Raw genomic sequence first — 72,089 nt, 5'->3', positions numbered from 1 at the left:
TCTCATACAATTCCTGTCGACCAAACCTATCAACTAAGGTCAACCCAAGGCCTCTCTCGAGACCTTTTCTCACACAAGGAAGCCTTTCTAGATCAAGCTTATCAGCTAAGGTCGACCCAAAGCCTCGACCGATACCTTTCCCAAACAAAACCAATCACACTCATTACACAACTTGCACTTAACCAAAACCAATCACTAATAACCCACATTACTATGATCGCTACAAAAAGGATAAACCTATCAACACCAAAAATCAACTCCCAATATTAAAAGTCATACAACCAACAAAATGAGACAAAAACAAACTTGCTAAACAGAGAAGAATTCCAATTTGAGTAACAATAACAACTTGACTTTCTTCTTTGCACATACTATGAAAACACGAAGTGACCATTCCGACCAATATGCTTTGTTTGAGGCCTAGAAACGTCACTGGTAGCATATGCTACCAACAAACACTTAATCACATATCATAAAATACGTTTACAACAATCACCGAAAACCCGAGATGTTAGTATAATAGGGCATATTGAACAAGTAGGTGTTGTAGCTAAATACCACTAGCATTGATAATTGTTATAAATATTATACCATACACAGTGCATGCGAATTCATTAGATGTTGGGGAACACCTGGGAGGAAACACCTTCGGCCATCGAGTATATCTTAGATCAAGAAACCAAGAATACTTCTTCTAAAAAAGTGACATATCAATAAAAAAAATCAAAATCAAATAATTCAACCCTCCAAGCTGGAATAAGAATTAAGAGTCATAACATGCATATCCCATAGTCAAAACAACATAAAGGGTAGAAATCAGTACACGTCGCCTACCATCTAAACCCATTCATGTACAAAAGCATCCCAAAAAGTACATAGAACATCTGGCACAAAGGCCTACAAAATAAGTGGGAAAGCAAAAGACATCCACTAGCATAACACAAATGCTAGTCCCTCCTGTCAGCCTTGTCTACATTACCCCCCTCATGAGCTTCCCCATAGGGAGTACAAGGAGTATCCTCGGCTTGTTCAAGAAGGGAGGGTATGTCCTTAAGTCGAACTAGAGACTTCTAATATACATCCTTACCCACATCAAAATGTTCATAATCAATAGGAACATTAAAAAGAATAACGACCTTCTTGAAACCCAACTCGTGTTCTTCAACCATCCTCTCTTGTAATCCCTAGACCTCTTTATCCAGTTCAACATTAGTAACCTTCAGCTCCTCCACTTCACGTTTGGCTGCAACCACCTCTTTAAGGGTATTCTTCCCCTTTTCCTCAACTTCCAAGCAGCAATTCCTCCAAGACTTCTTGTCGCTATAAGCTTGGCAGAGCTTCTTCTACAAATCACTTACTTCAAACACCACGTTTTCTTTCTCAACCTTCAATGACGATACCTCTGCCTGAAGCTCCTTCACATGACTCGATTTTCTAACTCATAACCTATATGCCTTCCAATCACCAAAGCCCAAGACTGATACTCAGCAAAAGCTTTCATCAAAGATGGCAAAAGAGAGTTAGTAATAAGGTTGGCCTCTTGCTGGGAGATGGTGATACTCATGCCATCATAGATTTGCATCCCAGGCCTCATTAAGCGTATGTAAGCACTATCTTCAGATATTTGACTGCATTTAGGAGAGGAATGTCGAGATGAGCTCCCAACAGTGCCATTCCCTCCAATGCCACCAATGCCATAGGGGGTGGAGGCCGAGGAGTTCTCCCACCAATGCCATTCCCTTCAACAGCACTAAGACTAGACCCTCAAGTGTATCTCTACCCTTCTTACGAGCATTCACCTTCTCACAAAGCAACTAGAAACGACTTTTCTGACTAGCACCAACACCCTCATGAGAAGCCATCACAACTGACAAAAGCAAATACAAAGTAAGATAAGTTAACATATAGTGCAATATAAGAAGATTTGACACATACCCAACATGTCCTCGCAAGGACAAGGAGAATTCAATATGGCCACAATACGCTTAGTAGGAAGTCGTCGAGGGAGGGAGTCTAGCAAATTTGGAACCTCGCAGTCATTGACAAACATCATAGTGCATGGGATTACACGTCTAGTAGAAAGGAAATTTTTAGAACATCACCATAAAAAAAGTAGGGTCGGCCAAGAAGATTTACCACCACTCTAAAGAAGGTATCTTTTAACCTTTAAAGGAAGTAGAATAAGGGGATAGCAGACCTATCATAGGCTATCCAAAAAAATATAACCATCTCATGGGCTTAGTGGGCCAGGTACTGTAATAATGCAAAAATACTAGAAGAGACAAATTCAAGCCTAAGACTCTACACAATAGCTTGAAAGCCTACAAAGCGGCCTAAGCATTGAGGTGGAGTTGGGATGGAGCCACGTTTAAGATATGCAACACCTCGACAGTAAACTCATCAAAAGGCAATCTAACGTGCAAACTTATAAACAACACAAAATACATGAAAAATAACTCATCAGAATACCCCTCTCGCCCATCACAAGTGTTATCTACACAACCAACCCGGTCCAATGGACGAGGATGACTAATACTTAGAAAAATACTCACACACACCCTTATCAACCCACTCATATCCTGAGCGTGAAGGAAGATCTTGTAATCCCTCCTCATCATATGAGGATGCTCCTACACGATCCAAATAGACTTTAGCAGCTGACTTATCAGAGAAAGAGGATGAAGACTACATGTCTATGCCATAAAATCAACGTCTTAACTCCAAATGGGGTCACCAAGGGTCCCATGAAGTCAACGAAGGAGGCCCCCAAGCCAAATGGCTCCACATCCGTCAGATCAAAAAGATCCAAAGGTCAGCAATGATTGTAAGACCCGCAAAATTTAATTAATTAAATAAATAAATAAATAAATAATAAATGCGGGTAATGGGAGCCTTTATGACATTAAATATTAATTGTTGTGACGTGAAGTAGTACTAGCTTAAATGGTTGAAAGTAATTGATTGTTATGAAGGACTTGAGTTTGAATCCTATGTATGCCATTTGTGCGTTATTTAATTGATAATTACTTTAATAATAAAGTGCGTGATCATGATGAGTGATAATATAATCCTAAAATTATAGGAATTATCACGAAACATGAATTGGTTGAATGGTTGTGCATTTACTTGACATTTGCATGGTTATAACTTCAAACCTTGGTAGCCATAAACTGAGCTTTTTTTGTCAAAATTCTTTTCGTCATGAATGTGAAAAGCCATAAACCCTAGCTGACAAAGGAGAAGCCAAGAGGGGTTGGAAAAACAACCACCAATAAGTCTGGAATGGTAATTAAGGTCATGTTAATGCCAATTTTCGTTTTAGGATCATTAAGTTCAATTAAAACATGATTACGGTGAGAGATAGAGTTTTGGAGTTCATCATTGGTGTGCACTGTGAGGAGAGAAAATTTAGAGTGTGAACTGTGCTAACTGAGTGAGAAGGAGAGCTGAAGCGGGGAAGCACTAGAGGCCATTTTTATCAAGGAAGAAGCCAAGAACCTTCAAGTTTTAGCAAAGAAATTCAGGTTAGGGGAGTTGGACTCCGTAAATTTAATTATTGTTATTGGTTGCATGATATATGATAAATGAACTACTTAAGTTTTGTTAATTCTGTTTAAATTCGTGTTTCTGGAAATTTTCCAGAAACCGCTTAGCGGGCCTTGAAAGCCGTCAGACGACTTATCCCTATTCTCTACAATTTTTGGGTTCCAGCGAGGAACTGCCTAGCGGCATGAACTAGCCACCAAGCGATGCATGTGTTCAACCCAATTTCTGGGTTTTTGGTATGAATCGCTTGGCGGTGAAGAACACCCGTTAGGCACCGTAAGCGATTTTGGCTCAACTTAGGTTTTCTATGCATTCTGGATTGTTTTTTATCGATGAAAAGGGCGTTTTAATCATGTATTGATGAAAGGGAAGGGATTAATTGTGAAATTATGAGGTGATACGAGGGAATTGTATTATTATGGTATGTACTTGTATTAAGGTTTGGAAATTGGGGTTTTGATGTCATGAGGTTAATTAATAGTTGAACTTCACTGGAAAAAGGTTATGGAATGGGGTTTAGGTTGTATAATTGATTAACGGTAAGTGGAATAAATTGAAGAGAGTGTAAATTAGACAGAGAAATGAAATAGGTGCTGAGTTCGATGGATTGCAAGTGCAAGAAGTTGTTGGAAATCCCTAGAATCTTATGCACTGCCTGACGTCACTTGAACGGTCGCTAAGCGACAGGTGTTGGTCAGTGGATGGTGCAATTGAATTCACAACAAGAAGGAAATTTAATGTAAGGAAAGTTTGGGGTATGAAAAAGTAGAGTTGGTATATGATGGCTATGGGTTGGGAAGCATAAGAAATACATGAGGTGATATTAGAGAGAATTATCAAATCTGAGTTGATTTGAAAAGATTAGTATATGTTGAAAGTCAACGAGGGTCAATTAAACCAGAGTTTTGCTCTATGGTGAGACGGAATACCACCTAGGAGTTAGGGTCGTGAGGTAGGGTTGCCTAAGATGAACATGAGTGAAAATTCTAAGCTAAAGTATAATTGTTGTGCTACTTGTAATTGAGTGGAGATGGCTATAATGATTGGAATAGTGAGGAGTTTAAGGTACTAAGAGTCGATTTTGGCATTCTATGGAGGTGCAAGGTTGATCTTTAGTAAAGGTAATTATAGGACCATTGCTAACAAGCTAAGAGGTGTGGAATTAAAGACTGTAAAATGAGATGTAAGTAACTTAGTGCAAGATACTGGGTGTTCTGAGGCTTGAATTAAGGATACAATTTGTGTTGTTTTCCAAAAATCAGTACTGTGAGAGGTCAGATCAACTAGAAGGCTCGAGCCCATTTAAGTCTCTCAACCTCTTCAACTTCGTCGTATAATACTAGGCCTATGAAACTACCAAGATTACAGCATTCCGCTTATCAAGATAAAGAATTCCTTTTTCTTCAAAAAGCTACATAAAATAACATGCATTGAAATGAGCAGCATCATCATGCAACACCACGAGTACATCAAGAGTCTCGACTATGTAGTCTTAACTCCGGGGGACTAGTGTACATACTAGGTAAGGAGGACATCTCCAACCACTGCATATGCCTCAAACCGAAGGGCTGAATATACTCCAACCCAAGAAACATCATAGGGGCAACACCAAAGAGAAACCTTAATATGTCTGAACTAAAGAAACACATTACTAAGTAATACTAGAAGTTGGAGAGGAAAACTCGGCTTGACATCACTAAGACATGCTAAGAAGTGGGAGAGGAAACCTCAGATTGACATGACTAAGACATGCTAAGAAGTGGGATAGGAAACCTCGGCTTGACATTACTAACCTAGGCTAAGAAGTGGGACAAGAAACCTTAACCTTACGCGAAGCGGATGGAAGGCAAGGAAATGACAACCTTAGAGGAAATCAAAATCTCTCCACTAAAAGTACTTAAGAAGTTGGTTGACAGTACATATCCTCGTTGGAAAATAAAAGATAAGAAAGAGGTTTAAGATAATAAAATTTGATTAGGGAAATACCAAAGCCAATGGTCGTCACAAACCCTAGGCCCATACAAGTAGTATAAAAGGCATTGTTCACGAGGTAAAATGATTATTCATTACTATTACTATTTTATCTATATTGTCTAAAATCTAACTTAGGCGTCGGAGTGGCTTTGTTGGCTCTCTACCGAGACTACCCCCGTTGAAAGGAGATACTTCGAAAGTAAAGCATACAGTAGAAGAAAGTAAAGATTAGTTGACACGTGTGATATCAAAACCCCTTGACTCCAACATATTTTGTGTTTTCTTGGGTATATATTTATCTTATAGGAACATGCAGTATCCTTAGACACTCTCTCTCAGCCTTAAGGTGTTGAAAAAAATATAGGTTAAATTAGGTCTTTATTTTTTTTTGGAAAATTTTCATAAGTTTCTTTATTATAATATATCTTGATTTGGTTTCTATTTTAGAAAATTTTATGCAATTAGGTCTGATAAGCAATTTTTTATAATACATAACATTTTCTGAAACATTTATTAAAATTTTATTAAGAGACCTCTTTATTTATTTATTTATTTATATATATATATATATATATATATATATATATATATATATATATATATATATATATATATATATATTTAAAGACCTCATTTATTTAATTTTAGAGAATGAAGTTTAAGTTAAATATATTTGAAACAACTCATTTTCATTTCTTATAAATTTTGTCTATAAAATTTTAAAACTTTTTACACCTTTTTTAAATTTTTGGATTCATAGTCTATTTTCTTCAGGATCAAATTACAAGAGAAAGGATCAAACATACTACAAGAAAATTCTCAATTACAAATCAATTTTAGAAACTAAAAATTAGACACTATAGTGACAAATTTAGATATCAATTTAGAAAACTAAAAATTATTGGTTACTAAAATAGTCACTATTATAAATAAATAAAAAATCATAATTGGTCACTAAATTGATCACTAATTAATTAGAGATCAATTTAGACACTAAGTCATTTTGGTAGCTAAAACCTAGGTAGGTAAATTTTAGTGACCAATTTCCTTTTGTAGCTAAAACAATGGTAGCTAATTTTAAAGACCAATTTAGTTACCAATTATAATTTTTATTCATAATAGTAACTATTTTAATAACCAATAATTTTTAGTTTTGTAAATTAGTGTCTAAATTGGTTACTATAATTACTAATTATTATCGGTCACTATTTTAAAGTTTTCTTGTAGTAACAATACGTCAATTATAATCTTATTTAGGTAACACTAGTGTAGAAATTCCTTTTTACCCCGCCTTATAATTGGTTCCCCAAGAACCGAAGCATATAATGGCGCAGTGGCATTTTTGATATTCCAACCAAGTTTTATGCTTCGGTTCACCTAACACCCGAAGCCAAAGAGAACTATAGGCCTCGGTTCGCCCAAAATCGGTGCCAAAGAGCACTATATGCCTTAGTCCAACAAGACCCGAAGTCAAAAAGGGACTGCATTTTGAAAAAGTCAACTAGTCGTTAGGTGTTTGGCCTCGGTCCAGCAAAACTCGGTGCCAAAAAGGGTGTATGGCTTCGGTTCCTTGAACAACCGAAGTCACAGGGTTTATTTAGGGTTCCAATTTCGCAAACCCCCTTATTTTTCCCCACGCCTCTGCAACTTTCGTCTCTCTCTCTCTCTCTCTCTCTCTCTCTCTTCGTTGCTGCCACCATAGCATTCGACCACCTTCAACCACTTCCAACCACTATAACCACGCGAAGGCGAAGGTGAAGGCGAAGGTGAACCCTCTCCGTGCAGCACCACCATCGCGTCACTCTTTCGTGTCTCTCCCTACCACCATCGCTGTCACCACCCTCCTCCGTCGCTGCCATCACAATCCTCCGGCCACCGTCGCGGCGTCACCTCCGCTAGTGCTGCACCTCTATTTCGTGCACGGCTCTCCTTCTCAGTATTTCCAGCAAGTGTCGTACCGCGGTTCCTCCAAGGTAAGTTTCTAACTCGTTTTTGTTTCATTTTCCATTTTTTTCTATATTAATTTTCAATTTCGATTATTACAAGTATTGATTTTCATTGGAATTGAAATTGTGTGGATTGTTTGTACATACTATGAGTTAGCCTTAGTTTCCCGTTTGAGATTCAATACGAAAATTATGTATTGTCCTCGAGTTTTCATTTTGAAAAAACTACATTGTTTTTAAATTAGATATAAGGTGATACAATACTAATAACTTAAATGTATAGAATCTTGAATTATTCGATTGGACAGTTTAAGAAGATTAATCACTTTCTAGTAATTTATTAGTGCATATATATATATATATATATTTTAAAATACATATCTTAAAATTTATGAATATTTGTCAATTGTGTTTTGTATTGATCTTCGGGTGCATATTTGATTGTGGTTTATAGTCACTTTCATTTCGTGTATCCTGAAGGCCAATGCGAAATGCTGGCAAAATTTCGTGAAATTTAAGATATGTTTTAAAATTAATATGTACCAATAAAATAAAGAAAGTGAATCTTCTTAAATGGGATAGGGTCACACCTTGATTACGACGTGAGCATTGATTCAAAGATTACTGAAATTGTTCATGCAATTTCAGTATGGATCGAGATTGGATTAATTTACCACGTATCAGTGCTGAGTATGAGAATGGAGTAGAAGAATTTATAAAATTTGCGCAACATTATGAGGGGAGAATTGATGATGAGGTGAAGTTCATATGTCCTTATGTCAACTGTTTGAATGGAAGAAAATTGAATGCAACTCAAGTTAGGGAACATCTTATTTGTAATGGTTTCCTTAGAAGTTATACAATATGGACATGGCACGGCGAATTAATACACATTCCAACTGTTTCTTGAACTGAATATCTTACCGATTCCTCCATGAAAGAGCGACGGGAAGAGTGATGTGAAGAGCGAGTAGAAGAAGACAATATGGAGGACATGATACGGGATGTTGGCGCAGAAGCTTTTGTACAAGCGCATGTGTATGAGACGATGTCTACTGATGCGGAAACTCCATTATATGTTGGTTCAACTAAGTTCATGCGATTATCAGCGGTTTTAAGACTTATGAATTTGAAAGCGACTAATGGTTGGACAGATAAAAGCTTCACATAATTGCTCGTGCTCTTGAATGAAATGCTTCAAGAAGGAAATACTCTACCCACTCGAAACTCTGACGCCAAGAAAATTCTTTGTCCGATGGGTATAGAGTATAAAAGGATACACACATGTTCTAATGATTGCATATTATACATAACAGAATTTGAAGATTTGAAAAAATGTCCAAAGTATGGGTCATCACGGTACAAGCAAAAAAGAAACAGTGAAGATAATGGTCAAATAGAGGAGGAAGGATCTGCTTTGAAAGTAGTCTGGTATCTTCCAATCGTGCCCAGACTTAAGCGTTTGTTTGCAAATCCTAAAGATGCTAAAAACCTTAGATGGCATGCAACTGAGAGAAGATGTGACGGACTCCTTCGTCATCTAGTTGATTCAATGCAATGGAAGAATGTAGAAATATTTGTTTTGGCTTAGCTACCGATGGAATGAATCCATTTGGTAATTTAAGTACAGACCACAGTTGTTGGGCCGTTATATTATTCATTACAACTTATCTCCTGGACTTTACATGAAGAGAAAATACATGATGTTGTCTATGATGATATCTGGTCCAAAACAGCCTGGAAATGACATAGATGTATATCTCAATCCTCTAGTTGAAGTCTTGAAGTTGTTATGGGTTGATGGTGTTGAAGTATTTGATGTTGTTGCTTCTGAAACTTTCATGATGCATGCAATGTTATTTTGCACCATTAATGACTTTCCAGCATATGGTAATTTGTTAGGGTACAATGTCAAGGCTCATAAAGCATGTTCGATATGTGAAGAAAACACAACATCTCATTAGTTGAAAAACAGAAGGAAGACCGTATATCTACGCCATCGAAGATTTTTACAAGCTAATCATCCTTATTGAAGGTTAAAGAAAGCATTCAATGGACATCAAGAGAATGACAAAGCACCAACTCCATTAACTAGCATTCAAATTCATGAAAAAGTTAATAAAGTACATCATGTATTTGGTAAAAAGTCTAAGAAGTCATCTACATAGAGCCCTTGGAAGAAAAAATCAATATTCTTTGACCTTCCATATTGGTCGAAGTTAGAAGTTAGGCATTCCATAGATGTCATGCATGTAGAGAAGAATGTGTGTAATAGCTTGATTGGTGCACTACTTAATATTCAGGGAAAGACAAAAGATGGAGTAAATGCTTGTTTGGATTTGGTTGAAATGAAGATCCGAGAAGACTTGGCACCAAGGGAGGTTGGTAGGCGTACTTATTTGCCCCCTGCATACGTCCAGACAAGAGAAGACAAGTTTTTGCTTATGTTTAAAGAGTGTCAAGGTACCTCAAGGATACTCTTCAAATATTCAGAGTTTAGTGTCCATGCAAGACTTGAAGCTTTTTGGCCTAAAGTCTCACGATTGCCACATCTTAATGCAACAATTGTTACCTGTAGCTATTCGTGGAATTTTACCCAAAAATGTTAGACAAACTATAACGCGTTTGTGTTCATTCTTCTCTTCAATTTGTAGCAAAGTCATTGATCCTTTAAAGTTAGATGAACCTCAATATCAATCTTATGAATATGACATGTCATATAAAAATATCCTAACTTATTCCCTATATCATAGTTCAATTGTTGCACATAACATGTTGTTAGGGAGATCAACGACTAAAGCAAAATGTCTTGTATGGTGTTCTCTCCAGGTTTGATATTTCTATCCATATCTTTATAATTGTTTGCTTGATTTTCTTCCTTAATTAATTGTAACGTTGTTGATATAATGTAGTGTAATAGACAAACCAGCTCATATGAGTGCGATTACTATATAATGCAATGGATGACAACCATTGTGCGTGCTCGTATTACAACAAATTGGGCAACAGTAATATATATTTGAATTAAAACGAATACTTTGCAATATTTCCTTTTTATATACTAACTTAACTTAATCTATTATTTTGTAGACATTCAAGAGTCCTGCCGCAATTCCCGCAAAGTCCATAAATTTTGGTAGGATAGCATGTGCCAAATATATAATTGAAATCTACAATAGTATTGATTAGGACATGTATCTGGATTGTAAATGATTTGTAATTGTCTTTTAAATGAATTTGAATTGTGGATGTGTTATAAAATATTTTGTTCTGGTCTGTGCTGGGTGCTGAACAAAATTTACAGGTTTAAATGTGGGAATAACACCAAAACAGAAACTGCATTAAAATAAACACCATATTAGGCCTCGGTTCTTACCAGAATCGAGGCAAAAAGCCAACATATGGCCTTGGGTCAAACCGAAACCGAGGCCAAAAGGTGATCAAATGTTTTTAAAAATTAAAAATAAATTGCACATATGGCTTTGGTTAGGCGTGAACCGAAATAGAAAGTTGGGCTCTATGGCCTTGAGTGCCTCCGAACCGAGGCAGAAGGGTGATCTATGGCTTCGGTTCACAACCGAGGCCAAAAGCGATCCTCTTTTAGCCTCGCCCCAATATACTTCGGTCCGGAAACTGATGCAGAATATTAAAAACAACCGCTGCCGAAGCCCCTTCCTACACTGTTGTAAGTTTTTGGTATATATTTTTTTTTTCTTTCGTAAGTATAATTTTTATATTTTATTTATCTTAATCAACTACCAAATAAGAACTTTTCCGTGTCAACAACAAAAAAAGATGTTTATTTTATAAATTAAAATTTTGGAAAATTTTTGGAAGTATTTAGAGATTTTTCCACTTTAAAAGTCGTCTTTAGCCGTAGGAGTTGTTCTTGCCATATAAGATATCTCTACATATGAGAAGAAAATAACCTACATACGTGAGAATTGTTATTGTATATGAATTATGTATGAAGTTGATATTTTATAGTTTTTGCATATTTTGTTGGAGGGACAAACTAGTTAGATCTCTTGATGAGAAGTATGAGCGAAATAAAAAAGATAAAGTTTGAAAATCAAGACATATAATTACCGGAAAAAAAACTTTAAGAAAAAAAAACTTTTTTTTCATATCAAAATGAAAATTTGTGCGGAAACGAAACAATAATTGTGACATCCTATTTAATATAATATAATATAAAAAGAGCACACAGAGAAGTATATTAGTATCAACCATTACAATCATTCATAATAAATTGAAAGGAAAAACTAAGGCTTAAACAGATGCCATAAAAGATGAGTCGAAATGGAACAATTGTCCAAAAGATTCCTCATAGAGCAAAGAGTTGAAAAAATAACAGTACATGAACTGTATTCCCAACACAAGGAAAATTAATAGGACCAAGCCTAGACAACTACATCTCCATCACCTGAACAACCACCAGGAGATTCCATATCTGCTCACACCAATTAATTGGTGATCATTACAAAAGGAAAAGCCAAACATAGAATAGACAACAAACAAAAGGGTAAGTTAGAGTAAAATATTTTTCAACTTGTTATTGAGCAAGTAAATATTAAATTAGGTTGTAAACATACAAAACAGTAGGCACTCAAACCATGTGACAACAAACAGGAGGTTCAAGTGGGCTGACTTGAACCCCTTACTCACCTATGTTAGGCCCATTACTTAAAATAGAAAAATAGGTCTTACAATAATAGACTATGTTAAAAACATATTCAATTATGTTGTAATAGATGTCAATTGTGATGAAAATATGATGAATTATAATTTGATATAATAATTATTTGTTAATATATAATAAATCATAATTGATTATGTTTAACAGAATCAATTATGAAGTTAATATTTTATTAATATTTATGTTTTATTTACTATAACAGAATAAATAATTAATATAATATAGTTTGTTTCTCGAGATTTTGGTTTGATACTTGTTTAATCTCATTTTTATGAATTAAATCAACTCCGCATGGATTCTTTGTCCATTGGATTAGTAAACAATTGTTTTTCACTTTTGAATGTGTTGATTTAAGATTCTACAATTAAAATAAAATTCATATGTAAACAACTTATATCGTGGATCAATTTCAGAAATATACTCAACTTACTGAATTCTCTTTTAATTTAAATTTTAATTAGGAATTCATGTATTAATTTCTTTTTGATGAATCATATTTTTGTGTTTTTACATAAATATGAAATGGTGTATGAAGATTAGTAAAATATATTAAGAAGATTAGGATGGATTGAAATGGAATTGCCTGAGAAACCGGAATATAAAGTGCAAATGTAAATTGTATGAAACTAAATAGTGAAGGTGATCAAATTGTAACAGTTATCACTAGATTTGCTATTTTTCATATTGACAGCTTACTCAAAATATTTAAATCCTAACCACAATTTGTTACTTTTTTTAAGACTAGACATGGATTAAATTTTTAAAAATCTAATACAGATCCAATCTAGATCTAGTAATATATATTTGGATTAGATTCTCGATCTAAATTTATTTATTTTACAAAACTAATTTTTACTTTTTTAAATTCAGATCTAAATATCTGTATCAAAATTCAAATTTATTTCTCGATCCACATCTATATCTGTATTATTATACAAAGAGATGCCTTGTTTTGATATACACATTTTTTCTAATTTGAGCATTTAAGTATTTTTTAAATTAAAATAATTATTTTATCATTTTTAAATATGAAATGGTGTATGAAGATTAATAAAATATATTACGAAGATTAAGATGAATTTAAATGGAATTTTCTAACAAACGGGAAATAAAGTGCAAGAATGTAAATTGTATGAAGGTGACCTAAATTGTAACAATTATCACTAGATTTGCTATTTTTCATATTTACAGTTACTCAAAGTATTTAAATCGTAATAAATTGTGGTTACAATTTAAATACTATTTTTTTAAAACTAAAGTAAATATTTATAATTTAAAATTATGTTCAAAAAAGAATAAAATTACATATAATAAAATTGTAAAAGTTATTAAAATTTACTTTTATTGTTTTTGGTTATCATAAGAAAAACCTGAACACACATGTTCACTAGTATTTTCTAATGAAAATTAATTTTTTTATAAATCTAATTTTAATTTTAAACCTATGTTTTTAAAAATAAAATAACTATTTCATCTGATATATAAATATATAAAAAAAATTAAATAATATATAAAATATTAAAATATATAATAATATTATATGTTAATAATATTAAAGACCAAAATAATATATTATATAAATTTTTAACATAAAAAGACTAAAACCATATAAATAAATGTCCATATAATATCTACAAGAATAAAATTTAGAAAAAAAAAAGTGAATTCACACTTTGCACGTAAGTCTCTAGTCTATAACATTAACTTTCCAAAACTCCGAGCAGCTGTCTTTGTTGACTATTATACCATCCAAATGAGAAAGGCCACGATAAAAGCTGGAAAACATGTCGTATAGTATTCATTTACAAGGACAAGAGGAAGTGTTGCTTTCTGTTGAATATTGTTACGCCAACAAATTTCCATAGCAGGGAAATGAATTATTTCAGAATAATTTTACAGAAACATCCTCAATTACCTGCAAGGAATCGAAATTATATTTACTGATTCGTTAAAGTGTAAACAGCTTTAAAAAATCAGATTCACATGAATTAAAATAAACAACAAACAAATGGAATCTATAACACAAAACAGATAAGTAAAGAGGAAATTTACCTATCATATATTATCAGACATCATAAATATATCTACATTTAGTGTTGGCAAATAGGGATGGACACAAAATCTGTCTTGGCCAATCTGATCTAATTGCATTACGTGTCAAAGCATTGGAAATTGCGGCTAAACTTCTCATAGTGGTTAAATTTCAACTGGTTGCTACGGGGCACCTCAAGTGGGTATTTGGAGAATGGCGATACCATTGTGCCACCATACCATATCACCATTTCAGAATTCAATTCTCACATATATCATTATCAACATGATTAATTAATGTCTTAATTTGGGTAGATGAGGATAATTATAACTACCACTTTATTGTTTTCGTTACTGCCACTCTCTTTAAGAATATCTAAGAATGAAAAGAAAGATAATTTGAATCTATCTATTTATTCATTGGAATTGGACATAAATAGTCAAGTCGTCTCACTACATTCAACTTACTAGTGAAAACTAATTATTTAATTATTGAAAATCAATTAACTTAATTTGAGGAGAACGATTCTAAACCTAATCACAAGATATCAATTAGATTAATTATAGGAAAATAATTCCTATTGTATCACACCTTCGGAGTCGAAGTAAGAGATTCAAAGACACTTAGACTAGTTCCAAAATCATTAAAAGGACCATCTCAATATGTTTTGTAAGTTGATGCTACACAGGATTTCTAGATAGATAAATGACACTAACATTATGGCACTACATCAAAGTAGCTTGAGCGGGAGGAGAATAAAGTTCTAAGAGAAGATTGCAGAGCCAACATGTTTGAGAAACAACATTGACAAAACCTCTATATTCAGCCTGTGCATTTGAACTAGAGAGTATGTTAACGCTTTGAAAACCAAGAGATGGGATTGTCACTAAGAAAACACACAATAACCAGATGTGAAGCGTCTAGTTTTAGGACATCCACCATGATGCCCTGATTATTATGTAAATAATTATTATTTGACAAAAGATGAAATAAAAGTTTCTTTTGTACAATAAGATTTTCCTTGAGAGAACACTAATAATAACATAACTTCATATCCATACATACATATATATATATATGTATATACATATATGTATATATGTATATATGTATATATGTATATATGTATATACATATATATATATATGTATATATATGTATATACATATATACATATATACACACATATATATATATATATATATATATGTATATATGTATATATGTATATATGTATATATGTATATATGTATATATGTATATATGTAGATATATATATATATACATATATACATATATACATATATACATATATACATATATATATATATATATATATATATATATATATATATATATATATAGTTTACATCTCTATAATTGATCATGAAATATTGCAAAAATATGTATTTTGTATAGTATTAAGAGTTCTACATCAAAATAAAAGATAATCTATATTTTTAATATCTCTTAAAGATATTAATATAAATTATCTATGAGTCATTTTTCAGAAGATCCCCCAATTTCCCGAAGCTTTCACTCAGCAGGTTCCTCTTCTACTCGTACCATATATACATATGAAAGAAAAATATTAAAGGGGTAAGGTCTTTATAAAACTTAAATATTAATCTTAATAAACTCAACAAACAATATAGACATTGGGAGCCTAGAATTTGACTTACAACCACAAGACTGAAGTTCATATTATCAGATATATGGATCCATATTCCACTTTTGATGAGCCACTATGAACATCAAAAACTATTTTGAGAAGTGACTAGGTAGTTTAGTATTTCTCATAAAAATATTGGTATAATCACAATTATTTATTTCTCAAGAATATAGCCATTTATAGGATAAAAGAGATATATACTTACTACCTAACCTTGGCGATGTTGAGCAGGTATCAGATAGTCCCAAGTTTGGCCTATGAATATCCTTGTTCAGGGCATTATTCTAAACTATCCAAATACTCGCCTACTTGATAAAACTTCCTTGGACCCCACCATTGTCCTTGCCTTTCATCCCGTCGTGTACTATCTAACATTGGTTTTATCTAACTTATTGAAACCAGACTTAAGATTCTTTCTTAACTGACATACTCTTGGACATATTGAAAGATTATAAAATGTGATGACTATCAAGTTATGTCATTCTTGACTATATATACATATATATATATATATATATATATATATATATATATATATACACACACACACACACCATGCACAGAGAATATAAAATAACAATAAAAGATATAGGTAACTTTCTTTTATTCAAGCTCACTGAATAAAATAATATTTACTTTTACTTTATTTTTATATTTGATAAAGCAAAATAAGAATCAAAGCAAGAACTTTAAATAATTAACTATATACGAATGAAAATGTTATAAAATAAAATAAATTATAAATTGATATAAGGACATGTGCAAAACTGAAGATAAATGAAGTGAAATTAATGAATAGAACCAGTACGTAACTAGAGAGAAATTACTAAAATAAATAAATAATATCAATGTATAATTAGGGATAAATTAAATTAGATAAATAAACAAGACCCATGCAACTAGAGATAAATGGAATGAAATGAATAAATACGACCATACGTAAGTGGAGATAAATTACTAAAAAAAGTAAATAAGACTGGTGCATAACTCGATATAAATTAAATAAAATAAATAAAGAATATCAGTGCATAACTGAAGATAAATGAAATAAAATAAATAAATATGATTGATGAATTATTGAAAATAAATTAAATAAAATAAATAAGTCAGATCAATACAGATCTGGAGATAAATAAAATAAAATAAATAAATAGGACCAGTGCATTACTAGAGATAAATTTTATAAATAAACAGGACCAGTACATAATTACAGATAAATTAAATAAATAAACAGGACCAGTGCATAATTGGAGATAATTTAAATAAATAAACAAGACCAACGAATAACTATAGGTAAATTAAATTAAATTAAATGATTAGATAGGATCGTTGCTTAATTGGATATAGTTTAAATAATATAAACATAAATATATAAAGAGGATAACAATTGAATGGAAGCAACTAAAATAATATATATTTTGAAATAAATAAAAGATAAATATAATACACATGAATTTATCAAGATTAAAATAGAAAGAGCTTAACCTCACTCCTTTCTTACCTTATTAGTTGTAGGTACACACTAGCAATACTTCTAGAAGACTAAGATCTCTTTCAAATCTTTTGCTCCAACTTTCTCTCTCTTTTTCTTTCTCTTTCTCTCCCTCTTTCCTTCTTTCTTTCTCATGTAACTTACCTTTCCCTTCACTCTTCCTACATTTTCTCTTTCACTCCATCCTTTTATAAGCAACCATGTGCACACTTGTTTCAAATCATGATAACATATAATTAATGCAAAGATTCTATTCATCAATGAAGATATAAGCCTTATCCCTTTCTTTGTTTCTTACTAACTTACTTTTCCTTCTTTGTTTTACACCTTCCCAATAGAGGGCACATGCAACACATTACTCAAGGCTAGAGTCTTCCCATATGTGAGTTTTAAAAGAACCTTTCCTTTCCCTAGGACATGAGTTGTCCTGGAGTCACCAATATACATGTGTTCTTCTCCATCCCCTACACTGGTATGGGAGGTAAAAGCAATTATGTTTGCACAAATGTCCTAGTAGCACCAGACTCTACCACCCACTTACTCACATTGGTCATCAAATTTACTTGTGAAACGATCGCAACTATAGTATCTTCCCCTTAGGCTGTATTTGCCCTAGGATGATTGTCGTATCTTGCTCTACGCCTGCACTGAAGCGCATGATGGTCAGGCTTCCCACATACGAAGCAATTTCCCTTTTTCTTAAAGGTGGGGTTAGATCCTTTGGGACGGGAATTTCGGTAATTACTTTTCTTTTATTTCATCAAGTTTATTCTCGTACCTTTTTGGAGTAGATTTTTCTTCTACAATGCTAGCTTTTGCAAATAATGCTTTGGCCCTTATAATAGCACATTCCTGCTGCTTGGTATCTTTGACTATGATGTGTGTAATGAGCTCTTGAAGCGACATCTTCTTGTGCTTGTGTTTTAGTTGTTGTTTATAGTCAGTCCAAGATAACGGTAGTTTCTTGATCAGGAGTTCTGAAACGAACTCATTAGGAAGGATTATGTTCTCTACTTTGATATCTTCAAGCAGCTTGTCGTATTCATTGATTTGGATCTTAATGTCCTTATCTTCAATCATCTCCTAGCGATAGTAGTTTCCTATGATGAATCTTTGTTTGACTACGTCTTCAGTAGTATATTTGAGGATCAATTAATCCCAAAATTCTTTCGCTTCCTTGTATGAACAGTACACATCGAACATGTCATTAGACAATGCATTAAGTAAAGTATGTCGACATACCTTGTTTGAAATTGTGTGTTTGAGGGAGGAGTATAGTGCTCTATTTATAGATGATGAATGGAGACATAGATGGGCCAAAATCCATGGCTTACAAAAGAAAAATGTAAAACAAACCCAACGTTAAAAAACTGCATTCGAGAAAGAAGAAAGAAAATCACTCAAATTGTGCAACAACTTTTGCAATATTAAATGCATAATGTATATATATATATATATATATATATATATATATATATATATATATAAAAGGTATATCAATAAAGTACAACAATATATTCCTCCATATAACATATCACATATATCTCTCCTATATCTTATATTTCCAAAAGCTCTAAAAATTCCAACAATATATATATATATATATATATATATATATATATATATATATATATATATATATATATATATATATCGGGGACGAGACGAATATGTACATCCGGATATCTAATTGAAAAAGTTGGAATTCTCTATACTCATACCCATACCAGTTAAAGCAGGGATTTTTCATTAAAACGGAGATGGATTCAGACAATATTCACGAAGCGGGTTTATTTACTATCCCTAGTCTTTACAAGAATTAAATGAATATGGTAACATTTTATATTATATTAAAAAAATGTTTTAGTTTAAAATAACGTAAAAAAAATCTCATTAATTAACTAATATGTCATTTAAATATTCAACATGTTGAAATAAGCATTGAATGAATTAATTTGTTAACGCACGTCAAACAAAATTATACAAGTTGAATTGAGATCACTCAATAAATAACACTCAATTGTTTGTATGAAGATGAGTCCATTTTTGTAGTATTAAAAACAAAAGTTGAAAATAAATGTGCTATAGAAAACTAGTATTGGGCGAAGATTTTATTAGAACTTTTATGAAGTTTTTTTTATGCTTTCAAATAAAGTGTAATTATGGATATTCTGGACTTTTGGATAATTACAATCTTATTTATGCTTTCTTATTGTGATCAGGTTTATTCTCATACCTTTTCAGAGCATGTTTTTCTTCTACAATGTTAGCTTTTGCAGATAATGCTTTGGCCCCTATAGTAGCATATTCCTCCCTATTGGTATCTTCGACTATGATGTGTGTAATCAGCTATTGAAGCGACATCTTCTTGTGTCTGTGTTTCAGCTGTTGTTTCTAGTTAGTCCAAGATGACAATAGTTTCTCAATCAGGAGTTCTGAAACGAACTCATCAGGAAGGATTATGTTCTCTTCTTTGATATCTTCAAGTAGCTTGTCATATTCGTTGATTTGGATCTTAATGTTCTCATCTTCAATCATCTCCTAGCGGTAGTAGTTTCCTATGATGAATCTTTGTTTGACTACGTCTTTAGCAGTATATTTGAGGATCAACGAATCCCAAATTTCTTTCGCTTCCTCGTATGTATAGTACACATCGAACAGGTCATTAGACAATGCATTAAGTATAGTATGTCGACATACCTTGTTTGCATGAATCCAATCTTCAACTTGTTTTGAAGGGATATTGGAGTTGGGTTTTGAGGGTGTGAGAGCAGTAGCAACTCCATACATTTCTAAAAGGGTAGACACACGTTCTTGCCAGCGCTGGAAGTTCTGTCTAGAGAATACCTCAATTTTTGACACATCCGGAAAAAGGTTTCACAAAGATTGTCTGAGCTTCGGAAACAACATTTGGATTCTACATAGAGGATGTGTTGTTGTTATTGTTGTCAGCCATAAGTCCTTAAGATTGTTGTAGTAGCTGACAAAATCACAAACCAAAAAAACTTCTCGAGGCGTGTAGATTCACTACCCTTAAGGACTTATTTGCGGTGTATTGCGCAAGCCCCCCAAGATACAATTGGAACTTCTCCGAGGATATCAAAACTAGCAAGATAACTCTTAAAACAAAGTAAATAAATAAACCCAAGATAAAAGAAAAGATATATGAGAGAAAAGAGAACGAGAGAAAATGAATGAGTATGGAACTATGTGTTTGAGGCAGGAGTATAGTGCTCTATTTATAGATGGTGGATGGGGACATAAATGGACCAAAATCTATGGCCTACAAATGAAAAATCTAAAACAAACGCAACATTAAAAAACTGCATTCGAAAAAGAGGGAAGAAAATCACTCAAATTATGCAACAACTTTTGCAATATACACACTATATATATATAACATATAATATATATATATATATATATATATATATATATATATATATATATATGTACATGTATATGTATATGTATGGGGGCATAGATGGGCCAAAATCTATGGCCTACAAAAGAAAAATTTAAAACAAACCTAACGTTAAAAACCTACATTCGAGAAAGAAGGAAGAAAATCACTCAAATTATGCAATATACATGATATATATATATATATATATATATATATATATATATATATATATATATATATATATATATATATATATATATATATATATATAAAATATATGAGAGATATATGTGATATGTTATTCAAAGAAATATATTGTTGTATAAGAACGAGGATGAGACAGATATGTACTTCCCGATATTCAATTAAAAAAGTTGAGGATTCTCTATACTCATATCTATACCAGTCAAAGCATGAAATCTCCGTTAAAACGAGAACGAGTTTGGATAATATCCACAAAGCGAGTTTATTTACTATCCCTGGTCTTTACAATAATTAAATGAATATGGTAACATTTTATATCATATTAAAAAATGTTTTAGTTTAAAATAACGTAAAAAAAATCTCATTAATTAACTAATATGTCATTTAAATATTCAACATGTTGAAATAAGCATTGAATGAATTAATTTGTTAACGCACGTCAAACAAAATTATACAAGTTGAATTGAGATCACTCAATAAATAACACTCAATTGTTTGTATGAAGATGAGTCCATTTTTGTAGTATTAAAAACAAAAGTTGAAAATAAATGTGCTATAGAAAACATATTTTAGCCTATTTTTGATTCAGCTGGATGGATAATTAACTTCCGTTAAGATCAAGGCTGTAAGGTTATATTTACACAACTGCAACAAGTGGAAGCCTAAAATGAACGAATTTTGTTTTACTAGTCAATAAACTCCAATAATTTTTCTTTGTAATGTAGAAGTTGAAGCTAATCAAAATTTATTATAACATAACTGATCGTAGAAGCATAATGTGAGAAGCAATAAACAAGTTAATTAACAAGTTTATATGGATAATAATTAAACTATCAAATGTACTGATGAAGCTTAAAACTCCAATAAAACATACAGATAGCATTTGAAGGAAACCTAAAAGTGATCGACTCTGTTTTCTTCTATTTCATGAATAACCTCCAATTCAAAATTTTGACGTCTGGCTGGAACTATGGTATTTGTTGTAGAAGAACCAGAAATATGCAAAGGGGAAGGGGGTGCTACTAACTCATATCCATCCCCTTCAAGCATTTGTACCACAGTTTTCATGGAAGGACGATCCACTGGGTTCCACTGAATGCACCAAAGTCCTACAATGGCAAGTTTCTTGGCAATTTTAGTATCTCCCTCATCCTCAACGCTAATTTCCACATCTTTTCCTTCCACCAAGTTATGGATCCATTCTGGGTACAGAACTTGGAAACTGTCCTCAACTGACACATTTGTATTCTTTCTTCCTCCTACCATCTCTAACAGCAACATTCCATAGCTGTAAATGTCAGACTTGTAAGAAACATTACCAAAATTCCGAGAGAAAACTTCAGGGGCAATGTAGCCCAAAGTTCCCCTGGCTGCAGTCATCGATACCGTGCTCTGATTTTTGGGACACAACTTGGCTAGTCCAAAATCAGTGATTTTTGGGACAAAAAGGTCATCTAACAAAACATTGTAAGGATTGATGTCAAAGTGAAGAATTCTATGATCACAGCCAAGATGGAGATACTCAATTCCTCTGCCAACACCAAGAGCAATTTGTTGCAACTTCTCCCAACCAAGGAAAACATCCTTCTTGTCCGGTGGAGCCAAGAATCTCTGCAACGACCCATTTGGAAAGAAATCGTAGACGAGAGCACGGTGGAACTCATCTGCGCAGAAACCAAGCAGACGAACAATGTTAACGTGATGAATTTTCCCAATGGCTCTCACTTCATTTATGAAATCCTTCCCATCTCCCACTGTGCCTTTGAGTATCTTCACAGCAACAAGAATTTCACGGGAGAGCATTCCTTTGAATACTGCTCCATGAGCTCCTTCCACTAAACTCTCACTAAAACCATTTGTGATTCTCTTGATGTCAGCGTAAGTGAACCTGGTAGGCTTCATTGCCTTGTAATCCTCCAAAAACTTCTCTATTCGAGCCTGGTCTTCTCCTCTCTTCTCATAATAGTCATACGCATAAAGCAATGTCTTGACCAGAAGCAGCAAAAGCATCAAACCAACTAGTCCTCCTGTTGGTGAAAAAATAAGTTACCAAAAATGAATAACAGTATTTAAAGCAAGGATCAAATACAGTGGCAAGGGATCAACAAAATAGCAAAACTATAACATAATAGCCACTGTAATACTGCATACCTCCAGCAATGAGGACCGCAGTTGACGTGGGAATCCTTTTTGTTTGGCAAGCATAACATTCAGTTGCACCGTTAGTACCATTCTTCCATTTACAATTTTGACCTTGTGCTTCACAGTATCCACAGTCAGGTTTTGACCATTCCATAACCAACGTCTCATAGTACGAACCCCACCACGCGACGGAAACATCTTTCAACTTCGTGCAGGATACCAATTGGGGGTCAGTGACGTCGTTGTGGGATCCTAGTAGAAAAATTGGGCATGACAATGAGTCGCAACGGAAGAAGGAAACGTTAAACTTGCTACGAGGGCGACCACTATAATCAGGGAATAGGAATGGAGAGACGGATGCGTTGCCGAGTTTCAAGAGTTGATCGGGAAGGCAATTTTGGGGGTCATATATTTCAATTAGTGTAGATTTGTAATCAATTTTTTTGACAAACAACTGTATTGGAACAGCAGGCAACTCCAGGATGGCCTCATTTTGTTGGGTGCATAACAGACCGAACTCAGGGGGATAGTCGGTGGAGTGATTCAAGTTTTTGTTTCTGAGATAAAATGGAAATTGAATGCGAACGTGGCCACATTTATCGGCGCAATGGTTCTTGCCGGTCGCAGGATTCCCTATCAGAAACAGCAGCGTCAATAGAAGAGACAGCTTCTGAAAACTGAGCATTTGTGGTTGATTTGCAGCTTCAGAATGTCTTTCTAGTCAGCGCATGTTTAACATGGACTGGGTGCGCTGGCAGGGTGTAGCAGCAACTCCGCGTTATCTTACTGTTCAGTCAATTCAATGACTTACCGGTCGAAATTTTCCATTTAAAAAAAAGAAAGTCCAATATAAGATATAATAAGCTATTCGAATGATCCCGTTTCTCGTCCAGTAGCTTGTGTTTTAAGTGAAATTAAATAACACAAATTGTAACTACCACTTGACATTTGCAATAATTAAGAGATCAACTTTAAGGAATATATAAAATTTTGTTATACTGTTGAAGTTCAGAAAAAATAAAAAAAACAAAGAATATATATATATATATATATATATATATATATATATATATTCTAATTAGTTAATTAGGTTTTTTATTTAGTTAAAGTTGCAGTTTGTTTATATATGTTATAGCTTAATAAACATTGAGCAGTTGGATTGATCCAAGACGGTATAATTCGTATTTCGCAACCTATGGTTCCCTGTTTTCTTATTTTCTTATTGACTTTAAACTATTCGAAATAATTGCAGTTCGCTCTTTCTACTTTTACCAATTCAAACCACACCTCACTAAAATATCATCTTTAGTTTCTTCTTTTCTTGTTATCATGATTTTATCCTTGTAACTTTTTTTCCTCTACAATAAAAATGTAATTCTTGAATTATTCCTGGAAAACGAATTAAAATTTTGAACGGTATCTACCGGAAAACAGCGACCATGTTTTCTTTTGACAAAGATAAAAGCCCTCGCACACAATACTGGAAAGCATGGCATGCCTATTATCAGGAAGCTGACGCGAAGATAGGAGGATGTATTCCTTATCAGTGGAAATGATCATCTATGGGACTCTATTTTCAACCGTATTTCCTGCCGTATTACAAAGGATGAATTTTATTCTACATTCACTCTAACTTTGTAACATCATATTAGAAAAATAATGAAAAAGAAATAAAAGAAGGACGTTTAATTTTAAATTCCCTCCTATCAAGGCAAAAAAAAAATTTAAAAAGAAAATATTATTAATTTTCTAAAGACAACTGAAGGAGATGTACAACTATTTTAAGTATAGAGTTGTGTATTTTCTAAAACAGAAAATTTATTTTAATTAATTTTTGGTTAAATTATGTCTTTGGTCTCTCCATTCTTGTAACAAAATATCGATTTGGTTCTTTTATTTTTATTTATCTCAATTTAATCTTTATTTTCAAGATGCCATCTGAACTAATGGAGGTTGATATTTCCCAAGGGAGATTGATGTGATCCCAACAAGGCTTATAACTCGGGCCAACGCTTAGGCCCAAATCATGCTAAATGTCCAATCCATGACCCACATGCATCTCAATCCCAAAGCCCACCAAGAGGCTCAATAACAAGAGGCATACTAAAAAAGATTCAATTAGGCTTCATCCAAGATGGCCCAAACCCACATGGGCTTCTCACACTCTTCACATGGGCCAAAGAAGATGTGAAGATTTAAAGAGGTGTATCAAAAAGCAGTAGAATAACAATACGATTGACCTATTGTTTAGGCCTTGTTTTCTAGAATAATAAGTCAAACAATGTGTAGTTGAATTGATAAAATTGGGCTTGACTAAGTCCAATAGGAGATTTGGCCATGAGCTACCAAAGGTCTAAGGTGGTCTAAGTGGAAGTCAACATTCCTTCCTACACCTCATGGATCCAATCCATCCAAGGGCTAGGAATGCTTCCTCCTTTTCCAAGGCATCATCCAATGGTCATGAGCCTTGTTCATTCTCCAAGCCATCTTCCACGGCCAAGATTGAATGTCTTTCTCATCCAAGGGCTAAGAGTGCTTATGTTTATTTGCTTTCATATAAAAGCCTACATTTTAGGCTATTGTAATCACTCTTGAATTTTGCAATAGAAGCATAATGTTGAGAGTACTCCACCTCATTGCATTTGAGAGTCTCCTTTGCTAGAGGATTGAATCATCTCCTCTAGCCACCTTCCCCTAGCTTTCTCTTAAGCTAAATCTTCAAACACCTTAGTCTGAACTAATGCTTAGCAAGAGCCTTAAACACTTGCTTCCACTCCCTTCCATGGATCACGTCTACTTCATGGAGCTTTCATCCATTCTACACCAAGAGCTCCACTAGAGATTATGGGAAGGAAAGATATCTTAGACTTTGCTGGGTGGATTCTTTGGCCTGAGGTTCCACAGAAAAAAAGTTGCTTACAAGAGTTTGACCAAATTTGTGCAAGTGAAGCTTTAGCAAATAGAAGTCGGTCGAAAGTGAAAGTCAAGTCTTTAGATCAAAAGTCAATTCAAGTATCTATTGGAATGAAAATCCTTCTTTGGGACTGTATCATTGAATAATCCCATATTCATAGTGAGAGTGACAGATGTTGTAACAGTAGTGAGAGTTTGGGAAACTAAGTTCACATTTATTGTAATTGAGTAATTAATGAGTCACTAAGGTAACTAGATGTACTACATAACAATCATTTTATCAGTTAGGGAAGGAGAACACTAGGGATGAATTCTGCTCGATTTGGTAATTGCTCTAACTGAGTCTCTTGGGATTTGATTCGAGACCTTTCCCACCTCCTTTAATCAAGTCATTTTTGTTAGTGGTGTAGTAACATCATTAAGAGGTGTACGTGTTAGTTCTTAGGTTTTTTTTTAATTTTTTCTTTATATAATTTCTTTGTACTTTTTACAAATATTAAAAACTTTTTCACATGTCAAGCTAACATTGTGCCACATGACACTGATAGTATGATGTGGTAGTGGCAATACCACTTGTCACTATTATGCCTGGTGTTATTTTCTCATTCTCAACTGTGGTCCCTGAATTTTTTTTTTTTGTCTTAATTTTGTCCCAATTTTTATAGACATTGAGCAATTTTGCTCATCTCCAAATTGAAGCAAAATAATTTTTATATAAATGTTATACCCATACTTTTATTAAATTTGATATTTTTATTCAAATTGATACTTTTATTATACATTTTTAACAAAACTAACTTTATTTAAATTTGTATTTCATATTCAATTTTATTTAAAATTATTTTCGAATTTTAAATTTTTTTGTTTAAAATTGTAATATAAATTGTTTAAAATAATTTAAAAATTTTACATTTGAGTTTATATAATTATTATTTTTACACCAACTCAAACATTTGTATAGAATTTATTGAACTTTACACATTTTAAAAAAATACAATTATTTGAAATATAAATTCAAATAAAAAATATCAAAGTATAATGTAATAAAATATCAATTTGTATATCATTTAATAAAAATATTTGTATACCATTTATATAAAAATTAAATTAGGTTTTAATTTGGAGGGGGGAAAATTGCTTACTTTTTACAAAAATTTGGACTAAATTGATACAAAAATAAAGACTACAGGTAGGGATGTCAACGGGGCGGGTAGGGTACAGGTAGTAGCTCCTCCGTACCCTACCCGTTGGATAAATATTTGCCCCGTACCCGTACCCATATTCGTCGGGTATCCATTGTGCGGGTATCCGTTTATTTTTTTCATATTGTCGCAACCGAAATCGCGACGGGATGATGAACCAAAAAAATAAAATTTGATAAAAAACAGAGTTTGGAGTCGCCACCATAGTTATTATAGGAAACTATGGAAAACCATAAAAAAGAGCAAGGTCTGCAAAAAACCAAAATTTGGGTCCGGGAGTCGGTTACGCGTAGGGAAGGTATTAGCACCCTACAACGCCCGTCCTAAGACGGTACCCTTAATTAAATATGCAAAAGTTATGTGGTTTTTCGAAATATTTAATTTTTCCCAAAATTAGTAATAAAAGAATGTACAAAAAAAACTAAAATATTTTTTTGAATTTTTGGGCCCGACGAGGATTAATCCTCGCTCCTACGTATCTCCATGTGAATGGAGAATCAGGGTTACGTAGTTCTTTTTGAAAAATCTATTTGGAAAATTATTTGAAAATGATTTAATTTGTTTTATAATTTTGAAAATCTTTTTATTTAAATTTAATATTATTTTAAAATTGGTGTCACGCGACGCGAGCGGCCAGACAGACACTTGAAATAAATTCTTTTTTCTAATATTTTATTTTTTTATTTTTTAATCATTTATAAATTTTTAATATTTTTTTGAAGCTATTTTAAAGTAGTTGTGGATGTCATTGTGACGTGAGTAACCAAATAGATATAAAGGAGTAAACAAAAAAACTATTTTTTATTTTTAGATCATTTGTATATATTTTTAGAAAAAATAAAAGTCTAAAATACCAAATAGATATAAAGGAGTAAACAAAAAAACTATTTTTTATTTTTAGATCATTTGTATATATTTTTAGAAAAAATAAAAGTCTAAAATGGGTGTAATGCAACGCGAACGGTCGGGCAGACACCAAAGAAATAGGAAAAAAACAATTTTCATGATTTAAACAAAATAATGAAAGTTAAAAAATCAAAAGAAAAAGAAACTAACAATAACGTACCTTATGCCTTTTCTTTTTTCTTGGCTCCTTTATAATATTTTTGTGTTTTTTTTTTCAAGAGAGATAAAGATGAGAGGTGTCTATGTGGGTGGTAAAGAGAGGAAGAGAGAGGGTAGATAATATTTTCTTTTTTTTCCTACCTCCTTCAATATGTTGTTTTAAGAGAGATCGGGAAGGGGGTGTGTATGTGGGAGTGGTGATGGGAAAGAATTAGAGTAATGTAGCGAATTTTTTTTTGGTCATGGCAGAGTGCGTATTTATATTCACAACTTGCAATGTCAATGTAATCTCAGTCTTAATTGTAACAAACAGTATAAGGAAGGAATTGGTCATGATAGTAGCAAATTATAAGTATCAAATCGCAGCAAATCAGAGCACAAAATCAATCATCATCAATAACAAATCAGAGCACAAAATTAATCCAATTAATAATATTGATTCTTACCATTTGAATAGATATTGCTTCTCATTATTATTATATAATTAATTTCTCTATCAAGAACAAAGGTAGAAAATATTATTGGGCTCATGAAAATTAATAACAAATTGGCTCTTCCTCCTTTTTTTTTTTCTTCTTTTTTTTTCTCTTTTTTCTTTTTTTTTCTTAAAGTTGATGTTTGAAAATCTTTTTTGAAGAAAATTTTGTTCACATTTTTTTTATTTTCCATTAACTAAAAAACCCTTTTTTTATTATTTTTTTATTTTTTTCGAAAATAAATTTATTCACCCGGACAAAATTGGGTGTTGACACATATCCATGGGTATCCACGGGTACCCGCGGATATTTGTAAAATTATTTTAAAAACAAATATTTAATTATAAATTCAAATAAAATAAAATAAAATACATCATTATCATAAATTTTAAATAAAGTTCAAATAAACTCAAGTTTATACAAGTCCAAATAATTGTAAAAGTAAATATAAAATGACGTTCAACACAATGAAAATTCTTTAATTAGTGCTTTGATCAACAAACTCACTTTCTCCTTTTGATTCCTGGAAAATAAACAAATTAAACAAATAATAAACCTCAATTGTCACATGCCAAGTATTCTTATTTTGATTCCATCATTTGACAACAAGCATATCATAAACGTCATTGTCTATATAAAGTTTGATGTATATGCCTAATCTCAAAGAAAGGAAAGAGGAGAATATCAAGAGGGGTAAGTTTAGCGGGTACGGGTATCCACGGGTACGAATACTATGATACCCGTACCCGCCCCATTAACATGCGGGTATCAAAAATACATGTACCCGCGGGTAGCGGGTATCTATTTTTAATATTCGTTTTCTACCCATTGCGGGTTTTATCCACGGATACCCGTGGGTATGGATTTTTTTGACATCCCTAACTACAGGAACTAAATCAATCGCGAATGAGAAAGTGACATATAATGTAACAGTGACACATGACACTTGTTTAACGTTGTTACTACATCCACTAACGAAAGGACTTGATTGAAGGAGATGGAAAAAGCCTCAAATCAAATTTCAATAAACTCGATTAGAGCAATTACCAAATAAAAACAAAACCAAAAACGCTATTATATTAACGGACCAATAAAGATTAAATTGAGATAAATAAAACTAAAAAGAACAAATTAATATTTTCTTACCAAAATAGAGAGAAATACATAATGTAACCTTAATTTTGTATGTAATAATATAGATTATTATTATTTTCTTATACCAGGATAAATCATATTCATTTATTAATAATTTCAACCGGTGGTACCCTTTAAGTTAATATTTAAGTGCATTCTCTCCGATTTGAGGAGCTCATGTAACAATGAGCCTCTTATCTTCTTTCATTCGCTGCGCACAATCAGTGGTTGTCTCGGTGGCCATCATTCTTGCGCTATTCCACCAAAGTTGCAGTGCCAAGCATCGCAGATCCTGTCCATCTTCTTCGTGCGGCGAAATTCGCGACATAAAGTATCCATTCCGACTGAAAGGCGACCCTGGCGGTTGCGGCCTCCCCAGCTACGAATTTGATTGCGTCAATAACAGGACACTGCTTACTCTGTTTTCGGGAAAATACTATGTCAAGGAAATCGATTACAATTGGTACAAAATCCGGCTGACTGATGCGGGTGTTGTGGAGGACACTTCTTGCTCTTTTCCTCGCAATTTCTTATCCACACGAAATTTCAGTGTGTATGATAATGATCCGCTGATTATTTGGTATCGTTATTTTCCTGCAAAAGTGATGTTTCTAAACTGTAGTAACCGAGTGAGTGATGATCCTCGATATGTGGAAGTGAAAGCCGGTGGTTGTGATTCTGGAGGCGTTATCTACGCCGTTCTGGATTCCCGTGAGGTGATTGATACGGAATTTACAGTGATGGATGTGAAGGTTGGGTGCAGATTAAAGATTGCTACCTTCGCAAACTGGACACATGACAGGAATTTTTCGTATGCTGATATCCTCAAATCTCTGGAAGAAGGGTTTTGGTTGTCTTGGTTACCACTTGTTTGCAGGGATTACTGTGGAAAGGGTATCTCTTGCAGCCTCAATCAAACCACACAACAAATTGAATGCGCAGGTTGTGAAATGTTCAACCACCCAGTCAGCAATTGCGGTGAGATATATTATTCTTCCTAATCTTACCTGTTAATTTTATCATTATTTATTTTTAAATTTCTGTATCTTATTTTTTATTTCTTTAACTTCTAATTATAATATTTAAAAATAAACTACATTTTTGTGTATTTATACGTTTCCCACGACGTCAATATTTATTTATTTATTTTCTTCTTCTTATTTTTTATGTAAATAATATTATATTTAATTTTTTTATTTTTATTTTTTAATCAAAGTTTTTTCTCTTTGTTATTTTAGGAATTCTATCACGAATTAATCAATACATTAGAGGTACGCACGCTATCCCATGGGTAATTACCAGCTTCTCAATATTTTCTCCATTATTTATTGCTTAATATTAATTTTATGCTTAATTAGAATTTTGGTTCTTTAAATATTTTTATCTATGTTTTTTTTTAAATTTATTTCATTTTAAAGATTAAATTTTGATTAAAAATTTTTAATTTTTCTTTTTTAATTTCCATCCAAATGAATTCTATATTTCACATGTTCATAGGTGCCACAAGAAAATAAGGTTTAATTACTCGTATGGTACTTACTTTAGTAGATGTATGTCAATCTGGTACTCGGTTTTAAAAAAAATGTCAATTGCATCTCAACTTTTGAGAAAGTGCTTCAATTAGGTCTCTTCCAAATGGAGATAACTAACGTCGTTAATGGTGTGCCACCTGTTAGTCTGTGATTCTTTTTATTTTTTTTTAAATTTAAATTGTTTTTTTTTTTTGAAAAAAATAATAAAAAGGTCACGTGTCAGGTCTTTGATGGGACACGTGGCATTGTCAGTGTCACGTGGCAATGCAATGCCACGTGTCAGTGTCACCATCAGATATCATTGTGTTGATTTTAATTTAGTCTCCACATATGTCTCAATGATTCAATTTAGTCCATAATTCAATTTTTTTTTAACAATTAAAATCAATTTTTTATAAAATTAAAACTAATTAAGTATAAAATTTTTACAAACATTAAGTATTTGATATTTATATTAAGATTTAGTGGTAAAAGTCATTTTATTAAGTAATTTTTAATAAAAAAAATATTAGTATAACATTCATACAAATAAAAACTTTGGTTTAAAATTAGTAAGAGACAATATTGTTGTATTTTGAAAAAAAAAATAACAAAACATGAGTACATAATAAAAATTAATTAATAAAATAATATGTTAAAATTCTGTTTTTAATTAAAAATATTAGTATTATATTTATATAAATAATAAATTTAATCTGAAATTGGAGAGAAACAATATAAATATCAGTACTTACTTTTGTAAAAATATTTATATTTAATTAATTTTAATTTTATAAAAAATGATTACCAAAATATTTTAATTCCTGAAAAAAATTAGGACAAAATTAAATTAGATACACACAAGTGGGGACTAAATAAAAATAAATAAAAAAGATGAAAATTGCAATTAAAATTATTTTTTTGAGTAATTAATATGAACTACTCGTAAATAGGAATAATTTGATTAACATGAGAGAAATTTTAAAGATTAATTTATGGGTAGTAGCTTAGAAAAAAAAATATTTTTTTTTCTTGTAAAAGTATCTCAGAGAAATACTTTTCAGCATGCTTAAGTATTTACTACATTGATATGAATTTTAAGCATTGAATCCCAAAACAAACATTAAAATAAACACTATTGTACGTTCATATATTGTAAGACTTTTTAATATATATTCCTATTTATTTGTTTTATAGAACTTGTAGTAGATATAATAAAAATATGTAAAATATATAAATAAAAGTATTGGTATATACTAAGTAATTGTACATTAACATAATTGTAAACAATAATGTAGGTTGTATACTGATAAGAGGAAACTGAAATGGTATTATAAAACTTCTAGTAATAAAAGCTTAGCAATCCTCTTATAGCACTTGATATCATAAATAATCCAACAAACTACAAAGAACTTAAAATAAAGAACGCATAACATAAACATTCTTTTGGTCAATCTTATCAGAACTTTCGTCTAGTTTCAATCACCATAATTTTAGTGTGATTGTTTCAAAATCTAGACAAAAAAATTCATTATAATCACTTTTGAATCGTGCAATCACTTAGAATGTACAAGGATGCTTGAAAACATGTAAAAGAACTACAATATCATGTACAAACCTAATTTACCCAATGCATACAAAAAATACATTCAGATAATAATAATAAAAAAAGAATGAGTATCACTTCTTACAAAAAAATATTCTAGAAGATATTACCTCTTAGCGTGGAATATTGAGGTTTCATGACTGGTATCACTTTGATAGCCAGAGAGATAAAGAGGAAGTGAAAGAAAAGATCCTGATGTATATTATACCTTAAAGTGTTTGGTATACATGGCTTATATACAAAGTTCTGAAACAAAAAATAAAAACTAACTATATTGAGAAATCGGTAAAACCCAACACCCCCTATAAGCTCAGGAGTGAAAATCAACCAGTTTGAGCTTAAATGTAATAGTTTTGAAGATGCCAGGATCAAGAGGGTTTGTAAAGACATATGTTGCTTAATGCATGGAGGTTATCAGAAGGAGCTGGAAGAGCTTGGCTTGAACCTTCTCACAGACGATGTGACAATATATTTCGATATGTTTCGTTCGTTCGTGGAAGATGGGGTTCAAAGCAATGTGACATGTTGATTGGTTGTCGTGGTAAACCACAACTAGCTCCTTGGATTTAATCCTTAACTCATCCATCATGTATTCAAGCCATTATATCTCACAAGTGAGAGTGGCAAGGGCCCTGTACTCTGCCTTTGATGAAGACCTCAAGATGGTGGACTATTTTTTCAATTTCCAGCTTACTAAAGATGACCCAAGGAAGACGTAGAACCCAATTGTGGATCGTCGTAAGTTGTGGCAAGTTATCTAGTCATAATCACATAAACCTTTTATTTGTAGGCTTGAGTTACTGGGAAAGAAGAGACCATGTCCAAGAGTTGTCTTAATGTAACGAAGCACACAGTTGGCAGTTGTGAGGTGTTCTTCTGTGGGAGCTTGAATGAATTGACTCAAAAACTCCACCGCATATCCGATGTTAGGCTTGGTCTTCATAAGATAGAGGATACGTCTTATCAGCCTTTGATATGGGATGATGTCCTTAAGAGGAGTCCCATCTTTAAACATATTTTTAGTGTCTTTGGCAATAGGGGTAGCACTAGCCTTCAGATTTCCCACATTCTTTACCTTCAAAGTGTCATCTAAGGACTGCATGATCTGCTCAATGTCAAGGAGATGATTTCTTATAAGTATAATATCATCAACGTAAACTAATAGGACAATGAAGTTAGTTTCAAATATCTTTGTAAACAAGGAATGGTCATATACAGATTGAGAAAAACCACAAGCTTTAAGGTGATATGAAAGTTTGACAAACCATTGTCTGCTAGCTTGCATCAAGCCATATAGGGACTTTCTCAATCTGTAAACCTACCTATTCTTTATACTAGTACACCCTGGTGAAAGAAGCATATAAACTTCTTCATCTAGCTCTCCATGGAGGAATGTGTTTTTCACGTCCAACTACTTCAAATGCAATTTTGTGCAGGGTAAATGGCAAGGAGAAATTTGATGGTGGTCAATTTTGCTACAGGGTAAAAAGTACAAATAATCAATGCCCTCCAGTTGAGTGTAGCCCTTGGCTACAAGCATTGCTTTGTAATGTTCCACTTCACCACCTACATTATATTTTATCTTATAGACCCATCTGCATCCTATGGGTTTCTTGCCTTGAGAAGGATTAAAAACTTCCCAAGTCTCATTTTGTTCAAGGGCTTTAATTTCCTCTATCATGGCCTTTCTCCATTCGGGAAAAACGACAACTTTATTGTAAGTGTGTGGCTTTTTATTGATGGATACAACAAGAACATATTTCATGTGTGAAGGAGAAAGTCTACTGTAATGAACACAAGAAGATAAAGGATAAATAACATTTGTGTCATTACTCTTTATGTGAAAGCTAAGTTAGCATTGTTAATCTTGTAAAAAAGTAGGAGCTCTTCTATTTCAAGTGTAACGTCTCAAAAGATCAATGATGTTTTGAATTTGAGATTCGGTTGGACATGTTTAGTTTAAGTATTATTAATGTTGTAATTGATAGGTTCAAAAAAATAATTTAAGTCAGATATTTGATACACTTTATTTTTTTGCAAAACATGATCAATTTGATTGGCATAAGGAAACAATTTTTCATAGAAAGTAACATCCCTGGAAACAAAAATCTCCCTACTCTTAATGTCCAACATAAAATATCCTTTAGTGCCATTTTGGTAACCTAAGAACATATATTTCCTAGCTCTTGTGTCGAATTTAGATCTATTCCTTTGTAAGCTAGAGGCAAAACATAGGGATCCAAAAACCTTAACATCATCAAAATTGGGTATGGTCTTATAGACTAACTCATAAAGAGTTTTTCCTTTCAAGACTTTAGTAGGCAAATGATTTATCACAAAAACATATTGCATAACAACATAGGACTAGAAAACCATGGGAATATTGCATTGAAAAATGAGACTTATACAAACTTCTAGAATATGTCTATGTTTTATTTATACAATAGAGTTTTGTTAGGGAGTTTCTATGCATCTAGTTTGATGAATTATACCAAAATCATCATAAAAGTCTTTACACATGAACTCACTTCCATTATCAGAACGTAGGACTTTAATTTTCTTGTGAAATTGAGTGTTAGCCATGATAACAAACTTAGTTAGAGAATCTTTAGTTTTAGTTTTTGTTTTCATCAGAAATATCCAACAGAACCTGTTATGATCATCCACTATAGTAAAAAAACATTTATGCCCATGTATAGAGGTGGTGCCGTAAGGCCCCCAAATGTCAACATGTATCAAGTCAAAAATATGTTCAAAATATGAACTACTATTATTAAAAGAAAGCCTAGTTTGTCTTGAGAAATGACATACATAACAAGGTTTGGTTTCACTAAACACAATGCAAGGAAAATGTTTACTGATAAGATATAAAACTTTATCTGAGGGATGCCCCAGCCTTTTGTATCATATTCCCCCATCTTGACTCTTTGAGTTGTCATTACGTGCCTCACTAATATTGGAAAAGGAGTTCACAATCTTTGCAGCTTCTGGCAATTTCAGTATGTATAACCCTTATTGGATCCTAGCTTCTCAAATCATCTTCAAAGAACACGCATCTTGGATCTGACATAAATCAAAGGAGAAAATTAGTTTCCAGTTGTGGAATTTAACAATCTTTTACAAGAAAAAAATTCTCAAAAAGTTTCATAATGCCATCATAATGTGCAAATATATGTGCTCCATTTGGTAGTTTAATACATGTGGGCCTTATCTTTCTAAAAACCATAAAATTAAAAGCATCAAAGGTAACATGGTTTGTTGAACCTGTATCTAAAATCCATGTATTGTTTCTATTCTTACCATCAGAGGATTTCTCACCAGTGGCATCAGTCACGAGATTGTTAACCTTCTATGAAATGTCACCTTTGGCTTCTTGAATCAACTTCATGATTTGATGTGCATTTGAGAAAAGATTACTTTCTTTTCTTATTTGATGATTCTGCTGTTTATTCACAGTTTCTTCCTTCTTAGTAATAGTGTTGATAACAACCTTTTCACATTGGTCTTGTACCAAGGAGGATAGTCGTGCTTAGCATAACACTCATCTACGGTGTGGTATAGTTTGTGGCAAGAACTGCATGGTTTGCCATTATTCTGATTTATGTTCTTGCCCTCTCCTTATACCTTTCAATTATCATTATTACTCTTGGAGGTTCTTTAATCCTTAGTGGTTGCAGCACTCATCAAGATCTTACTAGCTTCTATGGTATTTCCAACTAGGTGTCGTTCTTCTTGCATAACAAGAGAGAAAACACGATTTATACTCACAATGGTTTCATCAACAAAATTTGCGTCTTCACAATACCATAAACATCATTGAGACCTTTCAGGAAACACATAATGTACTTAGATTCTTTGTGCTTGATAACCGTCTTAATGAAATCACATTCACACTTAACCTTACAGGTGTAGCCCAACATTGGTCTGAGAGATCAAGTTCCTCCCACAACGCTTTTAGATTTGTGAAGAAATTTGTGATAGATCTTTCTCCTTGTTCGGTTGAATGTAGTTCTTGAAACCAGAGATCCTAAATGGTCTCCCTTTGAAAAACGTTCGCGAGATCATCCCACACATCCTTTGCATTTTCAATGTACACGACGCTTTGAGCGATATGGGTATTCATGGTGTGTGTCAGCCATGATATCGCCATCATGTTGCATCTTTCCCAAGTGTCATGGAGGGCGGTTCCTTGTTCTGGAGTTTTGACATTGTCGTCGAGAAACTTGTGTTTGTTCTTGGAGATCATGGCACATTTCATGGCACGACTCCAAGCATGGTAATTAGCCCCATCAAGCTGAATGTTGTTGATCAATGTTACTCCTGGATTTTCACCCGATGTAAGTAGAAAGAACTTGAAGGATTCTATGATTCATCCATCGTAACGGCGTTCGTCGATGCCATCAAAAAAGCAAGAAAAGAACAAAAGTAGAACAAAGAAGGAGACTTGGCTTAGCAGAAGCAAACACTCTTGATACTATATTGAGGTTTCATGACTGTTATCGCTTTCATAGCCAAAGAGAAATGAAAAGAAAGATTTGGATGTATACTATATCTTAAAGTGCCAGGTATACATGGCTAGGTATGAGTATAAGTATGGAAAATACCCAACTTTTTCAATTAGGTATGGGGATGGGGATGAAGATGTACATATCCCTCCCATCTTTGTCATCATACTCGCCAAAATACTCATCCCCACTATTGTCTATCCCTGTTTAAATTATTAAAATACTTATAGTCTATTAAGTAACCTTATATATATATATATATATATATATATATATATATATATATATATTCTATTTTTTATTTCTTATAATTGTTTACCTTGTCATGAAATTCATTTACATCTCCAAGATATTTTTCATCTTATCACAACATTTATCATGAAATTCTCAATTTAAATATTTCTACTTTTTTTAATATTTTTATTTATCGTATATCTTCTTTTCACATAAGAATCTTTAAGACAATATTCAATTTAAGTGTTCAATAGCATAAATCTTTTATTCACTAGGGTAATATAAAAATTTTATTTTCATGCTATTATTATTGATTTTTATCTTTTTTGAAGCACTATTTTGTTTCATTAAAGTAATTTTTGTTATCTGGCAACCATTTACTAAGTTGATATTTAAAAAGTTTTCATAGATCTATAAGGTATTTTTTTATTTTATCATACTATTAATTATACATTTGTTTTATTTTTATTTTTTATTTCATTCAATGGTATATCAAATTGTTTCTAAACCACACATTGGTTCATATTTTACAAAATTTATATTTGTTGTTCATTTTTATTATATAGAGTATACAATATAACTATTTTTATTCATATCAATATTTCCATATTTCCATATTTATTTATTCATTATTTTTATTCCATTTTTATTTGTTTATTATTTAAAAATTTTATAATATTTTCATTAATCATATTAAAATTACAAAAATAATTTCTCTGACCAGAGACCTCAAATAAAAATCCTAACTGTTAAAAGAAAAATTCATATGATTAGCACTGGTTGTCAAAATTATATGCAAAGACATAAATATCATATTTCCCATATATACAAATTTAGCTACACATTCTTTCCACATCCCAATAATCTTTATATTGATTAGATGATATATAATTTTAACTTCCCTTACACGAAGATATTGTGTCTATTAACAAATCCTCCTTTTAAAATTTTTATTTATCTACTCCTTCTAAAAATTTTATTTATCTACTGATTTGGTCTCCAAATAATAAACCTTACATCCTTAATGTCTCTCCTTTAATCTCTCCTTTAAAGTACATGGAAGAAACAAATTTCTTTTAGAAATTGAACTACTTATTAGGATAACAACTTTGGTTGTTCTAGTTTGATTATCAACTTCCCAAATAATATTGGTATAATAGGAGAGTGTCGATTATTCTCTAATTCTAGAGAGAATTCGACAAAAATAATTTTTTGAGAAAATAAGTTTTAGAAAATTAATGAAATAAAGAATAAATCTTTATAACTTATTTATAAACTTTCTATCTTGCATTTAAACTTCATATTTATAAAAATCATGCCTTACAATTTCAATTGATAATTTCAGCTATATACAACATAGATAAAATCATTACCCAACTAAATAAAAAGTCATTTAGTTGTACAAAATTTGTAAGTATTGAAATGGTTGAAATGTCAAGAAGATGATGTTGAATTGGCTAGTTAAAAAATAAGGTGACTTTTAGAAGCTTAAAACAATTTTCAATTGAATCAAATCAACCACTAAGTATGGATGCGAACACACTTAAACTGGACACTTTCAATCGATCAAAAACAGAGTTAGCTGATTGATTTCATTAAACAGATACAAACAGATACAATACTAATAGAATCAACAGGTTTAATCACAAAAACAGTTGATTGAAAAACTGGAAAAAATGCAGAAATACGAATTTGTGATTTAAGTCAGAAACAATATGAAAGATCAATCAAGATAGGTTCAAATGAGTTAGACAAACATGAGCAATGTTGTAGTCAGATCACACAAGAATGTCAAAAAGATTATTCAAATCAAAATTCCTTAAACTTTAAAGTGTAATACAAGAGAGAAGGGTTAGAGAAAAGAAAAATGCACAAGATTTTTAAACTGATTCACTCAAACCTGAGTTACATTTAGTTAGTCAAGGCAACCCGAGCCTGACTTTGCAATATTTCAAAAGATTTATAAAGTTCACAACATTACACTTTCAAAATATGCAAGAACACCACACAATGACTCTTGAATCACACAAGAATCAAACCAGTACAGCAAGACACCTCTTGTAGACCTGGAAAACCACCAAGCACAACCTAAAAGCTTGAGAAAGACCAAACCTCAGTGGTAGCACAACCTTGACTACCAAAACTACATTCTCTAAGCTTCAAACACCAAGCAAAAGGCTCCAAGAATGATCAAAGATCAATCTTCACCAGCTACACTCTGTATGATCACGAAAGAGAGAGAATTCCACTATTTCGAGATAGTTTTTGCGCTAAAAAATAGTCTACTCACCTCTCTTTTGAAAAACACAACTTTAATAGTCAAATTATTACAAAATTCAACATGTTGATTTTCAAATCAATCGGTTGATTTCACTTAAGTTAAGTGAAATTAGTCGATTACAAATTAAATCAATTGAATGAACAAGTGCCAGTTAAAACTACCGCAACAACATTTTTAATATGTTAATTCATTCAACAGATTAAAAGACACCATTTAACCTGTTGAAAAACAATAGATTAAAAGACACAACTAAGACCTTATACATCTAATTAATGCAAAATGGTCTACAACATGAATTACAATCTTCAAGTTTGTTTGCTCCATGAATAATCCAGACAAAGAGCACACATACAAGGCTTGATCAACACATGAAACATCAAATCTCCATATCTTCATCAATGTAAGCATGGTTCCAACATGTTCTAAGGCAATGACTTCAAGTACCTTTATCAAAACTTCAAGCACCAAATCATCCAGGCTATTTATGCAATATATATATATATATATATATATATATATATATATATATATATATATATATATATATATATATATATATATATATATATATATATATATATATAAAGCACAAAAAATAAATGAAAAGAAAAGTGACTTAATTGTTTATAATTTGTGTTAAATATGTTATTGGTCCTTTCACTTTTAATAAAAATTGAAATTAGCCATTTTTTGAAATTTTGACCCAATTTAGTCCCCTAACTTAACAAAATTTTATTAAGTTTAGTTGACGTTTTAATCGCATTTCGTAACAAAACTTAAGTTGTTTACACTGTTTGATACATTTTCGTTTTAATGTTAACTGAAAAATGTGTTAGAAACGTCAAATAAACTTAACAAAATTTATTTAAAAGGACTAAATTGTTCAAAATTTCAAAGAACTTATTTCAATTTTCACTTACTTAACGCACTAAAAATGTATTCTATCCCTATAATTTCAACACTAAACATAAAATAACGTAGAGAGTATCATATAAACATATGAAGAGAAGAGACGTAGAATAGAGGAAAAAGTTATCTCAAGGTTTGTTTTTCATAATCTATTTATATAGACGTAGTTTCTATAGACATTATTATTTTTATCATTATTTATGTTTATTATTATTATTTTATCATTTTTCATAATCTATTTATATAAAATGGTAAAATAATAATAATAAATATAAGCGATGAAGATAAAAGAAATAATAATGTTTATAATAGAGTTAACACAAATAAAATTATATATATATATATATATATATATATATATATATATATATTTATATTGAGGAGAATTTTTAAATAATAACTAATTTTAAAGACAAAAAATAATTGGTTAACTATAGTGACTAATTTAGATATTAATTTACAAATTAAAAATATTAGTCTCTAAAATAGTCATTATTATGAATGAAAACTTTTAATTACTAATTAATTATATTATAAATTGATCATTAAAATTAATTATCAATGATTTGATTATCAAAGTGTCTAAATTAGTCATTAATATATTAATTAGTGATTAATTTAGATACTAATTTATTTGGCAGCTAAAATTATGATAGCTAAAGATAATTGTTGATAATTTATTTATACAGCATAATTATTTACTTAATATGCGTGCATTTATAAATATTTAATAATGTATTTGTGGAATATGTGTATCACTAAATTTTATAATATTAATTAAGTTCTTTTTTGTCTCATGTTATGGATATTTTTGTATCATTTAAGGACTCTTTTGTTTTTGCAGGTTATGTTGCATTTGTCACACATGGTAAGTTAAATATTTCTTCATTTTTAATTTATTTAATCAATTATGCTAGCTGATTTCTTTCATGCAAAAAGTTATTTATTAGACCAGTTCATGTTTTACCTTTTGACCAAACTTTTTGGACAGGATTTGTCAATAGAATAAAAAATATCAAACGATCACTGTCGGACTATCGTGATGGAGAATTAATAGGGCAAGATATTCTACCAATATTCATAGCAGTTAGGTATTTATTTGGACTCTCACTTTTGCTAGTGTTATTCGTCTATAAATGGCGAAGAAGACATTTTTCACTGTATGAAAACATTGAAAATTTTTTGTTGGACAACAATATAAATCCCATTAGATATGAGTATAAAGAAGTGAAGAAAATGACTAAAGGTTTCAAAGTAAAGTTAGGTGAAGGAGGTTTTGGTTCAGTATATAAAGGAAAGCTTCGAAGTGGGTTAGACGTAGCAGTGAAGATGTTGAACAAATCTAAAGATAGTGGAGAAGACTTTGTTAATGAAGTAGCTACTATTGGAAGAATACATCATGTGAATGTAGTTGGTCTTATTGGATATTATGTTGAAGGAAAAAAGCGTGGTCTAATTTATGAATACATGCCTAATGGATCGTTGGATAAATACATTTTTTCTAAAGAAGGAAGTGCTCCTTTGAGACATGAGAAGATATATGAAATATCCCTTGGAATTGCTCATGGGATTGCATATCTTCATCAAGGTTGTGATGTGCAGATTTTACATTTTGATATCAAGCCTCATAATATTCTTCTAGATAATAACTTTACTCCAAAGGTTTCAGATTTTGGACTTGCAAGGTTGTATCCTACAAAAGATGGATCCATTATTTTAACTGCAATAAGAGGAACATTGGGGTACATGGCTCCAGAGTTATTTTACAAAAATATAGGTGGAGTTTCTTATAAAGCTGATGTTTATAGTTTTGGAATGCTTTTGATGGAAATGGCGAGTAGAAGAAAAAACTCAAATCCTCATGCAGAATATTCAAGTCAATATTATTTTCCCTTTTGGATCCATGATCAATTTAAAGAAGACAAAGATATTGACATGGAAGGTGTTTTAGAAATGGATAAGATTTTGATGAAAAAAATGTTTATAGTTGCACTTTGGTGTATACAATTCAAACCAAGTGATCGTCCATCAATGAATAAGGTTGTAGAGATGCTTGAAGGAAAAGTTGAAAGTCTTGCCATTCCTCCAAAACCCTCCTTTTATCCTCATGAAATGTTAGAAAATGATGGTACAATCAACTCTCCGAAAACATCATGGAGTGATTCAAATAGTTGTTGCGTGAATGTTGACATAAAAATTCCTAATCACTCATCTTTGGACTAACTCATTTGGTACGAGTTAAGTATTAGTATGTAAAAGTTTGTAATTTAAAATTGTGGCTCATGGATTATATATTAATTATACTCAGACTCTTATATGACTTTTTAATGGCGTGTCTAAATTAATTATGTGTTATCTTTTTTCAGATTTCGCTTATACTCTTAGTGTTAGAAATTTAAATTATTCTTTTATGTTTTTTTATAAGATTTAAATTAGTTTTTCTTTAATAATTTATAATTAATCTTATGAATAATTTAAATATATTGACTATTAAAAGATATATTAATACAACACTTACTTTTAAAAATATTTATTACATGTAGTAAAAGTTACTTTATCCAAAAGAAAACTCATCGTTCATTATTTGGAGATGTGGTGCATGGCGGAAATGGACGAGGCAAGATGTAAGAGGAAAGGCGAAAAGAGAATGCTAAGTGTGATGTGCTATGCAACAGAGGGAGAAAACTTGAAATTATTTGAGAAAAAAAGAATAAGAGGAATTTGGACAATGAGCCTTCATGGAATATTGATTTGATTTGAGATAATGTGATCTAGGACACTATTAGCTCAAAGGTGTAATAACAAAGGAAAGTATACTATGTTCTTAAAATGTAGTGATGAAATTTGAAACTAACCCTAGATATATTCACTAGGTCAGGTGTGAAATTGAAGGCTTATGCATCACAAGAATGTAAAGGCATAATATATATATATATATATATATATATATATATATATATATATATATATATATATATATATATATATATATATATATATATTGATAAAATTATTTTTTTATCATTATTAAGTATTCATCTTCTATTATGTACTAATCCTGTATGAACAATATTAAGTTGATATGCGAGAGAAAACCTGATTGATAAGAACTTTGTAACTTGAAAGAGGAGGCCTGGATGTATATTGATCTTTTGTATTTTTGAAGGAGAGGGATTTAATAACCATTCATATGAATGAAGAGGGCTTCAATCCGAAAGATTTTCTTTTTGATGGATTGATGGCAACATATGTTGTGATTGTTATACAAGATGCATATAATTTTGTTGACTTGTGAATGATGAATATATAAAAATGTTTTTTTCAATTTTCTTGCTACTCAATGTGTCAAAAATTACCGTTACAATTAGGGTGTCAAAAACCCAATATGCATGAATACTTGAATGTCTGATAAAAAAAACTGGTTGTGTCTTGTCTTTTGATTTTTCTATGCATGTCTAAGTCAATTGTTTTATTCACAATCATTAAACTCATATTTATTCTCAATGTTTCATGAAAGTGACGAATGTCACACATCTCGTGGTCTAATATTTGAGATGATTATACACTTGACTTTTTCTTTCGCAAAATTTGTGCATGCTTACTTGAATTCATAGATGAGTGATAAGTAGGAGATGTTTGGAAGGGTTTTGAGGAGACTAGGATAACCATGTGGGCATGTTGTTCCTCACACATTCCTAAAAGGACATGTAATTTGTGAAAGAGGTGTTTGGGAAAAGTTGTATGAGGATATGGATTTGTGAATTTTAGGTGAGAAATTAATGTGAAACCCGTAAAGCTGCCCCAATTTTGGTCTATAAAGAAGAATTTGAATGAACAATCGGCTTTGTTTCAAAAGATATGGATTTATGAACATTAGGGCGTAAAATTCATGTGAGACTCACAAAGTTATTCTAGTTTTGATGTATGGAAAAGAACTTGAATGAACAAGGGGTATTGTTTGAAAAAAGGTAGCGGATATGGAAGGGATTAGTTGAAAAGGATTGACAAAGAGGATTTTCCTAATTGGTTTAGTTTTCTTTCACTTGCTTTTGTCTAGATAACAATAAGTTCCCCTCTTTCAAAGACATTAGTTTTCTTTCATTCTTTTTTCCTTTTGCATTTTTTTTTTTGCTTTTTATTTCATTCATTCATTTTAATGACCGCATTGTTAAGCATGTCGCCTTATCATTTTTGCAATCTTAGTTCTTCTAACTCATACAATTGCAATTTTCTTTTCTCACCAGCTGACTTTAAATCATATTTCATGGCCTTCAAGGCCCACAATTCCTTGTGCTCGAGTTCTACTAATAAATGACAAAACCTTACCATGGACTGTTAGCACTCCTATTTTGCCTAATTTTCCTTTCTAAAAATGTCATTTTAGTTTAAATAAATATTAGTTTGTTTTGAATTAACTAGTTTTTGTTAATTGCTTAGGAAAATTTAGATTTCATAAAAATGTGATAAAAATATTAGCTTTAATAGTGTTTGTTTCATTTAGTTTGTCCTTCTTAACCATAAGCCTAGTTTTCACACTCGTCCACAAAGCCCAACTTTTTGTTGACCCCTAAATCTATTTTCCACATTGTCCCCTAAGCCTAGTTTCCACTCTAGGCCTTAAGCTTAGTTTCAAATTGGCCCATTAAATCCAATTTCGTATTGTCTCAAGAGGCTAGTGATAATGTTCATTTTACCTCTTTTTGTGTGTTTATTGTCATGAATAAATAAACTCTTTCCTAGTTTTTATCTTATTATATCCTCAAGTTTAGTGTGTTTTGTTTTGTTTTATGTTTTAGTTGTTTTATGTTTGTTTTGCCTCTAATCTCTCTTTTAAGTGTGTTAAATAAGTTAATGGGAAACGTTTGTGGTGGAGGAAAACAAACAAGAACTCAAGGGAGCATGATTCGACAATAAAATATTGATTTTGAAGCAAATACTTGCATCGTGTGCCATTGGAATCACGCCAAGTGCTACAAATACACAATGCTATCAAACTGCCCAAAGGTTGAGCGGTGGAAAAATGAAGTTGAGCGCCACAAGGCTGAGCGATGGCAAACTAGGACTGAGCGCCACAAGGCTGAGCGGTGAAAGTGAGGCTGAACGCCATTCAATTCGTAAAACCTGGTGCTGAGCGTTGGAAACAAGGCTGACATGTCAAAAAATGGGATTTTAATCTTGTTTCTCACAAAGGTTTAGACCATTCCTCATTTTGCACGATAGAGAAACACGTTGGGGTGCTTGGAGAGCCTCTTGGAGGTTGCTAGAAGTGTTGGGAAGCTCTCCCACTCCTCCTTGGGTCTTCTCCTCCATTCATGATGGTTTTCCCCCCTTTTAGGGTTGGAGAGGAAGATGAGTTGCGATTGGGAGATGGAGACGTGAATGAAAGGTGTAATTGGAGCATGGAGTGGCTGGCAAGAACCTTAGGAGAGGGCTTGCATCTTCTCTTTGGTTTCCATTTCTTCCCTATCTCTTCTATTTGTAAACCTTAAGTTCTCCACCACAGATAGCTAAACCTATGTGTTGAGATTAATGTAATAAATTGAATCTTGTGTATTTTGTGATGTTAATCCATATGCTTTTCCATGTCTATGTTAGTATTTGATTTCCATGCTTAATGTTTGCTTTAGTTTAGCCACCCATGCATGATTTGTGGTTCTTGAGGTGTTGCAAAATGTCTTTTAAACTTATATATGTTGGCATAAGAATGCATCATGCACATATTATTCCTCAAATTCAAAAAGGAAAATAGAAATCATAACTTGTGTTAACATCATCATGCATTCTCAATCGGTCAAAAAGAAAGAAATCATTGCTACTTTTCGGATCAAAATTCTCTTTATTCCTCAAATTCATAAAGAAAAAAAAATCATAATATGTGTTAACACCATCATGCATTCTCAATCGGCCAGAAAGAAAAAAAAAATCATTTCTACCTTTTAGATTGAAATTCTCGTTATTTATGTGAATGGTTATCGAATCCTTCCTTTGGAAAAATGAAAAAAATCTATTCTAATGATTCTTTGGGTTGATGGTCATCTTCATTAATATGAATAACTTATATACAAGTCTAAAATTCTTTAAAAAAATTTGATTTTTTTTTATGTTTCATTTACATTGAGGCCCGTGGGAATGATTATCAATTTCTTTACACCAAGATCCTCTCCGATGGAATGGTCACTGATTTCCTTTTTTGAGTGTTATTACCACCACTTAATCATGTATACATTTTGAATACTAATAAAGAAAAAGTTCTTGCTAGTTTATCTATCCATAAATATTATAGATTTATTTAGTTAAGTTCTTAAAAGCATTTCTATACTTGTAGTTTACATACGGGGTAGGGAGGACATCTCCAACCACCGCATATGCCTAAGAATGAAGGGCTGAATATACTCCAACCCAAGAAACATGACAGGGGCAACAACGAAAGAGAAACCTTAATATGTTTGAACTAGAGAAATACACATTACTAAGTAATACTAGAAGTAGGAGAAGAAACCTCGGCCTGACATCACTAAGACATGTTAAGCAGTGGGAGAGGAAACCTCACACTGACATCACTAAGACATACTAAGAAGTGGGAGAGGAAACCTCAGTCTTACGCGAAGCGGATAGAAGGCAAGGAAATGACAATCCTAGAGGAAAGCATAATCTCTCCACTAAAAGTACTGGAAAAGTTGGTTGATAGTACAGATCCTTGCTAGCAAATTAAAAGATGAGAACGAGGTTTAAGATAATAAAAGTTGATTAGGGGAATACCAAAGCCAATGGTCGTCACAAACCCTAGGCCCATGAAGTTAGGCCTATACAGGTAGTATAAAAGGCACTATTCACGAGGTAAAATGATTATTCATTACTATTATTGTTTTATCTATATTGTCTAAAATCTAACTTGGGTGTCAGAGTGGCTTTGCAGGCTCCCTGCCGAGACTACCCCTGTTGAAAGGAGATACTTCAAAAGTAAAGCATACAGTGGAAGAAAGTGAAGATTAGTTGACACGTGTGATATCAAAACCCCTTGACTCCAACATACTTTGTGTTTTCTTGGGTATATATCTATCTGGTAGGAACATTTGGTGCCCACTATGGGGCTGAGTCAAATCGGTACACATGGTGTCTACAAGGAATATGGCAAGTAATGGTCTAGAAGTACAAGCAACAAAGAACATGCAAGCATTGTGAAGAGCACTCAAATGGCAATCATGTTAGCCATACAACGAGAGTTAGTTGAGTTACGAGTAGAGAATGCTAGAATCAAGCAGAGGCTCGAAAGTAATGAAGAAGAAGGAGATGGCGATCAACAACGCCCAAGCAAAACCCATGTTACTTCCCCATTCACGCATGTGGAAATAGTGGGAGAAAGGGCACATAACACCTATCCTCCAGGGGAAGGAACAATAAACATATTGGCACCACGACGAGGTGCACACAAATACCCATTCGTTGATGGCATAATGAAAACACCATTGCCTCGAGGCTAGAAGTCTCTGACCATGGACATGTATGATGGCGCCACCGACATAGACGAGCACATACATGTATACCTGACCCAGATCGCTCTCTACACCTTTGATGATACTATGTTTTGCAAAGTATTTCTTACATCCCTCAAAGGTGCAACCTTCAATTGGTTCACTCGTCTTGCCCCATTCTCCATTGATTATTTTGATACCTTGTCAGACCAGTTCAGAGCACAATTTGCCACGTCAAAGCCACATGACCTCACTTCCTTGGCGTTCATCAACATATGCTAGGAGGACGGATAATCTTTGAGAAAGTTTATGGAGTGCTTTAGAAAGCTAGCCCTTAGCATTGATAACTTAAGTCTAGAGATAGCTCTGCACCAGATGATTAACACATTAAGAAGCGGACCCTTTGTTGATAGCTTGTGTAAGAGACTAGCAACTAACATGGTTGATTTAAGGCAAAGGGCGACAAAATACATGCGAATGGAGGAGTTAAAAGACTTCAAGAGCAGTATCAAAGCAGAAGACAACATCCCAACTAAAAACATGAGAAAGCAGGAATAAGCAAGGCACTCCCTAGGCCTCTGCCTCCCTCCGCTCCTTGAGCACAATGATTTAATAAATACACCCCCTTAAATGCTCATAAATTGCGAGTATTGGAAGAATCCATGCATGCTGCCCTAATCAATATGCCTAGGAGGGCAAATACACCTCCAAACGTAGATATTACATGACAATGTCGGTACTACGACAATTACAAACACGCCATTGAGGAATGCATTATGCCAGAGGACAAGCTAGAAGAGCTCGTACAAGTCGAACATCTCTAGCACTTTATCGCTCGAGGAAATGAAAACTGGTAGGGCAAAATAGGGGAGTAAGAAGCAAGACACAGAGAGAACCGAAGTTGGAAAGCTTTAGACTCGTCATAATCACAACGTAAGGATATAAGAAACCAACATATGGGATTGAGTCGGACACCTCAAGAAAAGATTGGGAGAAAAAGATTGTCAGGTATACCATGGTGGTAGATGAATTGTTCCCGAGAGGATTTTCCATTTCATTGCTCAAGTGTGTCAACGTAGAGTATGTTGATTATGTCATGTGAGAACTACAGTAGGGTATAAGCGAATATCAGTCGGGAGAAGGACAATGGCAACTAAGATCTTAAGGACAAGCTATTACTGGCCAACTATGAGCACAGACATAGCAACGTATATGAAGAGATGTTTACCTTGCTAGAAGCATGGTAATATAGCACACCAAAAGCATGAAGAACTACACAGCGTGTCATCCCCATGGCCATTCATGAAATGGGGGATGGATATAGTAGGGCCATTCACCCTAGGAAAGGGGCATGTAAACTTTTTGTTGGTGGCAATAGATTACTTTACAAAGTGGATTGAAGCTAAGCCGCTCACATCAATCACAACACAATAGATACAAAAATTTGTTTGGAAAACATATGTGTTGCTTCAGCATTCCTCACACCATCATCACTGATAACAACATGCAATTCACAAACAAGGGACTCATGGATTTCCACCAAGGCTTGCATATTAGACATGTAACAAGGTTACTAGAACACCCACAGGGAAATGGTCAGGTTGAAGTCACGAACAAAGTCATTTTCAAAGAATTGAAAACAAGACTAGAGGAAGCAAAAAGGTTTGTGGCCTGAGGAGGTACTGGAAGAGTTGTGGGTGTATCGTTATACTCCTCGATCAACCACCAAATAGACCCTCTAACACCTCACATATGGAACCAATGTCGTGATTCTAGTAGAGATAGGGGAACCTTCTCTACGACTACTGAATTACAATGAAGTCAACAACGATCACTGCTTGACAGTTAACTTAGACATTGTGCAAGAACACATGGAGAAGGCAAGAATCCAAGATGCAACAACCAAACAAAGAATATCACGAAGATGCAACTCTAAGGTCAAACCAAGGAAGTTCCACCAGGTGACGCAAGGTGAATAGGAGGAAAATTTCCTGCAAATTGGTAAGGCCCTTTCCGAGTGCTTGCAGATGTTGGAAAGGGAGCATACAAGTTAGAATATCTATCAGGAGAAACAATCCTCAAGACTTGGAACACAACTCATTTAAAGTTTTATTACAGCTAAACTTTGTAAATAAAGGGTACTCTTTCCTACTCCGGTCTTTTTCTCTAAAGAGGGTTTTGGCTGGAAAGGCTTTAATGAAGCCCAAAATCAATAAAATCACTTTGATACATTATTGCATGCTTATTTTAAGATTTATGCCCCTACCTCCCTGGCCCAAGTAGGTTCCTCTTGAAAAACCCTATTAACTAAGGTCGACTCAAAGCCTTTTCTGAGACCTTTTTTTCTCACGCAAGTCCCTGTTGATAAAACTTATCAACCAAGGTCGACTCAAGGCCTCTTCTGAGACCTTTTTTCTCACTTAAGTCCCTATTGATAAAACTTATCAACTAAGGTCGACTCAAGGCCTCTTAAAGGACCCTTTTTCTCATGCAAGTCCCTGTTGATAAAACTTATCAACTAAGGTCGACTCAAGGCCTCTTGTGAGACCTTTCTTCTCATGCAAGTCCATGTTGATCAAACTCATCAGCTAAGGTCGACTCAAGACCTCTTGCGAGACCTTTTTTCTCATACAATTCCTGTCGACCAAACCTATCAACTAAGGTCAACCCAAGGCCTCTCTCGAGACCTTTTCTCACACAAGGAAGCCTTTCTAGATCAAGCTTATCAGCTAAGGTCGACCCAAAGCCTCGACCGATACCTTTCCCAAACAAAACCAATCACACTCATTACACAACTTGCACTTAACCAAAACCAATCACTAATAACCCACATTACTATGATCGCTACAAAAAGGATAAACCTATCAACACCAAAAATCAACTCCCAATATTAAAAGTCATACAACCAACAAAATGAGACAAAAACAAACTTGCTAAACAGAGAAGAATTCCAATTTGAGTAACAATAACAACTTGACTTTCTTCTTTGCACATACTATGAAAACACGAAGTGACCATTCCGACCAATATGCTTTGTTTGAGGCCTAGAAACGTCACTGGTAGCATATGCTACCAACAAACACTTAATCACATATCATAAAATACGTTTACAACAATCACCGAAAACCCGAGATGTTAGTATAATAGGGCATATTGAACAAGTAGGTGTTGTAGCTAAATACCACTAGCATTGATAATTGTTATAAATATTATACCATACACAGTGCATGCGAATTCATTAGATGTTGGGGAACACCTGGGAGGAAACACCTTCGGCCATCGAGTATATCTTAGATCAAGAAACCAAGAATACTTCTTCTAAAAAAGTGACATATCAATAAAAAAAATCAAAATCAAATAATTCAACCCTCCAAGCTGGAATAAGAATTAAGAGTCATAACATGCATATCCCATAGTCAAAACAACATAAAGGGTAGAAATCAGTACACGTCGCCTACCATCTAAACCCATTCATGTACAAAAGCATCCCAAAAAGTACATAGAACATCTGGCACAAAGGCCTACAAAATAAGTGGGAAAGCAAAAGACATCCACTAGCATAACACAAATGCTAGTCCCTCCTGTCAGCCTTGTCTACATTACCCCCCTCATGAGCTTCCCCATAGGGAGTACAAGGAGTATCCTCGGCTTGTTCAAGAAGGGAGGGTATGTCCTTAAGTCGAACTAGAGACTTCTAATATACATCCTTACCCACATCAAAATGTTCATAATCAATAGGAACATTAAAAAGAATAACGACCTTCTTGAAACCCAACTCGTGTTCTTCAACCATCCTCTCTTGTAATCCCTAGACCTCTTTATCCAGTTCAACATTAGTAACCTTCAGCTCCTCCACTTCACGTTTGGCTGCAACCACCTCTTTAAGGGTATTCTTCCCCTTTTCCTCAACTTCCAAGCAGCAATTCCTCCAAGACTTCTTGTCGCTATAAGCTTGGCAGAGCTTCTTCTACAAATCACTTACTTCAAACACCACGTTTTCTTTCTCAACCTTCAATGACGATACCTCTGCCTGAAGCTCCTTCACATGACTCGATTTTCTAACTCATAACCTATATGCCTTCCAATCACCAAAGCCCAAGACTGATACTCAGCAAAAGCTTTCATCAAAGATGGCAAAAGAGAGTTAGTAATAAGGTTGGCCTCTTGCTGGGAGATGGTGATACTCATGCCATCATAGATTTGCATCCCAGGCCTCATTAAGCGTATGTAAGCACTATCTTCAGATATTTGACTGCATTTAGGAGAGGAATGTCGAGATGAGCTCCCAACAGTGCCATTCCCTCCAATGCCACCAATGCCATAGGGGGTGGAGGCCGAGGAGTTCTCCCACCAATGCCATTCCCTTCAACAGCACTAAGACTAGACCCTCAAGTGTATCTCTACCCTTCTTACGAGCATTCACCTTCTCACAAAGCAACTAGAAACGACTTTTCTGACTAGCACCAACACCCTCATGAGAAGCCATCACAACTGACAAAAGCAAATACAAAGTAAGATAAGTTAACATATAGTGCAATATAAGAAGATTTGACACATACCCAACATGTCCTCGCAAGGACAAGGAGAATTCAATATGGCCACAATACGCTTAGTAGGAAGTCGTCGAGGGAGGGAGTCTAGCAAATTTGGAACCTCGCAGTCATTGACAAACATCATAGTGCATGGGATTACACGTCTAGTAGAAAGGAAATTTTTAGAACATCACCATAAAAAAAGTAGGGTCGGCCAAGAAGATTTACCACCACTCTAAAGAAGGTATCTTTTAACCTTTAAAGGAAGTAGAATAAGGGGATAGCAGACCTATCATAGGCTATCCAAAAAAATATAACCATCTCATGGGCTTAGTGGGCCAGGTACTGTAATAATGCAAAAATACTAGAAGAGACAAATTCAAGCCTAAGACTCTACACAATAGCTTGAAAGCCTACAAAGCGGCCTAAGCATTGAGGTGGAGTTGGGATGGAGCCACGTTTAAGATATGCAACACCTCGACAGTAAACTCATCAAAAGGCAATCTAACGTGCAAACTTATAAACAACACAAAATACATGAAAAATAACTCATCAGAATACCCCTCTCGCCCATCACAAGTGTTATCTACACAACCAACCCGGTCCAATGGACGAGGATGACTAATACTTAGAAAAATACTCACACACACCCTTATCAACCCACTCATATCCTGAGCGTGAAGGAAGATCTTGTAATCCCTCCTCATCATATGAGGATGCTCCTACACGATCCAAATAGACCTTAGCAGCTGACTTATCAGAGAAAGAGGATGAAGACTACATGTCTATGCCATAAAATCAACGTCTTAACTCCAAATGGGGTCACCAAGGGTCCCATGAAGTCAACGAAGGAGGCCCCCAAGCCAAATGGCTCCACATCCGTCAGATCAAAAAGATCCAAAGGTCAGCAATGATTGTAAGACCCGCAAAATTTAATTAATTAAATAAATAAATAAATAAATAATAAATGCGGGTAATGGGAGCCTTTATGACATTAAATATTAATTGTTGTGACGTGAAGTAGTACTAGCTTAAATGGTTGAAAGTAATTGATTGTTATGAAGGACTTGAGTTTGAATCCTATGTATGCCATTTGTGCGTTATTTAATTGATAATTACTTTAATAATAAAGTGCGTGATCATGATGAGTGATAATATAATCCTAAAATTATAGGAATTATCACGAAACATGAATTGGTTGAATGGTTGTGCATTTACTTGACATTTGCATGGTTATAACTTCAAACCTTGGTAGCCATAAACTGAGCTTTTTTTGTCAAAATTCTTTTCGTCATGAATGTGAAAAGCCATAAACCCTAGCTGACAAAGGAGAAGCCAAGAGGGGTTGGAAAAACAACCACCAATAAGTCTGGAATGGTAATTAAGGTCATGTTAATGCCAATTTTCGTTTTAGGATCATTAAGTTCAATTAAAACATGATTACGGTGAGAGATAGAGTTTTGGAGTTCATCATTGGTGTGCACTGTGAGGAGAGAAAATTTAGAGTGTGAACTGTGCTAACTGAGTGAAAAGGAGAGCTGAAGCGGGGAAGCACTAGAGGCCATTTTTATCAAGGAAGAAGCCAAGAACCTTCAAGTTTTAGCAAAGAAATTCAGGTTAGGGGAGTTGGACTCTGTAAATTTAATTATTGTTATTGGTTGCATGATATATGATAAATGAACTACTTAAGTTTTGTTAATTCTGTTTAAATTCGTGTTTCTGGAAATTTTCCAGAAACCGCTTAGCGGGCCTTGAAAGCCGTCAGACGACTTATCCCTATTCTCTACAATTTTTGGGTTCCAGCGAGGAACTGCCTAGCGGCATGAACTAGCCGCCAAGCGATGCATGTGTTCAACCCAATTTCTGGGTTTTTGGTATGAATCGCTTGGCGGTGAAGAACACCCGTTAGGCACCGTAAGCGATTTTGGCTCAACTTAGGTTTTCTATGCATTCTGGATTGTTTTTTATCGATGAAAAGGGCGTTTTAATCATGTATTGATGAAAGGGAAGGGATTAATTGTGAAATTATGAGGTGATACGAGGGAATTGTATTATTATGGTATGTACTTGTATTAAGGTTTGGAAATTGGGGTTTTGATGTCATGAGGTTAATTAATAGTTGAACTTCACTGGAAAAAGGTTATGGAATGGGGTTTAGGTTGTATAATTGATTAACGGTAAGTGGAATAAATTGAAGAGAGTGTAAATTAGACAGAGAAATGAAATAGGTGCTGAGTTCGATGGATTGCAAGTGCAAGAAGTTGTTGGAAATCCCTAGAATCTTATGCACTGCCTGACGTCACTTGAACGGTCGCTAAGCGACAGGTGTTGGTCAGTGGATGGTGCAATTGAATTCACAACAAGAAGGAAATTTAATGTAAGGAAAGTTTGGGGTATGAAAAAGTAGAGTTGGTATATGATGGCTATGGGTTGGGAAGCATAAGAAATACATGAGGTGATATTAGAGAGAATTATCAAATCTGAGTTGATTTGAAAAGATTAGTATATGTTGAAAGTCAACGAGGGTCAATTAAACCAGAGTTTTGCTCTATGGTGAGACGGAATACCACCTAGGAGTTAGGGTCGTGAGGTAGGGTTGCCTAAGATGAACATGAGTGAAAATTCTAAGCTAAAGTATAATTGTTGTGCTACTTGTAATTGAGTGGAGATGGCTATAATGATTGGAATAGTGAGGAGTTTAAGGTACTAAGAGTCGATTTTGGCATTCTATGGAGGTGCAAGGTTGATCTTTAGTAAAGGTAATTATAGGACCATTGCTAACAAGCTAAGAGGTGTGGAATTAAAGACTGTAAAATGAGATGTAAGTAACTTAGTGCAAGATACTGGGTGTTCTGAGGCTTGAATTAAGGATACAATTTGTGTTGTTTTCCAAAAATCAGTACTGTGAGAGGTCAGATCAACTAGAAGGCTCGAGCCCATTTAAGTCTCTCAACCTCTTCAACTTCGTCGTATAATACTAGGCCTATGAAACTACCAAGATTACAGCATTCCGCTTATCAAGATAAAGAATTCCTTTTTCTTCAAAAAGCTACATAAAATAACATGCATTGAAATGAGCAGCATCATCATGCAACACCACGAGTACATCAAGAGTCTCGACTATGTAGTCTTAACTCCGGGGGACTAGTGTACATACTAGGTAAGGAGGACATCTCCAACCACTGCATATGCCTCAAACCGAAGGGCTGAATATACTCCAACCCAAGAAACATCATAGGGGCAACACCAAAGAGAAACCTTAATATGTCTGAACTAAAGAAACACATTACTAAGTAATACTAGAAGTTGGAGAGGAAAACTCGGCTTGACATCACTAAGACATGCTAAGAAGTGGGAGAGGAAACCTCAGATTGACATGACTAAGACATGCTAAGAAGTGGGATAGGAAACCTCGGCTTGACATTACTAACCTAGGCTAAGAAGTGGGACAAGAAACCTTAACCTTACGCGAAGCGGATGGAAGGCAAGGAAATGACAACCTTAGAGGAAATCAAAATCTCTCCACTAAAAGTACTTAAGAAGTTGGTTGACAGTACATATCCTCGTTGGAAAATAAAAGATAAGAAAGAGGTTTAAGATAATAAAATTTGATTAGGGAAATACCAAAGCCAATGGTCGTCACAAACCCTAGGCCCATACAAGTAGTATAAAAGGCATTGTTCACGAGGTAAAATGATTATTCATTACTATTACTATTTTATCTATATTGTCTAAAATCTAACTTAGGCGTCGGAGTGGCTTTGTTGGCTCTCTACCGAGACTACCCCCGTTGAAAGGAGATACTTCGAAAGTAAAGCATACAGTAGAAGAAAGTAAAGATTAGTTGACACGTGTGATATCAAAACCCCTTGACTCCAACATATTTTGTGTTTTCTTGGGTATATATTTATCTTATAGGAACATGCAGTATCCTTAGACACTCTCTCTCAGCCTTAAGGTGTTGAAAAAAATATAGGTTAAATTAGGTCTTTATTTTTTTTTGGAAAATTTTCATAAGTTTCTTTATTATAATATATCTTGATTTGGTTTCTATTTTAGAAAATTTTATGCAATTAGGTCTGATAAGCAATTTTTTATAATACATAACATTTTCTGAAACATTTATTAAAATTTTATTAAGAGACCTCTTTATTTATTTATTTATATATATATATATATATATATATATATATATATATATATATATATATATATATATATATATTTAAAGACCTCATTTATTTAATTTTAGAGAATGAAGTTTAAGTTAAATATATTTGAAACAACTCATTTTCATTTCTTATAAATTTTGTCTATAAAATTTTAAAACTTTTTACACCTTTTTTAAATTTTTGGATTCATAGTCTATTTTCTTCAGGATCAAATTACAAGAGAAAGGATCAAACATACTACAAGAAAATTCTCAATTACAAATCAATTTTAGAAACTAAAAATTAGACACTATAGTGACAAATTTAGATATCAATTTAGAAAACTAAAAATTATTGGTTACTAAAATAGTCACTATTATAAATAAATAAAAAATCATAATTGGTCACTAAATTGATCACTAATTAATTAGAGATCAATTTAGACACTAAGTCATTTTGGTAGCTAAAACCTAGGTAGGTAAATTTTAGTGACCAATTTCCTTTTGTAGCTAAAACAATGGTAGCTAATTTTAAAGACCAATTTAGTTACCAATTATAATTTTTATTCATAATAGTAACTATTTTAATAACCAATAATTTTTAGTTTTGTAAATTAGTGTCTAAATTGGTTACTATAATTACTAATTATTATCGGTCACTATTTTAAAGTTTTCTTGTAGTAACAATACGTCAATTATAATCTTATTTAGGTAACACTAGTGTAGAAATTCCTTTTTACCCCGCCTTATAATTGGTTCCCCAAGAACCGAAGCATATAATGGCGCAGTGGCATTTTTGATATTCCAACCAAGTTTTATGCTTCGGTTCACCTAACACCCGAAGCCAAAGAGAACTATAGGCCTCGGTTCGCCCAAAATCGGTGCCAAAGAGCACTATATGCCTTAGTCCAACAAGACCCGAAGTCAAAAAGGGACTACATTTTGAAAAAGTCAACTAGTCGTTAGGTGTTTGGCCTCGGTCCAGCAAAACTCGGTGCCAAAAAGGGTGTATGGCTTCGGTTCCTTGAACAACCGAAGTCACAGGGTTTATTTAGGGTTCCAATTTCGCAAACCCCCTTATTTTTCCCCACGCCTCTGCAACTTTCGTCTCTCTCTCTCTCTCTCTCTCTCTCTCTCTCTCTTCGTTGCTGCCACCATAGCATTCGACCACCTTCAACCACTTCCAACCACTATAACCACGCGAAGGCGAAGGTGAAGGCGAAGGTGAACCCTCTCCGTGCAGCACCACCATCGCGTCACTCTTTCGTGTCTCTCCCTACCACCATCGCTGTCACCACCCTCCTCCGTCGCTGCCATCACAATCCTCCGGCCACCGTCGCGGCGTCACCTCCGCTAGTGCTGCACCTCTATTTCGTGCACGGCTCTCCTTCTCAGTATTTCCAGCAAGTGTCGTACCGCGGTTCCTCCAAGGTAAGTTTCTAACTCGTTTTTGTTTCATTTTCCATTTTTTTCTATATTAATTTTCAATTTCGATTATTACAAGTATTGATTTTCATTGGAATTGAAATTGTGTGGATTGTTTGTACATACTATGAGTTAGCCTTAGTTTCCCGTTTGAGATTCAATACGAAAATTATGTATTGTCCTCGAGTTTTCATTTTGAAAAAACTACATTGTTTTTAAATTAGATATAAGGTGATACAATACTAATAACTTAAATGTATAGAATCTTGAATTATTCGATTGGACAGTTTAAGAAGATTAATCACTTTCTAGTAATTTATTAGTGCATATATATATATATATATTTTAAAATACATATCTTAAAATTTATGAATATTTGTCAATTGTGTTTTGTATTGATCTTCGGGTGCATATTTGATTGTGGTTTATAGTCACTTTCATTTCGTGTATCCTGAAGGCCAATGCGAAATGCTGGCAAAATTTCGTGAAATTTAAGATATGTTTTAAAATTAATATGTACCAATAAAATAAAGAAAGTGAATCTTCTTAAATGGGATAGGGTCACACCTTGATTACGACGTGAGCATTGATTCAAAGATTACTGAAATTGTTCATGCAATTTCAGTATGGATCGAGATTGGATTAATTTACCACGTATCAGTGCTGAGTATGAGAATGGAGTAGAAGAATTTATAAAATTTGCGCAACATTATGAGGGGAGAATTGATGATGAGGTGAAGTTCAGATGTCCTTATGTCAACTGTTTGAATGGAAGAAAATTGAATGCAACTCAAGTTAGGGAACATCTTATTTGTAATGGTTTCCTTAGAAGTTATACAATATGGACATGGCACGGCGAATTAATACACATTCCAACTGTTTCTTGAACTGAATATCTTACCGATTCCTCCATGAAAGAGCGACGGGAAGAGTGATGTGAAGAGCGAGTAGAAGAAGACAATATGGAGGACATGATACGGGATGTTGGCGCAGAAGCTTTTGTACAAGCGCATGTGTATGAGACGATGTCTACTGATGCGGAAACTCCATTATATGTTGGTTCAACTAAGTTCATGCGATTATCAGCGGTTTTAAGACTTATGAATTTGAAAGCGACTAATGGTTGGACAGATAAAAGCTTCACATAATTGCTCGTGCTCTTGAATGAAATGCTTCAAGAAGGAAATACTCTACCCACTCGAAACTCTGACGCCAAGAAAATTCTTTGTCCGATGGGTATAGAGTATAAAAGGATACACACATGTTCTAATGATTGCATATTATACATAACAGAATTTGAAGATTTGAAAAAATGTCCAAAGTATGGGTCATCACGGTACAAGCAAAAAAGAAACAGTGAAGATAATGGTCAAATAGAGGAGGAAGGATCTGCTTTGAAAGTAGTCTGGTATCTTCCAATCGTGCCCAGACTTAAGCGTTTGTTTGCAAATCCTAAAGATGCTAAAAACCTTAGATGGCATGCAACTGAGAGAAGATGTGACGGACTCCTTCGTCATCTAGTTGATTCAATGCAATGGAAGAATGTAGAAATATTTGTTTTGGCTTAGCTACCGATGGAATGAATCCATTTGGTAATTTAAGTACAGACCACAGTTGTTGGGCCGTTATATTATTCATTACAACTTATCTCCTGGACTTTACATGAAGAGAAAATACATGATGTTGTCTATGATGATATCTGGTCCAAAACAGCCTGGAAATGACATAGATGTATATCTCAATCCTCTAGTTGAAGTCTTGAAGTTGTTATGGGTTGATGGTGTTGAAGTATTTGATGTTGTTGCTTCTGAAACTTTCATGATGCATGCAATGTTATTTTGCACCATTAATGACTTTCCAGCATATGGTAATTTGTTAGGGTACAATGTCAAGGCTCATAAAGCATGTTCGATATGTGAAGAAAACACAACATCTCATTAGTTGAAAAACAGAAGGAAGACCGTATATCTACGCCATCGAAGATTTTTACAAGCTAATCATCCTTATTGAAGGTTAAAGAAAGCATTCAATGGACATCAAGAGAATGACAAAGCACCAACTCCATTAACTAGCATTCAAATTCATGAAAAAGTTAATAAAGTACATCATGTATTTGGTAAAAAGTCTAAGAAGTCATCTACATAGAGCCCTTGGAAGAAAAAATCAATATTCTTTGACCTTCCATATTGGTCGAAGTTAGAAGTTAGGCATTCCATAGATGTCATGCATGTAGAGAAGAATGTGTGTAATAGCTTGATTGGTGCACTACTTAATATTCAGGGAAAGACAAAAGATGGAGTAAATGCTTGTTTGGATTTGGTTGAAATGAAGATCCGAGAAGACTTGGCACCAAGGGAGGTTGGTAGGCGTACTTATTTGCCCCCTGCATACGTCCAGACAAGAGAAGACAAGTTTTTGCTTATGTTTAAAGAGTGTCAAGGTACCTCAAGGATACTCTTCAAATATTCAGAGTTTAGTGTCCATGCAAGACTTGAAGCTTTTTGGCCTAAAGTCTCACGATTGCCACATCTTAATGCAACAATTGTTACCTGTAGCTATTCGTGGAATTTTACCCAAAAATGTTAGACAAACTATAACGCGTTTGTGTTCATTCTTCTCTTCAATTTGTAGCAAAGTCATTGATCCTTTAAAGTTAGATGAACCTCAATATCAATCTTATGAATATGACATGTCATATAAAAATATCCTAACTTATTCCCTATATCATAGTTCAATTGTTGCACATAACATGTTGTTAGGGAGATCAACGACTAAAGCAAAATGTCTTGTATGGTGTTCTCTCCAGGTTTGATATTTCTATCCATATCTTTATAATTGTTTGCTTGATTTTCTTCCTTAATTAATTGTAACGTTGTTGATATAATGTAGTGTAATAGACAAACCAGCTCATATGAGTGCGATTACTATATAATGCAATGGATGACAACCATTGTGCGTGCTCGTATTACAACAAATTGGGCAACAGTAATATATATTTGAATTAAAACGAATACTTTGCAATATTTCCTTTTTATATACTAACTTAACTTAATCTATTATTTTGTAGACATTCAAGAGTCCTGCCGCAATTCCCGCAAAGTCCATAAATTTTGGTAGGATAGCATGTGCCAAATATATAATTGAAATCTACAATAGTATTGATTAGGACATGTATCTGGATTGTAAATGATTTGTAATTGTCTTTTAAATGAATTTGAATTGTGGATGTGTTATAAAATATTTTGTTCTGGTCTGTGCTGGGTGCTGAACAAAATTTACAGGTTTAAATGTGGGAATAACACCAAAACAGAAACTGCATTAAAATAAACACCATATTAGGCCTCGGTTCTTACCAGAATCGAGGCAAAAAGCCAACATATGGCCTTGGGTCAAACCGAAACCGAGGCCAAAAGGTGATCAAATGTTTTTAAAAATTAAAAATAAATTGCACATATGGCTTTGGTTAGGCGTGAACCGAAATAGAAAGTTGGGCTCTATGGCCTTGAGTGCCTCCGAACCGAGGCAGAAGGGTGATCTATGGCTTCGGTTCACAACCGAGGCCAAAAGCGATCCTCTTTTAGCCTCGCCCCAATATACTTCGGTCCGGAAACTGATGCAGAATATTAAAAACAACCGCTGCCGAAGCCCCTTCCTACACTGTTGTAAGTTTTTGGTATATATTTTTTTTTTCTTTCGTAAGTATAATTTTTATATTTTATTTATCTTAATCAACTACCAAATAAGAACTTTTCCGTGTCAACAACAAAAAAAGATGTTTATTTTATAAATTAAAATTTTGGAAAATTTTTGGAAGTATTTAGAGATTTTTCCACTTTAAAAGTCGTCTTTAGCCGTAGGAGTTGTTCTTGCCATATAAGATATCTCTACATATGAGAAGAAAATAACCTACATACGTGAGAATTGTTATTGTATATGAATTATGTATGAAGTTGATATTTTATAGTTTTTGCATATTTTGTTGGAGGGACAAACTAGTTAGATCTCTTGATGAGAAGTATGAGCGAAATAAAAAAGATAAAGTTTGAAAATCAAGACATATAATTACCGGAAAAAAAACTTTAAGAAAAAAAAACTTTTTTTTCATATCAAAATGAAAATTTGTGCGGAAACGAAACAATAATTGTGACATCCTATTTAATATAATATAATATAAAAAGAGCACACAGAGAAGTATATTAGTATCAACCATTACAATCATTCATAATAAATTGAAAGGAAAAACTAAGGCTTAAACAGATGCCATAAAAGATGAGTCGAAATGGAACAATTGTCCAAAAGATTCCTCATAGAGCAAAGAGTTGAAAAAATAACAGTACATGAACTGTATTCCCAACACAAGGAAAATTAACAGGACCAAGCCTAGACAACTACATCTCCATCACCTGAACAACCACCAGGAGATTCCATATCTGCTCACACCAATTAATTGGTGATCATTACAAAAGGAAAAGCCAAACATAGAATAGACAACAAACAAAAGGGTAAGTTAGAGTAAAATATTTTTCAACTTGTTATTGAGCAAGTAAATATTAAATTAGGTTGTAAACATACAAAACAGTAGGCACTCAAACCATGTGACAACAAACAGGAGGTTCAAGTGGGCTGACTTGAACCCCTTACTCACCTATGTTAGGCCCATTACTTAAAATAGAAAAATAGGTCTTACAATAATAGACTATGTTAAAAACATATTCAATTATGTTGTAATAGATGTCAATTGTGATGAAAATATGATGAATTATAATTTGATATAATAATTATTTGTTAATATATAATAAATCATAATTGATTATGTTTAACAGAATCAATTATGAAGTTAATATTTTATTAATATTTATGTTTTATTTACTATAACAGAATAAATAATTAATATAATATAGTTTGTTTCTCGAGATTTTGGTTTGATACTTGTTTAATCTCATTTTTATGAATTAAATCAACTCCGCATGGATTCTTTGTCCATTGGATTAGTAAACAATTGTTTTTCACTTTTGAATGTGTTGATTTAAGATTCTACAATTAAAATAAAATTCATATGTAAACAACTTATATCGTGGATCAATTTCAGAAATATACTCAACTTACTGAATTCTCTTTTAATTTAAATTTTAATTAGGAATTCATGTATTAATTTCTTTTTGATGAATCATATTTTTGTGTTTTTACATAAATATGAAATGGTGTATGAAGATTAGTAAAATATATTAAGAAGATTAGGATGGATTGAAATGGAATTGCCTGAGAAACCGGAATATAAAGTGCAAATGTAAATTGTATGAAACTAAATAGTGAAGGTGATCAAATTGTAACAGTTATCACTAGATTTGCTATTTTTCATATTGACAGCTTACTCAAAATATTTAAATCCTAACCACAATTTGTTACTTTTTTTAAGACTAGACATGGATTAAATTTTTAAAAATCTAATACAGATCCAATCTAGATCTAGTAATATATATTTGGATTAGATTCTCGATCTAAATCTATTTATTTTACAAAACTAATTTTTACTTTTTTAAATTCAGATCTAAATATCTGTATCAAAATTCAAATTTATTTCTCGATCCACATCTATATCTGTATTATTATACAAAGAGATGCCTTGTTTTGATATACACATTTTTTCTAATTTGAGCATTTAAGTATTTTTTAAATTAAAATAATTATTTTATCATTTTTAAATATGAAATGGTGTATGAAGATTAATAAAATATATTACGAAGATTAAGATGAATTTAAATGGAATTTTCTAACAAACGGGAAATAAAGTGCAAGAATGTAAATTGTATGAAGGTGACCTAAATTGTAACAATTATCACTAGATTTGCTATTTTTCATATTTACAGTTACTCAAAGTATTTAAATCGTAATAAATTGTGGTTACAATTTAAATACTATTTTTTTAAAACTAAAGTAAATATTTATAATTTAAAATTATGTTCAAAAAAGAATAAAATTACATATAATAAAATTGTAAAAGTTATTAAAATTTACTTTTATTGTTTTTGGTTATCATAAGAAAAACCTGAACACACATGTTCACTAGTATTTTCTAATGAAAATTAATTTTTTTATAAATCTAATTTTAATTTTAAACCTATGTTTTTAAAAATAAAATAACTATTTCATCTGATATATAAATATATAAAAAAAATTAAATAATATATAAAATATTAAAATATATAATAATATTATATGTTAATAATATTAAAGACCAAAATAATATATTATATAAATTTTTAACATAAAAAGACTAAAACCATATAAATAAATGTCCATATAATATCTACAAGAATAAAATTTAGAAAAAAAAAAGTGAATTCACACTTTGCACGTAAGTCTCTAGTCTATAACATTAACTTTCCAAAACTCCGAGCAGCTGTCTTTGTTGACTATTATACCATCCAAATGAGAAAGGCCACGATAAAAGCTGGAAAACATGTCGTATAGTATTCATTTACAAGGACAAGAGGAAGTGTTGCTTTCTGTTGAATATTGTTACGCCAACAAATTTCCATAGCAGGGAAATGAATTATTTCAGAATAATTTTACAGAAACATCCTCAATTACCTGCAAGGAATCGAAATTATATTTACTGATTCGTTAAAGTGTAAACAGCTTTAAAAAATCAGATTCACATGAATTAAAATAAACAACAAACAAATGGAATCTATAACACAAAACAGATAAGTAAAGAGGAAATTTACCTATCATATATTATCAGACATCATAAATATATCTACATTTAGTGTTGGCAAATAGGGATGGACACAAAATCTGTCTTGGCCAATCTGATCTAATTGCATTACGTGTCAAAGCATTGGAAATTGCGGCTAAACTTCTCATAGTGGTTAAATTTCAACTGGTTGCTACGGGGCACCTCAAGTGGGTATTTGGAGAATGGCGATACCATTGTGCCACCATACCATATCACCATTTCAGAATTCAATTCTCACATATATCATTATCAACATGATTAATTAATGTCTTAATTTGGGTAGATGAGGATAATTATAACTACCACTTTATTGTTTTCGTTACTGCCACTCTCTTTAAGAATATCTAAGAATGAAAAGAAAGATAATTTGAATCTATCTATTTATTCATTGGAATTGGACATAAATAGTCAAGTCGTCTCACTACATTCAACTTACTAGTGAAAACTAATTATTTAATTATTGAAAATCAATTAACTTAATTTGAGGAGAACGATTCTAAACCTAATCACAAGATATCAATTAGATTAATTATAGGAAAATAATTCCTATTGTATCACACCTTCGGAGTCGAAGTAAGAGATTCAAAGACACTTAGACTAGTTCCAAAATCATTAAAAGGACCATCTCAATATGTTTTGTAAGTTGATGCTACACAGGATTTCTAGATAGATAAATGACACTAACATTATGGCACTACATCAAAGTAGCTTGAGCGGGAGGAGAATAAAGTTCTAAGAGAAGATTGCAGAGCCAACATGTTTGAGAAACAACATTGACAAAACCTCTATATTCAGCCTGTGCATTTGAACTAGAGAGTATGTTAACGCTTTGAAAACCAAGAGATGGGATTGTCACTAAGAAAACACACAATAACCAGATGTGAAGCGTCTAGTTTTAGGACATCCACCATGATGCCCTGATTATTATGTAAATAATTATTATTTGACAAAAGATGAAATAAAAGTTTCTTTTGTACAATAAGATTTTCCTTGAGAGAACACTAATAATAACATAACTTCATATCCATACATACATATATATATATATATGTATATACATATATGTATATATGTATATATGTATATATGTATATATGTATATACATATATATATATATGTATATATATGTATATACATATATACATATATACACACATATATATATATATATATGTATATATGTATATATGTATATATGTATATATGTATATATGTATATATATATACATATATACATATATACATATATACATATATACATATATATATATATATATATATATATATATATATATATATAGTTTACATCTCTATAATTGATCATGAAATATTGCAAAAATATGTATTTTGTATAGTATTAAGAGTTCTACATCAAAATAAAAGATAATCTATATTTTTAATATCTCTTAAAGATATTAATATAAATTATCTATGAGTCATTTTTCAGAAGATCCCCCAATTTCCCGAAGCTTTCACTCAGCAGGTTCCTCTTCTACTCGTACCATATATACATATGAAAGAAAAATATTAAAGGGGTAAGGTCTTTATAAAACTTAAATATTAATCTTAATAAACTCAACAAACAATATAGACATTGGGAGCCTAGAATTTGACTTACAACCACAAGACTGAAGTTCATATTATCAGATATATGGATCCATATTCCACTTTTGATGAGCCACTATGAACATCAAAAACTATTTTGAGAAGTGACTAGGTAGTTTAGTATTTCTCATAAAAATATTGGTATAATCACAATTATTTATTTCTCAAGAATATAGCCATTTATAGGATAAAAGAGATATATACTTACTACCTAACCTTGGCGATGTTGAGCAGGTATCAGATAGTCCCAAGTTTGGCCTATGAATATCCTTGTTCAGGGCATTATTCTAAACTATCCAAATACTCGCCTACTTGATAAAACTTCCTTGGACCCCACCATTGTCCTTGCCTTTCATCCCGTCGTGTACTATCTAACATTGGTTTTATCTAACTTATTGAAACCAGACTTAAGATTCTTTCTTAACTGACATACTCTTGGACATATTGAAAGATTATAAAATGTGATGACTATCAAGTTATGTCATTCTTGACTATATATACATATATATATATATATATATATATATATATATATATATATATATACACACACACACACACCATGCACAGAGAATATAAAATAACAATAAAAGATATAGGTAACTTTCTTTTATTCAAGCTCACTGAATAAAATAATATTTACTTTTACTTTATTTTTATATTTGATAAAGCAAAATAAGAATCAAAGCAAGAACTTTAAATAATTAACTATATACGAATGAAAATGTTATAAAATAAAATAAATTATAAATTGATATAAGGACATGTGCAAAACTGAAGATAAATGAAGTGAAATTAATGAATAGAACCAGTACGTAACTAGAGAGAAATTACTAAAATAAATAAATAATATCAATGTATAATTAGGGATAAATTAAATTAGATAAATAAACAAGACCCATGCAACTAGAGATAAATGGAATGAAATGAATAAATACGACCATACGTAAGTGGAGATAAATTACTAAAAAAAGTAAATAAGACTGGTGCATAACTCGATATAAATTAAATAAAATAAATAAAGAATATCAGTGCATAACTGAAGATAAATGAAATAAAATAAATAAATATGATTGATGAATTATTGAAAATAAATTAAATAAAATAAATAAGTCAGATCAATACAGATCTGGAGATAAATAAAATAAAATAAATAAATAGGACCAGTGCATTACTAGAGATAAATTTTATAAATAAACAGGACCAGTACATAATTACAGATAAATTAAATAAATAAACAGGACCAGTGCATAATTGGAGATAATTTAAATAAATAAACAAGACCAACGAATAACTATAGGTAAATTAAATTAAATTAAATGATTAGATAGGATCGTTGCTTAATTGGATATAGTTTAAATAATATAAACATAAATATATAAAGAGGATAACAATTGAATGGAAGCAACTAAAATAATATATATTTTGAAATAAATAAAAGATAAATATAATACACATGAATTTATCAAGATTAAAATAGAAAGAGCTTAACCTCACTCCTTTCTTACCTTATTAGTTGTAGGTACACACTAGCAATACTTCTAGAAGACTAAGATCTCTTTCAAATCTTTTGCTCCAACTTTCTCTCTCTTTTTCTTTCTCTTTCTCTCCCTCTTTCCTTCTTTCTTTCTCATGTAACTTACCTTTCCCTTCACTCTTCCTACATTTTCTCTTTCACTCCATCCTTTTATAAGCAACCATGTGCACACTTGTTTCAAATCATGATAACATATAATTAATGCAAAGATTCTATTCATCAATGAAGATATAAGCCTTATCCCTTTCTTTGTTTCTTACTAACTTACTTTTCCTTCTTTGTTTTACACCTTCCCAATAGAGGGCACATGCAACACATTACTCAAGGCTAGAGTCTTCCCATATGTGAGTTTTAAAAGAACCTTTCCTTTCCCTAGGACATGAGTTGTCCTGGAGTCACCAATATACATGTGTTCTTCTCCATCCCCTACACTGGTATGGGAGGTAAAAGCAATTATGTTTGCACAAATGTCCTAGTAGCACCAGACTCTACCACCCACTTACTCACATTGGTCATCAAATTTACTTGTGAAACGATCGCAACTATAGTATCTTCCCCTTAGGCTGTATTTGCCCTAGGATGATTGTCGTATCTTGCTCTACGCCTGCACTGAAGCGCATGATGGTCAGGCTTCCCACATACGAAGCAATTTCCCTTTTTCTTAAAGGTGGGGTTAGATCCTTTGGGACGGGAATTTCGGTAATTACTTTTCTTTTATTTCATCAAGTTTATTCTCGTACCTTTTTGGAGTAGATTTTTCTTCTACAATGCTAGCTTTTGCAAATAATGCTTTGGCCCTTATAATAGCACATTCCTGCTGCTTGGTATCTTTGACTATGATGTGTGTAATGAGCTCTTGAAGCGACATCTTCTTGTGCTTGTGTTTTAGTTGTTGTTTATAGTCAGTCCAAGATAACGGTAGTTTCTTGATCAGGAGTTCTGAAACGAACTCATTAGGAAGGATTATGTTCTCTACTTTGATATCTTCAAGCAGCTTGTCGTATTCATTGATTTGGATCTTAATGTCCTTATCTTCAATCATCTCCTAGCGATAGTAGTTTCCTATGATGAATCTTTGTTTGACTACGTCTTCAGTAGTATATTTGAGGATCAATTAATCCCAAAATTCTTTCGCTTCCTTGTATGAACAGTACACATCGAACATGTCATTAGACAATGCATTAAGTAAAGTATGTCGACATACCTTGTTTGAAATTGTGTGTTTGAGGGAGGAGTATAGTGCTCTATTTATAGATGATGAATGGAGACATAGATGGGCCAAAATCCATGGCTTACAAAAGAAAAATGTAAAACAAACCCAACGTTAAAAAACTGCATTCGAGAAAGAAGAAAGAAAATCACTCAAATTGTGCAACAACTTTTGCAATATTAAATGCATAATGTATATATATATATATATATATATATATATATATATATATATATATATATATAAAAGGTATATCAATAAAGTACAACAATATATTCCTCCATATAACATATCACATATATCTCTCCTATATCTTATATTTCCAAAAGCTCTAAAAATTCCAACAATATATATATATATATATATATATATATATATATATATATATATATATATATATATATATATATATATATATATATATATATATATATATATCGGGGACGAGACGAATATGTACATCCGGATATCTAATTGAAAAAGTTGGAATTCTCTATACTCATACCCATACCAGTTAAAGCAGGGATTTTTCATTAAAACGGAGATGGATTCAGACAATATTCACGAAGCGGGTTTATTTACTATCCCTAGTCTTTACAAGAATTAAATGAATATGGTAACATTTTATATTATATTAAAAAAATGTTTTAGTTTAAAATAACGTAAAAAAAATCTCATTAATTAACTAATATGTCATTTAAATATTCAACATGTTGAAATAAGCATTGAATGAATTAATTTGTTAACGCACGTCAAACAAAATTATACAAGTTGAATTGAGATCACTCAATAAATAACACTCAATTGTTTGTATGAAGATGAGTCCATTTTTGTAGTATTAAAAACAAAAGTTGAAAATAAATGTGCTATAGAAAACTAGTATTGGGCGAAGATTTTATTAGAACTTTTATGAAGTTTTTTTTATGCTTTCAAATAAAGTGTAATTATGGATATTCTGGACTTTTGGATAATTACAATCTTATTTATGCTTTCTTATTGTGATCAGGTTTATTCTCATACCTTTTCAGAGCATGTTTTTCTTCTACAATGTTAGCTTTTGCAGATAATGCTTTGGCCCCTATAGTAGCATATTCCTCCCTATTGGTATCTTCGACTATGATGTGTGTAATCAGCTATTGAAGCGACATCTTCTTGTGTCTGTGTTTCAGCTGTTGTTTCTAGTTAGTCCAAGATGACAATAGTTTCTCAATCAGGAGTTCTGAAACGAACTCATCAGGAAGGATTATGTTCTCTTCTTTGATATCTTCAAGTAGCTTGTCATATTCGTTGAGGAGTTCTGAAACGAACTCATCAGGAAGGATTATGTTCTCTTCTTTGATATCTTCAAGTAGCTTGTCATATTCGTTGATTTGGATCTTAATGTTCTCATCTTCAATCATCTCCTAGCGGTAGTAGTTTCCTATGATGAATCTTTGTTTGACTACGTCTTTAGCAGTATATTTGAGGATCAACGAATCCCAAATTTCTTTCGCTTCCTCGTATGTATAGTACACATCGAACAGGTCATTAGACAATGCATTAAGTATAGTATGTCGACATACCTTGTTTGCATGAATCCAATCTTCAACTTGTTTTGAAGGGATATTGGAGTTAGGTTTTGAGGGTGTGAGAGCAGTAGCAACTCCATACATTTCTAAAAGGGTAGACACACGTTCTTGCCAGCGCTGGAAGTTCTGTCTAGAGAATACCTCAATTTTTGACACATCCGGAAAAAGGTTTCACAAAGATTGTCTGAGCTTCGGAAACAACATTTGGATTCTACATAGAGGATGTGTTGTTGTTATTGTTGCCAGCCATAAGTCCTTAAGATTGTTGTAGTAGCTGACAAAATCACAAACCAAAAAAACTTCTCGAGGCGTGTAGATTCACTACCCTTAAGGACTTATTTGCGGTGTATTGCGCAAGCCCCCCAAGATACAATTGGAACTTCTCCGAGGATATCAAAACTAGCAAGATAACTCTTAAAACAAAGTAAATAAATAAACCCAAGATAAAAGAAAAGATATATGAGAGAAAAGAGAACGAGAGAAAATGAATGAGTATGGAACTATGTGTTTGAGGCAGGAGTATAGTGCTCTATTTATAGATGGTGGATGGGGACATAAATGGACCAAAATCTATGGCCTACAAATGAAAAATCTAAAACAAACGCAACATTAAAAAACTGCATTCGAAAAAGAGGGAAGAAAATCACTCAAATTATGCAACAACTTTTGCAATATACACACTATATATATATAACATATAATATATATATATATATATATATATATATATATATATGTACATGTATATGTATATGTATGGGGGCATAGATGGGCCAAAATCTATGGCCTACAAAAGAAAAATTTAAAACAAACCTAACGTTAAAAACCTACATTCGAGAAAGAAGGAAGAAAATCACTCAAATTATGCAATATACATGATATATATATATATATATATATA

General features: G+C 32.6%; 2 protein-coding genes across 4 annotated transcripts; one reads left to right on the top strand and one right to left on the bottom strand.

Annotated features, from left to right (window-relative positions):
* Positions 1–21,750: 21,750 nt before the first annotated feature.
* Positions 21,751–23,883, bottom strand: LOC146884351 (rust resistance kinase Lr10-like). Its single transcript, XM_085665455.1, has 2 exons — positions 23,123–23,883; positions 21,751–22,998 (listed from the first exon to the last, which is right to left on the bottom strand). The coding sequence occupies exons 1-2, from the start codon at positions 23,796–23,798 to the stop codon at positions 21,866–21,868; spliced, it is 1,809 nt and encodes a 602-aa protein (XP_085521581.1). The 5' UTR covers positions 23,799–23,883; the 3' UTR covers positions 21,751–21,865.
* Positions 23,884–30,054: 6,171 nt separating this feature from the next.
* Positions 30,055–46,536, top strand: LOC146884350 (LEAF RUST 10 DISEASE-RESISTANCE LOCUS RECEPTOR-LIKE PROTEIN KINASE-like 2.1). 3 transcript variants are annotated; one of them, XM_085665320.1, is made up of 5 exons: positions 30,056–30,881; positions 31,142–31,174; positions 41,794–41,817; positions 41,941–42,040; positions 45,785–46,536. In XM_085665320.1, exons 1-5 carry the CDS (start codon positions 30,089–30,091, stop codon positions 45,861–45,863), a joined length of 1,029 nt encoding a protein of 342 aa, XP_085521446.1. In that variant the 5' UTR covers positions 30,056–30,088; the 3' UTR covers positions 45,864–46,536. The 3 variants fall into 3 exon arrangements, with proteins under 3 accessions (XP_085521445.1, XP_085521446.1, XP_085521447.1); XM_085665321.1 differs by having other exon boundaries at positions 30,057–30,881; positions 45,798–46,536; XM_085665319.1 differs by having other exon boundaries at positions 30,055–30,881; positions 41,941–46,536.
* Positions 46,537–72,089: the final 25,553 nt, after the last annotated feature.

Source organism: Vigna unguiculata, chromosome 8 (assembly GCF_037176805.1).
Source record: "Vigna unguiculata cultivar grain cowpea cultivar isolate G323 ecotype 2 chromosome 8, ASM3717680v1, whole genome shotgun sequence".
NCBI classification, from domain to species: domain Eukaryota; kingdom Viridiplantae; phylum Streptophyta; class Magnoliopsida; order Fabales; family Fabaceae; genus Vigna; species Vigna unguiculata.
Note: the sequence above shows the minus strand (reverse complement) of the source record. Positions and strands in the feature narration are given on the sequence as shown.

Coding starts and splice junctions, on each gene's coding strand:
- LOC146884351 (XM_085665455.1), bottom strand. CDS start 23,798: ATGCTCAGTTTTCAGAAGCTGTCTCTTCTATTGACGCTGCTGTTTCTG. Junction 22,999..23,122: donor TGCGGTCCTCATTGCTGGAG/GTATGCAGTATT, acceptor TTTCACCAACAG/GAGGACTAGTTGGTTTGATG.
- LOC146884350 (XM_085665319.1), top strand. CDS start 30,089: ATGAGCCTCTTATCTTCTTTCATTCGCTGCGCACAATCAGTGGTTGTC. Junction 30,882..31,141: donor CCACCCAGTCAGCAATTGCG/GTGAGATATATT, acceptor TTGTTATTTTAG/GAATTCTATCACGAATTAAT. Junction 41,818..41,940: donor TGTTGCATTTGTCACACATG/GTAAGTTAAATA, acceptor CTTTTTGGACAG/GATTTGTCAATAGAATAAAA.